Genomic DNA, 72,089 nt, shown 5'->3' with positions numbered 1-72,089 from the left:
AACTTCCACCAAACTCTGAAAAACTAATAAAACAGAGTTGCTCCTTATTACCTACAGGTTCAGTATTTATTACTTTTCCTACCCATTATAATGTATTTGTAATCCGCAGACCAATAGTCCTAGATGTTTCCTGGTCATTTGTAGACATGCACAGTCCCAGGATAGCGCAAATTTTGAGTCTCACATATATTTACAGCTGTGTGGAAAGGTAATGCTTTGCCTTTAGTTTTATTCATCATACTGCAAACACATATGTTTTTCATGCATAATTATTACCAAATGCTTATGCTTATTGTTGGTGAGTTTGCTGTTAAAATGTCCCACAAATGTAGAGCCAAATTGGTGCCTGATATTCATAAGTACAAGAAAGTTTCAAAGTGCCTCTAGAGAAAACATATGCATTAGATAAGCTTTGCTCAGGCTTGAGTTATAATTTCATTTTCCATGGGTCCAAAGTTAATGAATCAGTAAAGGATACTAAATAAGGTGCCCTTAAACAGAAACACACTTAATGAAATATTAAACACACAACTCATGATCAAACTATTGTGACAATGTTTGTAGGATACTGAACCTACATTTTCTATAGGAGCAATAATTCAATGTTCACTAATTTAGGGTCCATAGTAAATTTATACTTTACTATTGTGAGAAACAAGAATTAATTGTGGTTAAAAAGTCTGTAGGAAATACTCAAACTATATAGAGATAACTTACTAATATGAAAACATTACTTTTTGGTACATCATTGTACATTTCTTAGATGCTAAAAGATAAAGGACACTGTGAAACATCACAACTGACAAATTCCTAGGAAAATATAATTTATAAACATAAACACATAAAAATAGAAAATAGTCCTATGCCTAATACATACATTGATTCTGTAATTAAAAATCTTCCCACAAAGAAATCTTCAGGCCTAACAGCTTAATGTGATTTCCCAAATACTTAGGAAATGAATAATTTAAGCCATGAATAAACGATTTCAGACAAGAGAAACTTTCAAATTCATTCTATGAGCTGAAATTAACTCTAATATTCAACATAGGCAAAGACCTTTCAAAAAACCAAACTCCGTAAGCCATTCTCTCCCATGAATATACAAGAAATACACAAGAAAAAAATCTTTCAAGAGTGGACATAACATACCATCTAGTGAGTCTGCTTGCCTTAATGTGTAAATGCAGAAATTTAAATAAAGCTGGCAATACTAATACAAGCCTTAAGGGCAATCAAAATCACTAAGGTCCCTGAGAATAGCTACTCCAAATTTAAATATTGGAACACATTTGTTAAATTTCTTGTAAAGGTGATGAACAGGGGATTACAGTTACATAAGTAAGGTAATGAGTACATTTCTTTTTACACACTTTTATCCCCTCCCTCATCTTCTCCTACTTACCACTTACCACTCTCCTCCCCTCCAAGTTGTAAAGTTCATTTCCAACATAGTGTCTACTGAGTATCTTTGTTACATTAGTTCATCTTTTGTCCTGCTGTTTCTGTATTCCTTTCTCTTCCATGGATAAGATAAGCTTATGTACAAGACAAAGGATACAAAAAACTAAAACAGAAAGAAAAAAAGGAATAACTGTATACAGGACATATAGGACCTCTTGTTTCCAGTTCTTGGAGTTCTTTTTGATATATATTAGGAAGCATTTTTATAAGTCTTCACTATTATAAATAATGATAAGAACTTAAATAAAACTTAAATATTAATAACTTGCATGTGGAAAAAAGTGGACTTAGTAAATCAAATAATATAGAAAAAACAATATATCAAGAACCTTTCGGATTTGTACGCTCTGCCCTGGGTAGGCAGAGCAGACTCCCTGCTCCTCTTGGCTAAGTCTCTGCCCAGTACCTGTATCACCTAGGTAACTGGCATACCTAGAGGAAGCCTCCTCACCCTCCAAGTTCACATCCTGGGTCGCCTCCAATCACACCTCCCATCAACCTCAGAGGGTGCAAAGTCCTAAGCTCACATCAGCATCCAGTGTGGCCACACTTTCCCTCACCTGGCCTCACCTTCTCCCTGCCCCTTCCCTACTTAAACCAGGCCAGACCTCAGCCTGCTCCTTTCGGCCATGTGGTCTCCACCATGCATGCAGGGGTAAGCAGTTCATAATAAAGTTCTCTTTCTGCCTGAATATTGCATGCCATTCTCTTTATCGGCTACCTAATCAAACCTACCCATCTAGTTATCTAACAAGATTGTTCTGTAATAAAATCTTAGCTACTCTGGAGCCTGAAATTTAAGAACCTTGGTTCAAAGTCAACCCAGTCAGGAAAGTCCATGAGACTCCTATCTCCAATTAATCACCAAAAAATCTGGAGGAGAGTATCTCAAGTTGTACAGCACTAGATTTGAGACTATGAGGGCAAAAGGTGAACAAATGCAGTAGGGTACTCCCTAGGCACTATGTTGAAAATGAACAAATTGTGGGTGGCGACAGAAGGAAAAAAATTGAGAAGAGGGAAGAGATGGCATGTCCCAAAAGAAATGTATTCATTGTCTGACTTACGTAATTACAACTCCTCTGTACATCATCTTCATAGCAATAAAAAATTAAAACCTAAAAATTAAAAAAGATATAACCCACAAAAAATTAAAAATAGAAAACTAGTGAGACTCACAATATAACATATTAGAAGGCAAAACTCATATGACTATCTTGATATATGATTAAGATCATTTGATTAAATTCAAAACTGATTCAAGAAAAAAATTATTAGCAAGTTATAAACAGGATTTCCTAATCCCATAAATAGTATCTGGAAAATTCTTCTAGTCAACATCAAATGTGTAACTATAAAAATTAAAATTTCTCTCCAGAAAACTGAGAATAAGGCAAGAGCTGAACACTTTATTTTTTTTAATTGCTCATTGGTTAGCAATCTGCCAAATCAGCCATGCCTCCCACCCCTGAACATTTTTATTCATCATAAAAATCTGTTAGATTTTCTGTACCTCTGACAAAACACTTGAGAGAACCACTGAAAGAGAAGATTGCCAGACAACAGACACTCACGGCCTACACCTATAATCCTAGTGACTCTGGAGGCTAAAATGTGAGGCACTTGGTTCAAAGCCAGTCAGGCAGGAAAGTCTATGAGACTCTTATCTCCAAGTAATCACCAACAAAGCTGGAAGTGTATATCTCAAGTTTTACAGCACTGACTTTGACCAAAAAAGCTCAGAGGCAACATCCAGGCTCCAACAGGGTTAAGCCCTAAGACTGGCAGAAAGAAAAGAGAGAAGGAGAGAAAGAATGGAAGGAAGGAGAGAAAGAAAGGAAGGCAGGAGGGCAGGAAGGAAGGAAGGAAGGAAGGAAGGAAGGAAGGAAGGAAGGAAGGAAGGAAGGAAGGAAGGAAGGAAGGAAGGAAGGAAGGAAGGAAGGAAGGAAGGAAGGAAGGAAGGGGAAAATGTATTGGAGTTCATAGTCTTGGAGGTTTCAGTTGATAGTCACTTGGGTCTTTGTTTCTGGACCAGGGAGATGGCAGAGTGTGACTGAAGATCTTGGTACGTTAAAGCTACTTACCCCATACACTTTCAAAGTAGAAACACGAAGGAAGAGTCCAGGTTCAAAGTAGACTCTTAAAAGGCACACCCCTAGGCAGGCGCCAGTGGCTCATGCTTGTAATCCTAGCTACTCAGGAAGCTGAGATCTGAGGATCACCGTTCAAACCCAGCCTGGGCAAGAAAGTCCATAAGACTCATCTCCAATTAACTACCAGAAAACTGTAAGTGGACCTGTGGCTCAAGGGTGGAGCACTTACCTTGAGCTAAAAAGCTGAGGAACAGCACCGAGGCCCAGACTTCAAGCTCCATGACCGACACAAAAAGGGGGACACACCCCCAGTGACCTCCTTCCTCAAACTAAGCCCCATCTCCTACTATTCCACCCAAGCTCTGAATGGATTAGTCCACCATTGAAGTCAGCACATTCATGATCCAATCACCTCCCCAAAGCACCACCAACTGGGGATCAAGCATTAAATATATAAACATTTATGAATGCTTATTTTTAGCTATGATATTCTGACCTAGTCTCATTTCTATCTGATATTGTACAATATACATCATCACCAAATCCTGAAAGTCTCAATAATTCCAGTACAACTCCAAAATCCAAGTTCAAAGTCTCATTTGAAACTCAAGCAAACTCTTAGCTATGAAACTCTGTAAAACTTTAAAAAAAAAATGTACATGCTTCATACTTCTAGGATACAATGGTGGGACTGGATGTATATTCACACATCAAAAGGTAGGAGGAATGAGACCAAAGAAAAATAACAACCCAGCAGGGTAAACTAAATCCTGTGGCATGTGGTGATTGGATGTAGACCACAAAACGTTAGGCATCCTTGTCTCTTTTATCTTGTGTCTACAGTCCATAAGGCTATTCTGCTCATTGCAAACTGTTTTTCTTAGCAGAAAGCCTCTATTTCTGACATCTCCCACTCACTTGGGTGGCTTCAGCTTCACCTTCACAGAGCTCAGGAATTGTCCTGAAGAATTTTATCCCTGTTACATATTGCCTCACTTCCTAGAATTTCCTTTGAAATCTAGGTGAAAGTGTACACAATCCCACAATTCTTGCATTATACATGCCTACAAGATCATCATGAAATGGATGCCAAGGTTGGATTAAGCACTGGCCACTTAAGATCCTTACCTCAACCTCCTACGTAGCTGGGATTAAAGGTATGCCACACAACTCCCATCTTTTTTTAGAGATAAGGTCTTTCTGACACTGCTGCCCAGCCTGGTCTCCAGTTATGATATTCCCAAATCTTCCTCCCATATAATTCGGTGCATAGACATGTATCATCACACCTGGCCCCAAAGATGTATGTTGTGGTTCACAATCTTAGAAGTTACATAGCCTGCTAACTACATTGATATGAGCCTATGATGAGGATGAATTTTATGGCATGGATTGCTTGTAACAAAAGAGGCTTCTTACCTCATGGTAGCCAGCTTCTTACCTCATGGTAACAAAGACGACAAGAAAGAAAAGGTCTGAGGACAAGTGATATTCTTCAAAGGCATGTCTTCAGTGACCCTACTTTCTCCAAGTAAATTCTACATCATAATAATCCACTCAGGAATGAATCAATGGATTAACCCACTGATGAAATTAGCAACGTCAAAATCCAGTAACAAGCTAAAAGTGCTGCCATTTTGAAACAATATACTTCATATACAAGCTACAACAATGATACTTGCAGGTTCTAGCTCAGAGCAGTAAAATTAATTTTAAAATATAAAGGAGAAATGACACTAATATAAACAGATACCATAACTGGGTATATGGAAAATCAAAAAAGGTGAATTGGTGGAATTAGTCACAGAATTTACTAAATTCATGAATAGAAATACAGGTGGAAAATGTGTTTCTAGATTTTTAACACAATACCTTTTGCTATATATCCAAACCATCAAATAACTAGAAATAAACATAGCAAAGGTATATAATACTTACAGAGAATTCAAATATTTTTGAAATTAAGATACAAGCAAACTGAGAAATATAATACATTCACTGATAAAATTCAGTTACAAAATTTAATAAAATTACTAGACTCAAGGGAGTTGTAATTATAGTCCAAGAGCTTTTCAATTTACCAATTGATTTTAAACATTATAAGGAGATGTATAAAAAGCCATAATAACCTTGACAAAGATGAACAAAGTTGGAAGATTACCAAAAAGCAGGATGGTTTATATTAAATACAGTAGTGTAGTTTATATCAAATCTTGCTCTTCTACCTCATGTATTCTAAAATTGGAATTCTTCTATTTCCTAAACTTCTTGAATATTGTGTTTCTTATTACCTTCTGGGAATAGAGTAGCTTGTGCTTCCCATTTGACATATCCTAGGTAAGATTCTTAGTGATCAAGTAAGGCTGTGGACAAAGCACACCTGGGAGGTTGGTAGGCATACAGCAGCAGCTTAGAGTTTAGAGTTTAGAGTTTAGAGCAGCTTCAACAAACTTCTAGCATCCTAGATCCAAGAATGCAGTGTATTGGCTTCAGGCACAGCATAAGGCAGGGACTATAAAGCCTGCAGACTCCACTGCACAAATCTGCATATGTTGGCAGCTCTTACTGATTTCAACTATAATTTAGAAGGTAAACCCAAGTTTCCCAGAGTAGTATTCTGGTTGCAATGTAATAGCCATCATAACAGCTAGCATTTCTCACCCAAGTTCATGGATTCAGGTGTCAAGTGAGATAAGACTGCATTCTATGCAGCTTGTACACTCTTGGAGATTTTATTGGGGGATCTTGGGGTGCAGGGCAGCTATGACTTCTGAGCAACTTTGATAGCCTACATCCATGTCTGGCAGCCTGGGACTCTGGTCTCAAAGTGGCATCAACACATGGCTAAGTTTAGCCAAGCACAATTGTAGGACAATATCTCCAGGCAAGACAGGAGTCAGAGCACACTGGCAGTGTTTTCACTCTCCTTGTTGCACAGAGTGGGAATGAAGGAATTGTTCAGCTTACAGTTTCTACCCAGGACTGATGCAAAGAGAGCTCCACTTGCAAATTGGTACTTGCCACTAGCCCTCTCTACATGTGTATGTGGAACAGTATCTCCAAGTATGGAGTGTACAAAATCAACTCCCTGCACAATACAACCACAGGCCCCTCCCAGACTGGCTTGCCCTTTATTTCTTTTCTAGATGTGAAGTTGAGTTTGGGGGGATTTCCCCTAGTCTCTGTTTACTCTTAATACTAGTGTCATCCCCTATCTTTCTAAACCACCCACCTTTCCTTGTAGCCATGAACCTGAGGTTCTCCTTCAGACACATGGAGATGCAAAAAAGTGTTGGGTGTCTCTAGTCTGGCATCTTAAAAATCGCATAAAAATTCTAGATACAGTGCCTATTTTCTATTAACATTATGTCAAAAATATAAAATTTGGGGCTGGGAAGGTGGCTCAGTGGTAGAGCGCTTGCCTTGCATGCCTGAGGCCCTGGGTTCGATTCCTCAGCACCACATAAGCAAAAAAGAAAAAAGCCGGAAGTGGCGCTGTGGCTCTAGTGGTAGAGAGCTAGCCTTGAGCTGAAGAGCTGAGGGATAGCACCCATGCCCAGAGTTCAAGCCCCATGACCGGTCCAAAAAATAAAAAATAAAATAAAAAAATATAAAATTTGTATACTGTTTTGGAAAAATAGATTTTATGCATAACACATCCTATCATTGATATATTTTTTCTCTATACCTATTAATGGTATTGAAATAGAATGACATGTGCCTCGCATTTGTCCTGCAGGTGTTTCTACCTTTCAAAATTGAGATATGTAGAATAAATAGGATTTTTCTTTTAATATCTCTTTTTCTAGTTGGCTATATTGGAGGGATTCCATATCAGAGTTATACGATGCCCATCTGACAAAGTAACACTTCTTTTTCCATGAATAAATAACACCAAATTTTATATCATACTGCTCCTTATTCCCAATTCTGATAACGTTCTGTTAATATGAAGAGCCACAAAATTACTGTACTCCAATATGTTCTGAAGAAAGAGTGCCAGGTATCAGCCAATTTATATATTTGAATGCTTATAAATAAAAAAGAAAATTTGTAATTTAAAATAATATTCAAAAATCAATAACAAGATTAATAGCATAGCACCTTAAGTGCCTTTCCTGCCAAAAGGATAGCCTCTTACTCCATTTATATTTCATATTACTGTTCCAAGACATTACATTTGTCATCGCTATAGCTAATCAGAACATTTGTATTCAAATTTTAGATGGGCCTTGGAATGCTCAGTGGCAAAACTTTTGATTAATATATGCAAACTCGGGGTGCATTCACAGTATCAAAAAAAATGAGTACCTTTATTATTATTCATTAAATCAAATTAATAAAATTAATTGAATTTTACATTCCCTCTACAGTAGTTACCTTCTTATTTGTGGTTTTAATTTCTGCAATTATATTTATGTACAGTCCAGAAGCATTAGATAGAAAACTTCAGAAACAAACAATTCCTGCCATAACTTACTTGTTGTTCTGAATAACATGATAACTTGTGCTATCCTGTACTGTCCCACCTAAGACATGAATCGTTTATTTGACAAGCATATCAAGGCTCTGTGTTACCTGCCTGTTAATAACTTTGTCGCTTCAATAGCCATCTATGTTACTGTTAGCAATCAATTGTGCTGACATTTCTGGATTTGTATGTAGGGCTTGGTATAATCTGCAATTTTAAGCATTCACTTGGAATATTAAAACAATCTTCACAGTTAAGGGAGAACTACTGTACATTCTCTTTTTCATCTCTCAACAATTCCCTTCCATTCCCCTCCTTTTCTCTTTCCATTCTCATGTACACCTGAACAAAAGAACCTAATGATAAAGTAAGAAATAATTTCAAGAATTAGGACTCAATGTCAGTGTAAATTCTCAAAGAATCTTGTGTTTTCCCCCCATTCCTACCCCTTTCTTTTTTTTCCTTCTCCTTGCCCTTGTGCTCTTATCACATGAAACAAATCTTATGTCCAAATGACATCAGTCTCTTTGCTTTCCCCACATATATGTTTCTGTTCCTGCCATTCCTTCTATATTCTCCTCTAACATGAACAGCACTCTTTCTTAACCATAAATTAAAATCCTATCTTTACAAGACAAAAAGCATCTATACATTGACAGCTTACAGTTAAGAAGTGTGGAAAGCTGCTTTTAATTGTCTAATGTAACTAAGGAGGAAATTTGATGAAAAGATACAGATCAAATCAATCATACGTATTACACCTAAATATTTTTCTTAGGTTATGCTATCGTACAGTCAATTTTATCTCATAAGGAAAATAATGTCAATGAGTAAGATGGTAAGGATTGAAATTAAAAATTATAGAATAAAAGTATTTGATTTTTCTTCTCAACTGTAAAAGACAATAAACAAATACACACATATGTGCATGGATGCCCACTCATAATCTTTGTAGTACAAGATTCATATAGTCATCATACTTTTCCATATTACATATTAGGAAACAATACTGTTGGTATTTTGAGTTTAGTTATTTATCAATATGTATTTCATTATAATAGTAGGAAAGGTGCTATGAATGGGTTAATGAATTCAATAGACAGTTCTCAAAAGTTGTAACACCAAGTGCTAATAAATATAAGAAGAAATGTCAACATACTTGGTCATTAAGGAAATTCAAAGCAAAACTACATAGACATCCCATCTCATTCCAGTCAAAATGAAATCGTCAAGAAATCAAACAACAAAAAAAGTCTCTGGTGAGGATGATACAGGAAAGGGAACCTTTATGCACAGTTTGTAGGAATGTAAATGACTGCAGCTATTATGGAAGTCAGTATGGAAATACATAAAATCTAAACATAGAAATACCATGCCATTTTGCTATAACACTCTTGAATATATACCTGAAGGATAAAAGTCAACATGCAAGAAAGATACCTGCCATCCCAAGTTTGTAGCGACACCATTCTATGGAGCCATTTTAGGTATCTATCAAGTGATGAGTAGGTAGAGAGAACGTGGTATATATACACAATGAAGTATTATTCAATCATAAAGGAAAATAAAATTCTGCCATTCTCAGGAAAATGGATGGAACATGAAATCATCATGTGAGTGACATAAGCCAGACTGAGAAAAATACTGCATTTTCTCTCATATTCAGACTCTAAACCTAAAATAATAAATGACAAAAGAATAAAACAGGAGGGATGTTTGGGGGAGGAAATCAATCAGATGAGGGGTGTTGAAACCAGAGCATAAGGGAGGAATTAGTATTATTAAAGTATTCTGTGTCCATGCATGAAAATTGAATGATAAAACCTGTCAAACTGTCTTTAAAAAATCAAAGAATATAATACATATGTATGGAAACATTACAATGAAACCTCTTTGTACAATTAATATATGCCAATTAAAGACAGTTAGAAACAAATGCAATGATAGTCAACTTCATATAAATTTAAGTGGTGCCTATATGAATCATACATTGAACCCAAATAAAAACTGTCTGATTTCCCTACTCATCCTAATATACAGTCTGCAAACAATAGCTTGGTTTTCACTAATGAAAATGAAGCATTGAATTTCACCTCTATGTTTTACAACAACCATTGTCATAAGGACTGTCAGGCTTTCTTGTCCATCTATCTTTCTCCTTTATGCCCACCTTCATATCATAGATCACAGGTAGGTAATATTTTAAGAAATAGAAGATAGAGTCCAAATCAGAAGTATTAATAAGTTGTTTACTTGGCCTAAAGCCAATGACACAAATGTACAGTTATGTTTACTTCTAATGCTGAAACAGAGGTGTTCTAGAGGTATACCACTAATTTAGGACGAGGTTGCATCAGGCCCTCCCTCCACTTTCCCTGGAAACACATGCTAACTAAAAGCTGATTTTTCAAAAAAGATCAGGCAATACTACTTGCCTTTAACCGGAATTCCAGCATGTGAATGTGAAGCTGCCAAATAAGAAAGAATTTCAACAGAACTTGAAAAGGACATACTTTTGACTGAAAGAATACCTCTTTGAGAAGCTGATTGGAGCCACTTGAAGAAAGAGTCAGTTGCACACTCCTGTGTCTGCGAATGAGAATTTCCTTTGCCTGTTCTGCTGTTCCCATTTCTCCTGGAAGAGTGTACCTGTTATATGATGGAGCCTTTCGAAAATGCACAACACAAAGATTTCAGAATAAAAGTGCTAGTTTGTGAAACAGAACAAATTATTAAATTCTGCCTATACATAAATGAATTTAATAAAAACCACTAATTATAAAAGGCAGCATAGTCCTCAAAGAGTATAATAGTTCTCTTTGCATCATATATATGCTTACATATCTATATCTATATATATTGAACTAAGAACCAAGGCATATTTCTTAATCCAAAGCATTGTCTCTGGTTTACAGAGTTCATAAATATATGACAGAAAAAGAATTGCATTTTATTTTGTTTGAATAATTGCATTTTAAACAACCACTTTGTTTATAAGCACATCGTGTCTTAAATATTTGATGTGATCCTGCTAAAACTACGAACACATCAAAATTTTGATGGCTTAATTTAATTATTGTTAAATGTTATCAATTGTTCAGCATACATATGTATATGTAAATACACATGTATGTATATGAGATGCAAATATAAAATCAAAAAGATTATTGGAGGGGATTATTGCAATATCTTCTGTTACTTGAAATATATGTAAGATTTCAGGATGTATGTGAGAGTGTAGAATTTCTGAAATCCGTCTATAAAGTTTCTAGAAGTAATATTTAAGTAGTAAGAGCAATGGTCATATTGTGATCTCTAAATGACATTGAACACTAAAAAGAACCGGAGCCTTGGAGAAATGGCATGATCAAAGAAAATCAGGAATATATAAGATGCCCCTTGGATATCTTCTCATATGACCCAGCCAAGAAGATATCTAAGATTTATCAGGTCATGTTTAAAAAATGGATCAGCAGAGCAACAGTGGTTCATGCCTGTAATCGTAGTTATTCAAGAGTCTGAGATCTGAGGATCATGGTTTGAAGCCAGACCAGGTAAGAAAAGTCCAAGAGACTCCACTTCCAATTAACCAGCAAAAGTACTGGAAGCATGGCTCAAGTGGTACAGTGCCAGTTATGAACACAAAAAGGCAAGTGAGAGCTCAAGACCCTGAGTTTAAAACCTAGTTCCAAAACACATAAAAAAAATTAAGGGTCAGTTTTGAGTAATACTCACAAACCAAAGGTTGGATTATCTGTACTTCAATATATTTTAAAATGCAGACATTAAATGTACACAACAAACAAAAAGTACCTTAAATATAAAGATACTTGAAAATCAGTACGCGTCTTTGGAGATTACTAAGACTCCAACTCATTACACTAAAATACAAAGTGAAGAAAGAGTACTTTTGTCTTTCTTATAAGGAAACAGCCTTAAGATTACCAAACACTTCATAAGGAGTGTTCTGTACAGAATAATTTCAACTAACATGTGCAAGAGGGTTGATTGGTAGCTGCACAACCTTGGGAAACGTATAACCACACAAAATCTTTGTTTTCTTTAGTGTTTTTATGTAAAGAATGATGGTAGTAACTACACAGAAGTATAAAAAAGTGTAACTAAAATAATTCCAAAGATGTGACAAAATAGTGCTTAACACATAGTAAATGTTCAATAAAGGTTAATTTCCTTTATTAATCTATAGTGTGAAGCACCATTTAAAAAGAAGAGTCAACTTTTAGGATTATTATTTACAATATCAGGATTTTAAACTGTATATAATCTACAGAAATCATGTGGTACCTTTAGATATTTTGAACCCTAAGTAACTGGTAATAATTGTCTATTTATCTTATATGGAATTATGAAGAAGTCATAGGGATTATTTTTTCTCTAGAACTGTTTGTTTTTATGCCACATTCTGCCTCTTCTCCATTGACATTATTTATGTTTTAAAAAAAATACTAACAGAGGAGGAAGAGATCAGAAGGATTATGTTTCCATGCCAGCCTTGAAGAAAAAGTTATTGAGATGCCTTATCAACCAATAAATTTAGTGTGGTGGTTCAGCCTTGTAATCCCAGACATGTAGTCAGATGTGGTAAGAATACCACACACCAAAACTGGTTCTGGGCAAAGATGCAAAAGACTACCTGAGAAAGAGTGCCTGCCTAGCACACAGGAGTCCATAAGTTCAAATCCAGTTCTACCAAAAAAATAAAATGAGACAATTCTTTACAAAGGAATCTAAAAAAGAGGAATATAATTGCATTGCTTCACATTACATTGAATGTTGATACTTTATATTCTAATGAAATAAATAGGATTTTTCCCATTACAAAGCCTTGAACTCAGTCCTTACACTCTGACTCAGCTTGATTACTGGTCTAATGCTCTACCACTTGAGCCACACCTGACTTTGAACTGCAATTCTTCAGGATTCAGGCTTCCATGTAGCTACAGTTATAAGTGGGAGCTTCTATATTATATATATATATATATATATATATTATATTCATATTATAAATATGAAATCTAGAACTTAAAGATATGTTTGGATTATTATGAATTGACATTAAAGGGATAACATTTTTTATTATTATTAGATATTTATATTTTAGGTTTTTTTCTTTTTTATATTTTATTACTGTTAAGTAGTTGTACAGAGTATTTGCCATTCAACAAAACAATTTATGAATAGAAGGTATCTTGATCAATGGCACCACTTCTAAGTTTTTTCAAATCTACTGATCATTATTGCTAAACATATCTATGCTAGAGTAGTTATGCTGTCCATCATACAACCACAAAAGAATATTTTTGATCTTTGAATTTGACATATTTGCTTATACGTAAGAATATAAAATGCAGAAGCAAAACTTGTCTAACTTTTAATAATCTAAATACAACAGGTCAAATCAATATTTTTCTAACATAAAAGCACACTTTTAATTTAATTTCAAATGAGATTTTACTTTATTAAATCGTAGACTTTTTTGAGTAAACAAAGAGTGAAGAGAATTCAAGTGAGATTAGCAAATTTCCAGATTACTGCTAAGGGCATGGCTAACCAAAAGAATGCTTGCCTGAAAAATACGAGGCTCTGAGTTCAAACCTCAGTATAGATAAAATGAAAAGAACTCCTGTGAAGATCTGGTCAACCTTAATTTTCTTGGACTCACTGAGTAGCTTAATTGGTAGAACTTATGCCTAACAAATATGAGGTTCTGAGTTCAATCTCTTTTGCCTCCAGCACCACACCACAACAAAACTATTCTAAAACCAAGTTTTACTTTTTGAGTGCCAGTGAGTCATGCCATAATCATAGCCATTAAAGAGGTTAAATTTAAAGGACTTCAGTTCAGTTAGCCAGGCAGCAAAATCAGTGAGACTTCATTTCCAACCAGGTAGCATAAAGCTAGGATGGAAAGTTAGGTGATTCGGTACCAATTCTGAGCAAAATATTCAAACTAAAAGCATGAGGCCCTGAGTTCAAGACTTAGTAACAGCACACACACGTATACACACACACACACACACACACATCCAAAAGAAACATTAGCTAATGTAAAATGTTCAAACCTAGACTTATTAGGTATATTTTTTCATGTTATAAATGTTAAAAAAAACAGGAATTTAGTTGCTAATAGCAAAAATTATTTTAATATCAAAACATCCAATTTTGAAATAGTCTCAATAGAATTGAATTAACCATATTCTTGAAAAAATATCATCAACCTTCAGGACTTTGTGGCATTGAATAATACACCTCACTGACAGTTAAATAGAAATTAGAAAGCACTTTCCAATGAGTAACAAGTTTTAATGTGACTTTTTCACTCAAATTCATGTGATTTTTTTTTTATTTACAATATTCTTGTGACATATGTAGGGGCTAAGGTTTCATTTGGAACTATAAGAAAGAAAAGAAAATACATTTTATTCCAGTTGGTTAACTAACAAATTATTATGTATTAAAAAAACAATCTCACCGCTCTCCTGATTTTGTAAAGGTTTGTAGTCAGTATGTCTTGAATATTTTCTGTAAGGTTTTGATGCAGAGGAGTTTTGGATGGGTCTGACAAGTGTGTTTCATTACAATGGCTAGAAAGAAACAAAATGTTGGTCACTTATGCACATTCAATAAATACATTTCTAAAAGCTAAAGGATCAAAAGTTAGATACTGTCTGAAGAAATTTTGAAAGGCAGTGTTGGAATGTTAGAAAAGGCACCATAAGGCAAAGCCCTACAGTACATGCTGCGTACATGGTGATGCAGTCTCTAATCCCAGACTAGCTTTGAGTTACACAGTAAAACTCAGACTAAAAAATAGACAAAACAAAAGGAAAGAGTTGAGTTTTTGTTTTAAATGAATATTTATTTATTTATTCATTCATCCATTCATTTACTTATTTTGTGCTGGTCCTGGGCTTCATCTGTCCCTATGTTTTGTTGTTGCTGTTGTTGTTCAAGGCTAGAACTCTATTACTTGAACCACAGCTCCACTTTCCAGAGCTGTTTTCAAGTGTAAGAAATTCAGATATTGAAGGAATTGCCACCTTTCCAACTATCACAATATTGTTTATTTATTTATTTTGATCGGACATGGGGCTTGAATTTGGCCTGACGATGTCCCTGTGCTCTTTTGATCCAGGCTAGCAATCTGCCACTTTGAGCCACAGCTTCACTTCTGGCTTTTGAGTGGTTAATTGGGGGTGAAAGTCTCACAGGGACTTTCCTCCCTACCCAGGTTGCCCTCTGAACCATGATCCTCAAATCTCAGCCTCCTAGGTAGCTAGGATTATAGGCATGAGCCACTGGCACCTGGAATGTTCTAAATTTTATTGATAGGAATACAGCAGTAGATATATTTGCAAAAAATGTTTTGAAGGACAGTTTATTCTATAAGTGATAAAAGAATTTATATGCAAACTACTGCATATTCTATATACAATCAAATCACTATATAGATATAGGTAACTATATATTGCTAATAAAATATTACTCAAAATAGCTTTCATAAAGATTAATATGAGGCACCTATGGAAATTAAATTTTAATCATTGTCCAAAGAAACTTTAGAAAGATAACTGATGAGAGATCAGGCATCAGAAATATGCTGTTTTTACTGGTATTTCAGAGACCTTTGAGCCTTGCAAACTATCCTTTCATGCAAATGACAGATGAATTGACTTTGTTATACACTCCAATAAAAGTAACATTTTATGATAAATAAATAATTAATGTCTCGATTAAAATTCTGGAAGTTATTCATAAGAGGCTATAAAATCTTGGGGTGTACTATATTTCTTATCCTAATCTTAATGCTAGACTTATATTAATGAATTAAAAGTTAATTTAAACAATTCTATATGGATAATGGTGATATTCAATCCATGTAATTCAGGTAAGATAAAATTCACATTTTGGCTCCTAAGTTAGCCATACTTGCTATAGATATTTCTCAGCTACATCAAATTTATATTGAACTTTCCATTGTTCAACTGTATAGTTCTGACAAAAATCAATACAAAAAATGATACATATTCTAATATATCCAAAGCCAAATGTACTCAAGATTTATCTCAGACAGGATGCAATCATTACCAACATATCTTTCATTCTCCACAGCTAGTTGTTCCCCATGTGGATGCCCAGCTAGAACCATTTATAGCAAAAAAGAGCTCCAGAGTTCATTTGAGAGTGTTCAGATTAAACAACAAAATCCACTAAAATCCCGCCAAAATATTTCTTCTATCTTAATTAAAAATTTCTTAAAAGGAAAAAAACCTATTTTGTAGTGTATTTTGTTCTAGCATTTTTTTTGCTCTTTCCTGAAAAGATATCTCTGAACTTCAGCCAATTGTTTAGAATTCCCAAAGATTTCCTAGCTTTAAATTCGAGATAGTCTTCATTTGTACTTTATATCCTGTTCACTTTCAATTCTTATAATTTTGTCTCTTAAATGCTTTTATAATTCTTTGATACTAACAATATATTTGCCCAATCACATACAGCAAAATATAAAATGATTCTATAAAAGCTCAGATAAGCTCACCACATAAAGGAAATCAAGCACTATTCCCTTGAGGAAGATGTGTACATTGAAAAGTTAGTTAATTGTTTTGTCTTGGACTAAATGTGAAACTATAGTTTCTTCATACCATCTTAAAAATTATGCTTTGAAGAACTAAAAATGAGATAAAAATTTAATCAAAAGAATTTTCCTGATGGTAGGGAAAAAACAAAGGAGGAGACAACAATGTTCAATAGGAAATGTACTCATTACCCTACTCATGTAACTATAACCCCTCTATAGATTATTTTTACAATAAAAATTTATACAAAAAAAGTTTTTCCAAGTGAGTGTCAGTAGCTCTTGTATTCCTAGCAACTTGAGAGGCTGATATTAGGAGGATCCCAATTTAAAGCCAGCTAGTCAGAAAAGGTGATGCGCTCCCCTGTCTCTTACAAATTGACTACAGTGGGATGGGGAACTGTGAAAGAGGTGACACTGTCCAAAAAGAAATGCACTCATTGCCTGACATATGTAACTGTAGCCTCTCTGTACATCACCTTTACAATAGTAATAATAAAATCTTGCAAAAAATGGCTACAAATATACAGCCAGGTAAATTTTTAATTTTTTTGTCTCCTTTGAATCTCTCTAACAAAAATGAATTAAGCAAAGATGGCAAAGCACTCACAGGTAGTCCCACTACGCATCTTGACCAAACTAAGATCTAGGGTCACAGCACACACTTTACCTCAAGAGACCCACTCCAATCAAACTCTAAATGTCTAAAGACTTTTCCTACTATAAAAAGAATATCTCGCCAGGCACTAGTGGCTCACTCTTGTAATCCTAGCTACTCAGGAGGCTGAGATCTAAGGATTATGGTTCAAAGCCAGCCCGGGAAGAAATGTCTGTGAGACTCTTATCTCCAATTAACCACTAGAAAATCGGAAGTGTCCAGTGGCTCAAGTGGTAGAGCACTAGCCTTGAGCTGAAGAATGCAGGGACAGCGCCCAAGCCCAGAGTTCAAGCCTCACGACCGACAAAAAAAAAAAAAAAAAAAAAAGAATATCTCAACAGGCAAAAAAGGAAAGTGAAAAGAGAAACAGTGACCAAGACCCCTGCTGAGTGGCAGCACTGCGCTTCTCCATGCCGGGCAAAGTCTTTCTGCAGATTTTAAGCAGAGAGGCATCCAAAAACTGGAGAAAGTACTCAACACCAGACCTGCAGAAACTTGGGAAGGAAACTGGTGAAGACCTCAGAGATGGCAAGCGGATGCCGGCTCCAACCCGCCAGCTGGGCAGACTTGGAAAAAATTATATTAAGTGAAGTAACCAGGGCCAAAGAAACATATCCCATGGTTTCCCTTATTATCAATAACTAGTATATGTCTAGGACAAGCAGAAAAGGTCAAAAGCTATGTACATATTACCATATAAGGTAAAGCTAAGCGAAATGAATTCCAATATAGAGACACAAGAAGTTTTATCTTTCTAGTTGTTTTTAATGTATATATAATGTATTATGTGATATTTTGTTACTCTTTATGTTCTTCACCTATTGTATAACCCCTGTTTTCACTGTGTTTGATTCTGGTGCCCTGCATCTTGTATATACATTTTTCTAATTTGTGGAAGAGAAGGGAAATAACAAAATGCTGAAACAAGGATATGTATGAGATGTACAATGAGATGTACAAGACACTGTTGAAAACGAACTTTACAACTCTGAGGGAGGGAAGGGAGGGAAGGGAGGAGAGGAGGGGAGGTAGGGAGGGAAAGGATGGTAGGGGAAAAACAACGGAGTGGTAACAATTCAATAGGAAATGGAATCATTACCTTGCTCATGTAACTGTAACCCCTCTGTACAGTATCTTTACAATAAAAACTATATACATAAAAGTGCTCAATACCAGACCCACAGAAACTTAGAAGGGAAACAGATGAAGAGCCTGGATTTGGCAAGTGGACCCCGGCTACAACTTGCTAGCTCCGCGGCTATGGAGAAGGTGCGCCAAGAGGAATCAGAAAACAACACCTTTGCAACCACCTGAAATGGGCACCACTGGTTAAGTGCCCCAAAATCACAGCTAGAGCCAGTGTAAGGTCCCCTGCAGGCAGTACCAGCGGGATCCCCATGGATCCCTGTCACCTCTGCACACAGCCCAAAGGACACCACAGCCACAGCCAATCCCTCACCCCAAGGGACTACCAGCCCCACCGACTGGGCACTCTGCTGGGACTCACTGCCTTCCTGCTTACACCAGGTGCCAAACCTGGGCTCCCACAGCCACCACTACACTGACCCTACACAACCCAGCCTGCGCCACCACTACCAGCACAGTCCAGAGCTGCTGTGGACCACACCACCCACCGAATTAGGTGGCCCCTCTGCACCACCGCTGACACAGCCCGCAGCTTCCAGCCACCATCCACCAACGTTATAGCCTAGCACTGCTGACGCCCACTGCAGCCTGTGGTCCCAAGCTCCACCTGGTCCTCCCAGTACCCAGACTCCCCACCACACAGAATGCAGAGAGAGACCCCTCAGCTGCTGCAGACACCAACCCCCCTCCATGGTCCTACCAATGCCCAGACCCTCCCACTGAGAACCCGCCAACACCATCCTGGCTGCCACAACACAGTTCCATTTTAACTGAGTACAAGGGTCCCATCTTGTCAACCCTAAAGTGAAGACTACTTAACAGCTAAATCCAGATCATCTCACAATTTACAATTATATATAATCTCCACCCGGGACCACAATATCCTTCTCCAAGCAAAGAAAACAAGCTAAATAGGGAGACACCTACCCACAATTTTGAAACCCTAAGTTCTATACATCTACAATAAACCGGGTTGGCTACTGCCCTAAAAGACTGTCCTATTGTGGTATTGGAGTGGCTCCTTTCTCTAAATGGGTGGAACTAACTGCAGAAATGCAAGAAACATGGCCAATCAACTAACCTCAACTCCATCTCCACATAAACAAGCTATAGATCAATTCCAGAGTGACCAAGATATTTTAAAAGCATGGCAGATAAATCTGCTGAATGAAATGGTGGACACCCTGCATAGGGCTACATGAGAAAGTGCTGAGGCCAACCAGAAATTAATAGATAACTTCATGGTATCCACAAATAAAAAGATAAAGGAACTCCAACAGAAGGAGAAAGAGCCCAAAGAAAAGATAAATACCCAGTCTGAAAACCAACTCCAGGAGATAAGGCAATCTATTCAAGACTTAAGAGAAAACTTCAATAAAGAGCTAGCCACCAAATGTAAACTTGTTCAACCACTTTGGAAAGCAGTATGGAGGTTCCTCAAAAGACTCCACATAGAGCTCCCCTATGACCCAGCAATCCCACTTTTGGGCATTTACCCTAATGTTTACAAACAAGACCACACTAAAGCTACCAGCACAACTATGTTTATTGCAGCATTATTTACCATAGCTAAGATATGGAACCAACCCAGATGCCCCTCAGTAGATGAATGGATCAAGAAAATGTGGTATATATACACAATGGAATTCTATGCCTCCATCAGAAAGAATGACATTGCCCCATTTGTTAGGAAATGGAAAAACTTGGAAAAAATTATATTAAGTGAAGTAAGCCAGGCCCAAAGAAACGTAGGTCCCATGGTTTCCCTTATTTGTAATATCTAGTATATGTATGAGTCAAGCGGAAAAGGTCAGATAATGTGATGTCAGGAAAATGAACCCTTAGATGTGTATTTTAATGTTTTTTTCTTTCATGCATGTGTTTCTAACACATTTATAAGATTATCTCTTTGTTGCTTTGTATGTCCCTCCCCCACAGTATAACCCTTGCTTTCACTATATTTGATGTCAGTATAACTTGTGGAGGAGATGGGGAAAAACCAGTTGTTTAAGGATACAGGTGGACCTGTTGCAACAATGAGAAGTACAAGTTGTCATGTCCAAAACGAACTTTACAACGTTGGTGGGGGGGGGCTGGGGGGGGGAGGAAGGAGAAGGATTGGGATTAGGGGGGGAGGGGGGAGGCTGGGAAGGGATGTGAAGGGTAAACAAAGGAGGAGGCTGCAATGCTTGGTAAGAAATGCACACATTATCCTGCCCATGTAACTGTAACTCCTCTGTACAGTATGTTCACAAATAAAATTAAATTAAATTAAAAAAAAAAGAGCTAGCCACCATTAAGAAAGACCAGTAAGAAGGAAGGGAGATAAATACCAAAGTAAAAAACCTTGAAAGAAGAATAGTGGAAGCAGAAGACAGAATCTAAGAGGCAAAACATAGTTTACACTCCATAGAGAAAGAGGACAGAGATATTTATAACAAAAGCAAGAAGCATGATAGATCATTGCAGGAGCTAAAGATGCAATCAGGAAGCCTAATTTGAGACTGATAGGTATTGAGGAGGGCCTGGACAGGGAAGCCAATGGATTAGGAAATATATTCAGCAGATAACGTCTCAAATATACAAATAAACAGGGCCAACAAGATACAAGAAACTTTTAGAATCCCAAATAGACCAGAGCAGAACAGGACATTTCACTGCCACATTATAGTCCATACAGGATCAATAGAAACTAAGGAAAGAATTCTTCAAGCTGCAAAGGAAAAGAGAACAATAAAGGTAAGCCAATCAGAATATCCTCAGACTTCTCAGCAGAGACCATGAAAGCAAGTATGTCCTAGAATGAGGTATGCCATGCCCTAAAGCAAATAACTAACAAGAATAATTTACCCAGCTAAGCTCTCATTCATAGCAGAGAGACAAATAAAAACCTTCCACAGCAAGGAAAACTGCAGCAATATATCTCTACCAAACCATCTTTACAAAAAATCCTCAAAGACATTCTACACATAGAAAACCAACAAGAATGGGATATTGGCACTGAAACGGCCCACAAAAAGAGAATGTGATCACAGCAAGAACAGCCAAGACACAGCCCCCTAAAACATGGATAAAAAGGCAGAAACAGACAAAGACCTCTCAGTCTCATCTCTCAATATTAATAGACTTAACACCCCAATTAAGCAACATAGATTGTCTAGTTGGATCAAAAAGCAAGATCTTTCTGTATGCTGCCTTCAAAAGAAACACCTTAACCCCCCCAAAAAAATATACATATTCTGAAAGTGAAAGGTTGGAATAAAATCTACCAAGAAAATGGTCCCCATAAAAAGGTGGGAGTTGCAATCCTAATCTCAGATAAAATAGACTTCAAAATAAAATCAATGAGAAGAGATAAAGAAGGTCATTACATACTACTTAAGGGATCTCTCCTTCAGGATGATATTACAATTCTAAATATATATTCACCAAATAATGGAGCATCCATATTTATCCAAGAAATACTACTTTCCCCCAAATCTCACATAGGTCCAAAGACATTAATTATTGGGGACTTAAACACTACTATCCTCACTAGATATATCAACCCAGCAAAAACTCAACAGAGAAACCTCAGATCTAAACAAGTGCATAGATCAACTAAACTTCACAGACATCCACCAAATATTCCACCCAGCAGCATCAGCTCACATGTCTTTCTCAGCAGCACAAATTGGCCAAATTCAGAAACATTGACATTATGCCTTCATTCTCTCAGACCACAATGGAATAAAATCCTGGAACAGAGAGCCTAAATAAAATATTGTTGAACCACCAGTGGGTCATGGAAGAGATTAGAAAGGAAATTCAAATGTTCATGCTATTCAACAAAAATGAACACACAAATCACCAGGTCTTCTGGGACACAGCAAAGGCAGTAGTCAGAGGCAAGTTTACAGCTCTGAGTTCCTACATCAACAAATTGGAGTGATGTGAAACCAACAATTTAACGGGGCACCTGAAGCTCCTTGAAAAACAGCAACAAGACAAACCATAATGAAGTAGACAGAAACAAATAATTAAAATTAAATCAGAATTAAATGAATTAGAGTCCAAAAAACATAGAAAGAATCAACAGAGTTGGTTCTTCAAAAAATTTACAAAATTGACAGACCTTACCAAATCTTATCAGAAAAAAAGAGAACACACCCAAATAAATAAACTCAGAGGTGAGAATGAAAACATCACCACAGAAACAACCAAGATTCAGAATATAATATGGGAATATTTCTCAAACCTCTATGCTAATAACTTTGAGAATCTGGGGGGATGGGAAGGTGGCTCAGTGGTAGAGCGCTTGCCTTGTATGCATGAGGCCCTGGGTTCAATTCCTCAGCACCACATAAGCAAAAAGAAAAAAGGCCGGAAGTGGTGCTGTGGCTCAAGTGGTAGAGCACTAGCCTTGAGCTGAAGAGCTAAGGGACAGCAACCAGGCCCAGAGTTCAGGCCCATGACTGCACCCAAAAAAAACAAAAAAACAAAAAAACAGTAAGTTTGAGAATCTGGAAGAAATGGATGAATTTCTAGCAAATATTGACATGCCCAAACTAAACCAAGATGATTTAATCAACATAACAGATCCATATCAGCATCGAAATAGAAGCAGCAATAAGAGCCCACTCACCCAAGAAAAGCCCCAGACCGGATGGATTTAAAGCTGAACTCCACAAAGCCTTCAAAGAACTCACACCAATACTCCTCTAAGTATTCAATGAATTTGAAAGTGAAAGTTCACTACCAAACACTATGAAGCCATCATAACACTCATCCCAAAACCAGGCAGAGACTCATCAAAGAAAGAGAACTATAGACCCATTTCTTTTCTTTTCTTTTCTATTTTATCCGTTGTGGGACTTGAACTCTGGGCTTGGGCGCTGTCCCTATGCTCTTCAGCTCAAGGTGAGCACTCTACCACTTGAGCCACAGCACCACTTCCAGTATTTTACTGGTTTATTGGAGATAAGAGTCTCACAGAGTTTCTTGCCGGGGCTGGCTTTGAACTTTGCTCCTCAGATCTTAGCCTCCTGAGTTGCTAGAATTACAGTTGTGAGTCACCAGCACCCAGCTAGATCCATTTCTTTGATGAATATGAATGCAAAACTTCTCAATAAAATTCTGGCTAATCGGGGCGAGGGGGAGGATGGGAAGGGATGGGAAGGGGAAACAAAGGAGGAGGCTACAATGCTTGATAAGAAATGTACTCATTATCTTGCCCATGTAATTGTAACCCCTCTGTACAGTATTTTCACAATAAAAAATAAATAAAAATTTAAAAAAAATTCTGGCTAATCGACTTCAACAAATTCATTTTTTTAAAAATCATATACTATGATCAAACAGGATTCATTTCGGGATGCAAAGCTGGTTCAATATACACAAATCAACTAATGTAATTCATCACATCAACAAGAGGAAGGATAGGAAACACAGGATCATTTCAATGGATGCATAAAAAGCATTTGACAAGAGCTAACACCCCTTTATGATTAAAGCTATGGAAAAACTAGGAATCCATGGAACATTCCTCCATATAATAAAGGCTGCGTATGGCAAACCCACAGCCAAAATTATACTTAATGGTGAAAAATTAAAGCCATTTCCTCTAAACTCAGGAACGAGACAAGGAAGTCCACTCTCTTCTCTTCAATTTAGTATTAGAATGCCTAGCTAAAGCAATAAGACAAGATGCAAACATAAAGGGGATTCAAATAGGGAAAGATGAAGTAAAATTCTCCCTTTGCAGATGACATCATCTTGTATTTAAAGAACCCCAATGAATCCACTTCCAAGTTACTTGCACTGATTCGAAACTTTAGCAAAGCAGCAGGGTATAAAATTAACCCTAAAAAAAAAAAAAACAGTGGCTTTCTTCTATACCAATAACTAGAAGAATGCAGCTGAAATCAGGAAAGCAACTCCGTTTATAATAGCCCCACCAAAAAAAAAAAAATACCTAGGAGTTAACATCACTGAAGAAGTGAAGGAACTATATGATGAAAACTTTAAAAACTTGAAAAAGAAAATTAAAGCAGAACTAAGGAAGTCGAAAAACCTCCCTTGCTCCTGGATTGAAAGGATTCCCATTGGGAAAATGGCAATACTGCCAAAGGCTATCTACAAACTCAATATGATATCAATATCCCAACCTCATTCTTCAAGGAAATAGAAGAGGCAATACAAAATTTCATATGCAACAATAAAAGACCCTGAATAGCAAAAACAATCCTTAGCAGAAAGAACAGTGTTGGGGGAATATCAATACCAAACTTCAAACTCTATGACATATCCATGGTAATCAAAACAGCTTGGTACTAGCACAAAATCAGACCTGAGGACCATTGGAAAGACCAAGAAATTAACCCACAGCCCTAAAGTCACCTAATCTTTGAAAAGGGAGCTAAAAAAATAGAATAGAGGAAAGACAGCCTCTTCAGTAAATGGTGCTGGTAAAACAGATTAAAACCTGTAGAAAACTAAAGCTAGATCCTTATATATTACCCTGCACCAGAATCAACTACAAATGGCTCAAAGACCTTGAAGTAAAAGCAGACACCCTGAAAACATTACAGGAAGGAATAGGAGAAACTCTAGGGCTCCTTGGCACAGGTCAAAATTTTCTTAATAAAGACCCAGAAACACAACAAATCAAAGAAAGTTTAGGGACTGCATGAAGTTGCAGAGCTTCTGCATGGCAAAGGACATAGCTAGCAAGATCAATAGAAAGCCCACAGATTGGGAGAAGATCTTCACCAGCCAAACAGACAAGGACCTCATATCTAAAATATACTTAGAACTCAAAAAAAAAAAAAACCCTCCAAAAACAAATCCTCAAAGAAACAACCGCCTGATTAATAAGTGGACTAAAGACTTAAAGAGAGACTTCTCTGAAGAGGAAATAAGGACCAATAGACACATGAAGAAATGCTTGACTTCTCAAGCCATAAAAGAAATGCAAATCAAAACAACACTGAGATTCCACCTCGCCAGGGTTAGAATGGCTATAATCAACAACTCTAATAACAACAGATGCTGGAGGGGATGTGGACAGAAGGGAACCCTATTGCATTGTTGGTGGGAGTGTAAACTTGTTCAACCACTTTGGAAAGCAGTATGGAGGTTCCTCTAAATATTCCACATAGAGCTCCCTATGACCCAGCAATCCCACTTTTGGGTATTTACCCAAACGATCACAAACAAGGCTATACTAAAGCTACCAGCACAACTATATTTATCGCAGCATTATTCACAATAGCTGAGATATAACCAATCCATGTGCCCCTCAGCAGATGAATGGATCAAGAAAATGTGTGTGTTTTCACAGTATTTGATGTTGATATAATTTGTGGAGAGGAAGGGAAAAAACAAGTTGCTTAAATAGGGATACAGGTGGACTCATTGCAACAATGAGATGTACAAGACATTATGTCTAAAAACTAACTTTACAACTTTGGCATGGGGGGGATGGAGAGCTGGGGGAGGTAGAATGTGGTGGGGAGAGAGGGAGATGGGAAGGGATGGGAAGAGGAAACAAAGGAGGAGGCAACAATGCTTGATAAGAAATGTACTCATTACTTTGCCCATGAATTGTAACCCCTCTGTACAGTATTTTCACAATTAAAAAAAAGATTATACCATTAAATAAAAGAAAATGTGATATGTGTGTGTCTGTGTGTATGAACAAAATGGAATTCTATGTCTTCATCAGAAAGAACGACACTGCCCTATTTTTTAGGAAATGGCAAGACTTGGAAAAAAAATTATACTAAGTGAAGTAAGCCAGAACCATAGAAACATAGCCCTATGGTTTCCCTTATTTGTAATAACTAGTATATGTCTAGAATAATCTTACCAGACAAGTAGAAAAGGTCAAAAGCTATACATATATGATCATATAAGATTGTGCTAAGCAAAATGAGCCCCAATTTAGGGACAAGAGGTTTTATCTTTGTTGCTGTTGTTTTTAATGTACTTATATGTACTATATGATTCTTTTGTTTATTTTGTGTGTTCTTCCCCCATACTATAATCCCTGTTTTCATTGTATTTCATTCTGTTGCCCTACATCTTTCATATACATTTTTTCTAATTTTGGGAGGGGAAGGGAAATAAAATGCTGAAACAGGATACAGGTTGACCCATTGTAACAATGAGATGTACAAGACACTATATTAAAAAAAAAACTTTGCACCTTGTGGGAGGTGAGGAAGGGAGGAGATGGGGAGGTGGAAGGGAAGGGATGGTAGGAGAAAAACAAAGAAGGGGGTAAAATGCTTGATAAGAAATGTACTCATTACCCTATTCATGTAACTGTAACCCCTCTGTACAGTATCTTTACAATAAAAATATAGATTTAAAAATATAGCAAAAAATGACTTAAGCACATTTAACATTTAATTCCATTTCTTAGTCAATTTCATTTCTTTTGAATCTCTGAAAAGTTAAACTTGTCACATACATGTTTTATTTCATTAAGCTGTACTTATCTCTACATAATAAACAATGCAGATTGAGATGACGTAAACATCCTCAAGTTTTAAAGAATTGGCAAAAGCATAGTTCCTCATGATTTCCAGAAGAAACACAAGGAAAGAAAAATTATGTTTTAAAAGGATGATACTTTGAGGATTTCTGTAGTTTTACAGTAATGTTTAAACAAATGGAAACCCACAGTAACACACATACACACACACACACACACACACACACACACACACACACACACTTACAGTAAGGATGTACTGGATGGCATGTGCATTAACTGGCCTGCTTCTACCATCTCAATGGCATGTTTTCTCTCAAGTTTTTCATGAAGAAGCACAATGCTTGATTTGGACTGGTTATATTCTCTGAGTAAAATCTTCTGCAGGTATCTTCCATTTAAATATTCCAATCTGTTCAATAAGCAAAGAAAAATAAATTCCAGCAATTTTTCCTCAAGACATTTAGACTCTATTTATAAACTTCCCAGATACCTATTCCAAATTTGTTTCATTTAAATGGAAATTTAGTATATGCAGAAGAAGAAAAAACACAAGAAATCCTAATTGCAAACATATGCTAATGAAGCAAAGCATAGTTTAGGTTTAGCCCAACAGAGTCAACTACACCAAGGGAAAGCAGAACCATTAATTAAAAATACTTTTGCATTGGAAACAGAAATACTGTGGAAGTAGCTTGTACATTTTAAAGACAGTCACAAAGGAACAAAGTACCTGATACAATTTAGTTTCAGAACATGAGAAAAGTAAAGAGGTAGATTTTTCTAAGGTTTACTTAAGAAATCTGTATTTTAAAAAAGCACAGGAGGGGCTGGGAAGGTGGCTCAGTGGTAGAGTGCTTGCCTTACATACATGGGGCCCTGAGTTCAATTCCTCAGCACCACATAAGCAGAAAAAGCCAAAGTGGCGCTCTGGCTCAAGTGGTAGAGCACTAGCCTTGAGTCCAGAGTTCAGGCCTTACTACTGAACAAAAAAAAAGAGTTTTAAGTAATGGTGGATAATTAAAAGTGGTACCACTGTTTTTTTTGGGGGGGGGGGCTTGGGTTTTTTTGTTTTTTTGTTTTTTTTTGAAAAGCACAAGACACTCACAAAACTAAAGTTACATTAATTTGAGAATTAACACTTGTGTGAAAATATTTACTAAACTTATGCTTACAGTCAAAGTTATGGTTTTAAAACGGTACTATAATTTGTAAGACTATACTGATACCTACTTCTGTTGAATGTTTCAGTTTAAAAGACATTTTGATGTTTCAGGAGTCTGAGGTTTTCTTGACTATAGGCACAACCAAGTTATGTGCTTTATTATTTAGAAAAAGATTGAGCTAGGTGGTTGTGTCAGAGTAGTAAAGTTCTGTCCTAGTATGTGTTGAAGTCCAAAATAAAAGTGTACACACACACACACACACACACACACACACACACACACACACGTTTTGCTATTTGACCTAGTAGAAATTGAAAATCAATTAACATAAACATTATTTATCATCTTCATTCTCTGTGATCAAAATAAGAAGTAGAAAAGATCTATTTTTGCTTGAGTCCTTGCATTTATAACAATGGCAAAGATGTTTTTATTTGGCAGAGTTTAAAGAAAAATTGTTGAAAGGAACTTCTCCTGGTTCTTTCATCATATATACATTTTCTAGATGGTGACATAAAACGATGCCTACAAATCATTAGGCTTGTGCCAAGTGCTGCCTGCTAGAACTAAATCTCATTTTTTACACTGTTCCTTTCTGTCAGGAATTTACAGAGAGGCAACAGATTTTAATATTCATTGTTATCAGAGCACTTAGGAGTAGATTACAATTTAAAATAATTCAAATATTTCTATAAGTAGGATCAGATTTGTATCTACATAAAATGCCTCTATGATTCATTGTCACCCAATTATTCACTCAGAAATATCTATTATTAACTTATGTTTGGAAGGAATTCTTTCTAAGTGTTGTAAAACAAAATTCAACAAGAAAGATAAAAGTCCATCCCATCACCTCTTATTTTAATGATAAAGAAACATATAATAAAAATAGTGATGTATTGTAATTATGTTTTCAAAATAGAAAAAAATTAATAAAATGAAACATTATAGTAGCAGAGAGTTATAGGTTAGGAAATGGCATTACACAGATACAATAATGATTGAGTAATGAGGAAAGAGATCTCTGATGAGATTAAATTTAAAGTAAGATGTAAATGGCAAGAAAGTCCTGGATAGCCAAGAATGTGGTAAGGGATCATTCCAGAGAGAAGGAACACTATGAATAGACTTTAAGCCAAAATGTCCTGAATTATATGGATTCAAAATGTAAGCAGAAGGATTATATGGCTTCAGTGGAATGAACAGCAGGAGGACCATCATGACATAGATAGGAAAGTTTTAGCAGTTGCCAATTGAATCAGGTTTCTGTAAACAAAGGTAAGAAGTTCATACTTCTGAGGGGCAAGATTTTAATTGTTAATGAAGTCATCTGATGTAAAATTGCTTTCTCTGAGGCTGTACATATAAGGGAGAAATTTATGGCATATTTGGAATTTGACTTTGAAGTCAATCATGTCTATCACAATAAGGAAAATAAAAAGATCTCTGCCTATGTGTTTAGCTGGCATGTTTAATTATGACATATAGAACAATAAAGATGTATAAATATAAATATTCCATATAAACATCCAGAAAGAATTGACTCATTTCTTTATCCACACATACATAAAGATAAATGTTTGTAAATCCTCACTTGTCCTTCCAGTAATGTTGTCCCCAGTGTCCTGATATATCTTCTATGCCAGCCAACAAGTGATCAAAGAACTGAAAAAAATAAAACATTTATCTAAATATATAGCATATATGAGAAATATGCTCACTACCAAATAAAGGAACCATCAAAAACACCTTCAAAATTATGTCATCTCACTTGCTTATTTAGCCTCTCTTTTTAGGCTAACATAACAAGAAGTATCTGTAGTTATATGTTTTGATGTTTGTAGAATTCCCTAATCAAAGTTTATAAATGCACAATTTGAAATGGAAAAAGTTCATATTAATCAGTATCATATGTCTGATTCAGTAACCTACCAAAGACCTGGTTTTGATCTATGGAGGAAATAGAAGTAAAACGCCCCAGCTCTTGGAAGATTTAGAAATGATTGAAGAGGCATGAAGTAAAGAAGTAGTAGATAGAAGCCAAGTAAAAACTTGACATATGTATAGTCAATGCAACAAGAAAAAGCAAATATACAGTAAATAAGTAAAAGACTGTGGAATTATGGAAGTCCCATGTGTATGCAAATATGCATTGTGAGACTGCCCTGATGAAATGTGGGTATTCATGAAAAAAGAAAGCCATTCTATTTAATGGTAACAATATAAAAGCAAAATGTTTTGGAGAAACAAGTAACATTGTAGGGGAATCATAAAAAGAAATCTGGGTACATGTAGGTTCAGAATAGGAACAAGAGCAGATAACAAAAAAACATATGAATGCTAAGATTAGTATAAAAATCACAAAATCATATAACCTGAATCTCCTTATAAGGAAATAAAACATCTAATTCAAATGATAGTCTACAAATACAAATATATTTTAAAATATTGTCAACAATTGGAACTATCTACTTAAGTCAGAAAATCATGACTCATTTTATTAGAAAAATAATTTAAAAATTAAACAATCATGTAAGGTTTGGCTCCAGTCAACAAAATTACTTAGATGATGATAAATGCATGGCTTACCCGAATGAGAATCTGCTCACTCACAGTTGGAGTTGTCTCTCTCTTTCTTGTCACATCTAGTAAGTCAACAAGAGGACGAATGGTCATCCCCTGAAAAAAAGAACAAGCAAAATGCTACATTTCTTCCATAAGAATTTAGTGCTTGAATGTATTCTGTGTGTTATAGGCATGATCAACGAGAAAGGAAAAAAACATTATCAAAATTCACAGGGATTATTAGGTGAAAAATAACACCAAAGGAAAAATGCTAATTATTTTCTTACAGAAGTCAATGAGAAATACAAATTATATACAAAAATCAAGATCACTTAATAAAATGTAAAACAATAGGTCTAATACTATGGGTTTTTGTGTGCTTGCTTGTTGGTGTTAAATAGCATTTGTCTTTTTGCTAAATATAGCTTGCCATGGTACTTGGAATCATTTTTATTTCCACATGAAGTTTAAAGTTCTTTTTCTACTTCTGTGAAGTATGACATTTGCAGTGGGACTTACAATAGCCAGAATATGAATAAATCTGTATGTTGTTCAACATAAGAAAGAATTAAAAATACTACATGAGGACATTCATATTTAGAATCCATATACAAAAAAAAAGTGAACCCTAAGTGAGCTGAGAGTAAAATAGTGGTTACCAACAGAATTGTAGGTAAGAAAAATGAGAAGAGGTTGGTCAAAAATTTCAAAATCATATTTAGATGAAATATATTCTTGTTTTCAGTAGTACAGTAAGGTAAATACAGTCAACAATAATGTGTTAACTTGAAAGACCTAGACATTAGGGTTTTGAATATATTCCAGATAAAGGAATGATTTTTTTTTCTTTTTTTCTTTTTTGTCGGTCGTGGGGCTTGAACTCTGGGCTTGGTGCTGTCCCTGGCGCTCTTCAGCTCAACACGAGCCCCATACCACTTGAGCCACAGAGCCACTTCCGGTTTTTTAGTGGCTTATTGAAGAGTCTCACACACTTTCCTGATTGGACTGGCTCTGAACCACAACCCTCAGATCTCAGCCTCCTGAATAGCTAGGATTACAGGCATGAGCCACCAGCGCCTAGTTAAGGAATGATTATTTTTTAAGTTAAGATAATGGCTATGTTAATCACCCTGATTCAATCACTACCCAATACATGCTTGAATCAAGACATCACATAGCACACCATAAAAACATGTACAATTATTATGTGTCAATTACAAAAATTAAAGGTTTTGCCAATTCTACTACTGATAGAGATAAGTCAAAAGTTTTAGAAGTCTTATAATTGTTATAACAATTGAATCATAAGTGTAAAAAAGCCAAAGATCAGCCTTTTCCCTGTCCTACGTTAGATCACAAGAGCTCTGCATGATAATGAGCAAATAAAAGTTGGTTGATAAGTTTTTGTTACTAACAGTAACATTAAACAATATGAATGAAAAATTTAATAAACACAAAAGCACTTTGAACTGTGTCATACAATTGTGTGGTCTAGTTAGAACTGAAAATTATCCTGTGTAGAACACTGATTGGACACTACTTTTGATTAAGATTAATTATGAATCTTCTAATCTGATATTTAGATCATAGTGCCAAAGGCTTCTTTGAATTAGACCAAAAGCTGAATAACTCTTATCTACCAAATGATTGCAAATTATATCAAACCTGATCCTCTAGCCCTGATTTGTACCTTGGACAGACACTCTTAGTTCAGGGCAATGAGGAAAACTGGGATGATAAATACTGTACTTTACATCATTTTTCACTAAAGACATTTGGCTAACATGTCATTTTGAAAGTTCCAGTGTAAACAACTTATACTGAGTCTTAAATCATTTCAATATCTTAACGGGATACCTAGTCTAATTCACTTAATAGTGCTTTTAGGGTCCTCCTATGGTCTTAAATTTTAAGTGAAACATCAAGTTCAAGGACTTGGAAGGAACATAAAAGATGAAACAAGGATGAATAAATACAACAGTGATTCTCAGTAGACACTACGGGGAAAAAGAACTGGATATCTTATAGCTGGGGACAAGAGGGAAAGATGGGAGAAAGCAGCAGAAGGGAAACACATGGTTAAAAAAGAATTTACTAATTGTACCTGATTCGTATATCTGTAACCCTTCTATATATTAAAAACAACAAACAAATGTAAGAGTAAAAGTTGAAATTTGCTCTAGAATTTACATTGAGAACAAGCACTTTAATGAAAAGACTTAGCCGTCTTCAACAACCTGAGGTAAAATATGGATAGGGAAAATGGCATCAAACCCATTGCTTGCAAGGGTACTCTCACACTACTTAGTTATTTTCTAATAACTTTGAAAACACACCCCATAAAGTTACTCCTTTAATCTTATTTCAGAAGTGTGGTGAGAAGCAGGCAATAATTTCCATTAATGTTAAGGTTGAAACTTAAAAGAAAATGAAGGTAGCAGTTCAGCTACTTTAAATGACAGCCATCCCTTACTGTGCCCTGGGTTTAGTTAACATACTAGAAGAGCATGTCACCTCAAGAGCTCCTTTCCAATTTGGAACTATGCAATTTTTTGTAAATGCATCTGAATTGCCCAAAGTCAGAGGATCATCCTATTCACATAGTTTCCAGGAGTAATTTAGTGTAATTCTTGCTTTTTAGGTGGCACTTAAGTTGTGAGATTTTACTAAACTCATGTGACATTTAAAAATTATCATATAATGCTTTCATGGGATACAACCACATCTCTTTAATCATACTTATCATAGGTAAAATGATTCCCAATGTTAGCAGTTCTGCCTAATAACTTAGTTGTTTAAAAGTTCAATTTCATAATTGCATTTTAAAACTTATCCCTAGTACTCTCCATCTTCACTAACTCAATTCATACCTGTCTACCAGAGAAGAATTTATATCTCCTAAACATCAAAGATATGAGAACAATAAGACTCAGTTACATTTCTAGATACAACCAACTTTACAGATTTGATGCAATTCTACTTTCTTCCTTTGAAGAAGTAAAGTGTAGCTAAGAAACAACATTTTATTTCATACAGTTGAATATCTGGAGTACCTAGAAAATCTAGTTAAATGGAAAATCTATGACATCAAAAATTTCACACACACACACACACACACACACACACACACACACACACACACACAAGCATTCTAGAATTTTCCTATGATAAACACTAATGATATATTTTTAATACATTTGCTTATTTCACAAATGCTCATTGCACATTTCATCAGCTCCAAGTACTGTGATAAATGCTAAAATAAATATGTATATACTTTGTATTCAGGGGACTTAATAATAAAGGAGACAGACAGCACACTGTGGAGAAGAGAATAAAAACATAAACAGGTGGATACATACATGCATACATGCATGCATGCATAGATATAAACAAGATAGATATATAGATAACAGATAGATACATATAAATACATGTACATACACATGCTATGTGAAGAAAAAATCTCAGAATGAAATGATTCAGATAAAACGAATTTGGAGATCCACTTACTCAGAATGGTCTGGGAATACCTCTATGAGTAAATTCAGTGTTAGATGAGAATCAAAGAGCAATAGGAAGGCACACTTACCAAAAGATGAAAGTAAGGCAGTTTTGGAAAGAGGTACTAGAGGCTTTCTCTAGTAGGACAGAAATCAGAATGAAAGAAGAAGGAGTGAGAAGGTGGCTCAGTGGTAGAGCGCTTGCCTTGCATGCATGAGGCCCTGGGTTCGATTCCTCAAAACCACATAAGCAAAAAGAAAAAAGCCGGAAGTGGTGCTGTGGCTCAAGTGGTAGAGTGCTAGCCTTGAGCTGAAGAGCTGAGGGACAATGCCCAAGCCCAGAGTTCAGGCCCCATGACCGGAACCCCCCAAAAAAATAAGAATGAAAGAAGACATTCAAGGATGAACTCAAAAAAAAAATTCGAGGAAGCAACATTTGTGAGAGCAAAAATGAAGACAGAAGAATCCCTAGTTCAACTGAAAAGAGAATGGATATAAACTGGTGTATGATCACAGAACATCAAATTTAGAAGCCAAAAAAATTAAAGAATTATAATTATTTAGAACAACACCAGGACTGGGAATTTGGCTTAATGGTAAACTGCTTACCTAGCATGCATGAAACCCCAGGTTCAATTACTCAGTATCACATAAACAGAAAAAGCCAGAAGTGGTGCTTTGACCCAAGTGATAGAGTACTAGCCTTGAACAAATGAAGCTCAGGGGCAGTGCCCAGGCCCTGAGTTCAAGCCCCAGGAGTGGCAAAATTAGAACAACGTCAATAAAAATGGTAGTAAGTTCACCAAAAAAAAAAAATCCAGAAGGCTGCATGTAACATGCATACTTCAAAATCAACACACAAATATCATTTTGTAAATCTACACACTAACAACTAATCTAAAATAGAAAGTAAACACAGAGTTATGTTTACAAGAGCATCAAAAGAATGAGATACTAAAAAAAAACAAACTGAACCTTGAAGGTGAAATGCTGGCATAGGGAATACTTTATTACAGTGGTTAAAGGATCTGCAGATTGAACAAACAAGTGGAAAAATAGTCTGTGTTCGTAGATTGAAAAATTTAATGTTGCACTTGTTCATATTGCTCAAATAAATCTATAGATCTAATATAATCCCTAACATCACCTCTATTTTTCTCTATTTTTACAGAAGTAGAGAAAAAATATGAACCTTAAACATAATATGGAAACATGAAAAAAATCTCAAATAGTCAAAGCAATCTTAAGAAAGTAAGAGGATGCTAGAAACATTGCACTTTTTGATTTCCAACATAAATTACAATGCTATAATAATGAAAAGCTTATGATGCCAAAATAAATGAAGATGAAGAAAGGAGGAGGAAGAAAAGGAAGCAAAAAGAGGAGAAGGACGAGGAGGAGGAGGAGGAGGAGGAAGAAAAAGAGGAGGAGGAAAGAAGAGGTGGGGGGGGGGGAAGAGCCTTCCAAAGTTGACAAGGTAGAAAAACTTGGAGGAAAGTATAATAAATGAAATTAGCATAGCCAGAATGAGAAAGACTATTTGTTTGCATTAATATGATCAAATTTGACACCATAGAGTACAGTCTGAGATGTCAAGGGCTGGGTTCATAAATTGAAAAAAATCAAGATAAATAAATACTAAAAAGCATCTGGACTATCTATGGATATCACCACTGTATTGTGTCCATAAACATTTTTAAGAGGATATTTTGGTACTGGTCCTGAGGCTTGAACTCACGACCTAGGCCTTGTCTCTGAGCTTTTGTGCTCAAGGTTAACACTTTGAGCCACAGCTCTACTTCCAACTTTTTAGTGGTTTACTGGAGATAAGAGTCTCAAAGACATTCCTACCCAGGCTGACTTTAACCTGTAATCCTCAGATCTCAACATTCAAAGCAGATAGGATTATAGGTGTGAGCCATTGGCACCCAGCTATTAATTTTTAAATACAGTAAAAATAAACAAATATGCTATTGATTAAATATATCATTAAATATACTATTAATATGCCTGTATAGTTCAAACTTTTAACTTAAATGCATGAATTGAAGATACTCACACACACACACATCATTTTGGTGGAAAAGTTTGAACACAGATCCTCAACAGGCAGGTAACGCTACCAGTTGAGCTAAATTCTCAACTCATTTTTGCTTTACCTGTTTTTCATGATTTTGCACAGGACAGGCCTCAGACAACACCCTCAAACCTCTGCCAACATCAAAGCTAGGACTCCCAGCTTATTTGTTGGATGGGATCTCACATTTTGCCTAGGGCTGATCACAAACTGCAATCTTACTGGGGTTTGCCTCCTGACTAGCTGGAATTACAGGCAGGCACCTCGTCATTCAGTTCTTCAAAAGGATACATTCTGGTGTGAGAATCCACAGACTAGGAAAACTAAGAAAAGAAAGAATCAAAGTTCCATTCTACATGTGTGTCTTTAGTTAGTTGATTAATGTTACTGTCTTTACTAAGATGGAAGGAGTAGATGAGGATCAAATGTTTCTTTTTGTGGATATAATAGCTGTCCAGTTTTTATGCTATAATCAATGTTGCAATTGTTGAAAATACACATCTGGACTTCAGAGTAGATGTATGGGCCAGAGAAAAACATCTGAAAATCACCAGAATCTCTGGGTTGAAGACAGCCTAGATATTATAGAGAAAGAGCAAACAACTGTTCAAGACAAATCCAAGAAATATGGTAGATCTATTTAACATCTAGAAAACACCATCAGAAGGCCTAATCTGAGGATAATGGGTGTAGAGGAGCACCTAGAGACAGAAGTTAATGGTCTAGGACATTTATTTAACAGGATCCTAGCAGAGAACTTCCTAAACATGCAAAAAGATAGGCCTATTCAAATACAAGAATCCTTTAGAACCCCAAATAGAGAAAACCAGAACAGGACATCCCACCGTCACATCATAATACGCACAGGATCAATTCAGACCAAGGAAAGGATCCTTAAAGCTATCAAGGAGAAAAGATCAATCACCTATAAAGGGAAACCAATTAGAATAACCTCAGATTTCTCAGAGGAGACAATTTAAGCAAGAAGAACCTGGAATGAAGTATGCCATGAACAAAAGACAAACAACGTTTAACCAAGAATACTGTACCCAGCTAAACTCTCCTTCATAATGAAAGGTCAAATAAAAATCTTCCATAGCAAAGAAAAACTGAAACAATATATCTCTACCAAACCAGCCCTACAAAAGATACTTAAAGATGTCCTACACATAGAAAACCAACAAGAGCACCATAAAGGCCAAGAAACAGCCCCCAAACAGAGAATCCAAGAACCATAGGAAGAACCCAGTTGTCACAGCCCCCAAGAAGGTGGATAACATGGCAGGAAGTACTAAACACCTCTCAGTGCTAATTCTCAAAAATAATGGACTTAACTCTCCAATCAAGCAACATAGACTGTCTATTTAGATCAAAAAGCAGGATCCTTCTATCTGCTGCCTGTGAGATACACACCTTGCCCCAAAACAAACATATTCTGAAAGTGAAAGGCTGCAATAAAATCTACCAAGCAAATGGCCCCCATGAACAGGCAGGAGTTGCAATCCTAATATCAGATAAATAGACTTCAAATTAAAGAGATAGACTTCAAATTAAAGAGAAGAGATAAAGAAGGTCATTACATACAAATTAAGGGATCTCTCCTTTAGGACAATATTATAATTCTAAATATATATTCACCAAATAACAGAGCACCCAAATTTATCAAAAAAAAAATACTTTCCCTCAAATCTCACATCGATCCAAAGACATTAATTGTTGGGGTCTTTAACACACCACCAACACACCACTATCCCCACTAGATAGGACAACCCAGCAAAAACTCAACAGAGAAAACTCAGACCTAAACAACTGCATAGATCAACTTGACATAACAAACATCTACCGAATATTTCACCCAGCAGCATCAGAATACACGTTCTTCTCAGCAGCACATGGAACATTCTCCAAAGTAGGCACATTGTAGGTCACAAAGCAAATTTTTCCAAATTCAGAAACATTGAAATTGTGCCCTACATTCTCTCAGACTACAAGAAAATAAAATTAGAATTCAACACTAAAAGCCACCAAACAAAATCCTGTAACAATGGAGGCTGAACAACAAATGGTGAACCACCAGTGGGTTATAGAAGAGATTAGAAAAGAAATTAAAATGTTCATGATATTTAACAAAAATGAGCACACAAATCACCAGCTCCTCTGGGACACAGCAAAGGCAGTAGTCAGAGGCAAGTTTAGCTCTGAGTTCCTACATCAACTTGGAGAGATCTGAAACCAAAATTTTAACGAGGCACATGAAGCTCCTTGAAAAACAACAAGCTAAAGCCCAATCCAGTAGATGGAAAGAAGTAACTAAAATTAAATCAGAATTAAATGAATTAGAATAAAAAAATAGAAAGAATCAACAAAACAAAGAGTTAGTTGTTCAAAAAAATAACAACATTCACCTCTGAAGCAGAGGACACTTGGCTTTGGGGACTTGGCCATTTCTCTCTAGAGGGCTCTGGGGGAAGTCGGAACGCTGCTTCTGCCTGGTCAGCTCTCCTTCACTCACCAGACTGACTCTCTACACATTTAATGGGATGCTGCAAATCATGCTCGAGCAGTAAAACCCCTTTGAAATGCCTCCTGCACTCCCTGGAAAGCCAGAGTGCCTCATTTTTATGCCATTCTCAAATGTAGACAGTTTTTGCCACTGCAATGGTAAATGGTCAGAAGTCTGTTTACTTTCAGGCTCTCTTTGCTCTCTCTCTCTGCCAGTCATGTCCAACTTTCCCTATCTCTCCCTTTTTCTTTTCTGCATTTTGGCTTGTGCCCAGGGACCCCCCCTCTAGGTTCCCTCTCAAAGGTTAGCCAATGTAGGCTTGATCTATTTGTTCAGAGTTTCTTTGCATTTTTTTTCAGAAATTCACCATCTTGAGTTCGCCATCTTGGCTACATGGTGGGTTAAGGGATTGGCCCCATCTGGCCCTTAACCTTCCACCAAGCTTACTACTCCATCCAGCTATTCTAAGGTGCCTTGCTAACAAGTTGCTCTTTTCACAGGCCCTGGTAACTAAGGCCCAACCATCTGATGTGCTTTGTTAGCAAAGATGTCTAAACGTTGTCGAAATTTTAGGTTTTGCATTTTGTCTTTTTTGTTTTGTGTTGTGTATTCTGGTACTGACTACATGACTCTAAAATATTGGGCATATCTGTGCTAAGATTCTCACATCTAAGAACATTTGTCATTCCAGAATATTTGTCAGTCAATTCTTGATAAGAACCAGGTAAGCTTTACTTATTCTATTTGATCTCCTTGTTGCTTTAATTGGAAATAATAAAGGGCTTTTGTGGCAAAAAGTACAGTTCAAAGCCAGCCCGGGCTGAAAAATCCCTAAGACATCATCTCCCAGCTAACCTGCAAAGAGCCAGGCTGTAAGCATGGCTCAAAACTCTTATCTCTAACCAGCCAAACTCTGCAAGTGGTACTATAACTCAAAGTGGTGCAGTGCTAGCCTTGAGCAGAAGTGCTCAGGGACAGTGCCCAGGCCTTGAGTTCAAACCTCCTTGAATACCAACTGGAACTGGAACAAGCCATCCCAGCAACAAGCGCCTAGACTCAACCAGTATGGGGAACAAGGGACCATGGAGAGGAGTAAGAGATGATGTCACATCAGCTACTTTGTGCCTGCCCTTTCAAAATTAACCAGAGCCGGGAAGTCAGTGGAAGTAAGAAGCCTGCCCATCTAGTGTCCATACCTGTCTACTTATTAACTGGACAAGAATTTATATTCTTGCCTTTGTTACCTGACTTCTCCTCTAACTAGTCGCCAGATGTCAGAAGTAGCTAGGGACATTTCTACCAACATTTTCAGCCCCAAGTTCTTCCTCTTGCGATTCATTTGCTCTCTAGTATTTTTCAGCCCCTCAATGCCTCATGAGACTTCTCCAGACTTCATCTAAGGACTCACACCACCAAGGGACACTGCTGCTCACTGCCTTCTCTGGGAGGGGACCAAATTCCAGCCTTTTACCCCTATTGTCGATGCCCTTGTCAGCAGGAAGTAGCCAGAGAGAATCTGTGCCCTATTTCATTATTATTAAAAGCCTAGAATGTAAGGTCCGCTCCCGGATGGCAAGCAGACTCCACCCTCCTTGCAGCAAAGTCACCACCCAGTACCTGCATTACCTAGGCAACTGGGACACCTGGAAGAGGTCACAGCTGCATCCGCTGAGGTCACATCTGAATTTGATGTGTCCACACCTTTCTCAGCCCATACTCTAGATAAGGCCTAGCCCAGGCCCAGACGCTCTCTCTGCTCTTTTCTAGCTCTTTCTCAGCTCTTTCCTTCTTTTCTCTTTCCCAGCTCTCTTCTCTTTCCTAGCTTGCTCTTTCCCACCTCTTTCCTAGATGTTCTCTTTTCTAGCTCTTTTCTCTTTTTTCTAGCTCTTTTCTCTTTCCCAGCTATCTCTCTTTCCCAGCTCTATCTCTTTCCCAGATCTCCCAGCTCTCTTTCCCAGGCCTTTCCCCACCGCGTGGAGTACCAACATGGCCTGGTGCCAGCCGGAACGATGAATAAACCTACCCCTTACCTGAATAAAAAAAAAAATAACAACATTGACAGACCCTTAGCAAATCGTATCAGAAAAAGAAGAGAACACTCCCATGTAAACAAACGCAGAGATGAGAATGGTAACATCACAGAAAAAAAACAAGATTCAGAACATTATAAGGGAATACTTCTCAAATCTTTATTCTAATAAGTTGAGAATCTGGAAGAAATGGACGATTTCCTAGCAAATATTGACATGCCAAAACTAAATCAAGATGAGTTCAACCAACTTAACAAACCTATATCAAGGATCAAAATAGAAACAGCAGTAAAAGACCTCCCACCCAAGAAAAGCCCAGAAGCAGATGGATTTACAGATGAATTCTACAAGGCATTCAAAGTAGAACTCACACCAATACTCCTCCAACTCTTCAATGAAATTGAAAGTCAAAGTTCACTACCAAATTCCTTCTATGAAGCTATCATAACACTCGTCTCAAAACCAGCAGGGACTCAACAAAGAAAGAGAACTATAGACCCATTTAATTGATAAAAATCAATGTGAAAATTCTCAACAAAATTTTGGCCAATCGACTTCAAAAACTCATCAAAACAATCATACACCACGATCAAACGGGATTCATTTCAGGGATGCAAAACTGGTTCAATATATACAAATCAACTAATATAATTCATCACATCAACAAGAGCAAGGATAAGAATCATATGGTTATCTCAATAGATGTAGAAAAAGCATTCAACAAGATTCAACACTGCTCTATGATAAAAGCTCTGGAAAAACTAAGAATTCATGAAACATTCCTCAATATAATAAAGGCTGTGTATGACAAACCAACAGCCAGCATTATACTTAATGGTGAAAAGCTAAAGCCATTTCATCTAAATTCAGGAATGAGACAAGGATGTCCACTCTCTCCACTTCTCTTCAATTTAGTATTAGAATGTCTAGCTAGAGCAACAAGACGAGATGCAAACATAAAGGGGATCCAAATAGGGAAAGCTGAAATAAAACTCGCCCTCTTTGCAGATGACATGATCTCATATTTAAAGAATAGCACAGACTCCACTCCCAAATTACTCAACCTGATTGGAAACTTTGGAAAAGTTTCTGGTATAAAATTAACCTTCAAAAATCAATAGCTTTCTCGTATGCCAACAATGAGAAGAGCATGGCTGAAATTAGAGAAAGCAACACCTTTGTAACAGCCCCACAAAAAATAAAATACCTAGGAGTTAACTAAAGAAGTGAAGGGCCTCTATGATGTAAACTTTAAAATCCTGAAAAAGGAAATTTAAGCAGAACTAAAGAAGTGGAAAAACCTCCCATGCTCTTGGATTGGGAGGATTAACATCGGGAAAATGGGAATACTTCTAAAGGTAATCTACAAATTCATTGTAATACCTATCAATATCCCAATCTCATTCTTCAATGAAATAGAAGAAGCAATCCAAAATTTCATATGCAACAATAAAAGACCCCGAATAGCAAAAACAATCATTAGCAGAAAGAACAGTGCTGGAGGAATAACAATACCAAACTTCAGACTCTACTACATATCCATAGTAATCAAAACAGCTTGTTATAGCACAAGAACAGACCTAAGGACCAATGGAATAGAATTTAAGATACATAAACGAACCCACAGACCTATAGCCACCTAATCTTCAATAAGGGAGCTAAAAAAAAAAAGTAGAATGGAGGAAAGACAGCCTCTTCAGTAAATGGTGCTGGCAAAATTGGTTAATCACCTGTAGAAAACTAAAGCTAGATTCTTACCTGCACCAGAATCAACTCCAAATGGATCAAAGATCTCAAAGTCAAACCAGACACCTTGAAAACATTACAGGAAGGAATGGGAGAAACTCTAGGGCTCCTTGGCACAGGCCAACATTTTCTTTTTTTTGTTAAATAAGTTGTGTGTGTGTGTGTGTGTGTGTGTGTGTGTGTGTGTGTGAAATACTATATAGAGGGGTTACAATCGCATGAGCAGAGTAATGAGTACATTTCTTATCAAGCATTGTTGCCTCCTTTGTTTCCCCTTCCCATACCTTTCCATCACCCCTCCACCCCTACTCCCCACCCCCCCATCCCTGGCGAAAGTTGTAAAGTTCGTTTTTTGACATAACAGTTTGTACATCTCATTGTTGCAAAGGGTCCACCTGTATCCCTATTTAAACAATTTGTTTTTTCCCTTCCCCTCCACAATTATACCAACATCAAATACACTGAAAGCAAGGGTTATACCGTGGGGGAGGGACATGCAAAGCAACAAAGAAATCATCTTATAAAAATGTTAGAAACAATTGCATGAAAGCAAAAACATTTGAATACTTATCTTGGGATTCATTTCACCTAACATCAACTTATCTGGCCTTTTCTGTTTGTCTCAGAGATAAACCTGTAAATATTTTCAACACTAGATGGCAGTACAATAACATGAAAAATTCTCCACAGTAGAATCTGGAATTAACATTCTTACCACTAAAACTCTGATTAGTGTTTTTAAATGTGTAAGAGCATTATTTGAAGTAATATGGGAATTTCAAATATAAAATGAGAAAATCTCTAATTTTAAAATTATATTGAGGCTCTAAATAAATTCAATGATATTAAGAATTTCTAAAGATATAGCAATTGGAATTCTTTATACTGACTTTGCATTTTGCAATTTTAGTTAGAATTTTACTGCCTGATACATACATTAAACTAAAGGTCAGTTAAGCTTGAATTAAAATTTTACCTTTGGGCTTTTTAAATGCAATTTAAAAATAAGAATATAAATGTTGAATCTTAAACACTTAAAATTTTTCAGTATCTAAGAAATCACTTCAGACATTTAAGAGAAATGTCTTCTTTAAAGAAAATTTGGGGGCCTGACACAGTGGTACATGTCTGTAATCTCAGCTATTCCAGTGGGGAAACTGGGAAGATATTGGTTGCAGATGAGCCAGTGTAAAAAAGATCTAAACAAGACCCTATCTCCACAAATAAGCTAGGAAGAGTGGCCCATGTCTGCAGCCTATAGAACACAGATGAATATAAAAGGCTGGCCCTGAGCAAAAATACAAAAGCTTGTCCACAAAATAATTTTTTTAGATGCCTGAGGGTTTGGCTCAAGTGGTACAGTACCTGTCTAACAAGTATAAACCCTGGGTTCAAACCACATTACCTGAATAAATAAATAAATATGAAAAATTGGAGAGATGGAGTAAGACAGAGTTTGAGTAAAATCTATCAATTATCTTCAAAGAGACACACATCAAAGTACCTACCCTACAACTAAGGAATCTAGATAAAAGAACATAGTGCTGAGCTGGAGAAAGTGGCTCAGTGGTAGAGTGCCTTCCTTGCATACACGAGGCCCTGGGTTCAATTCCCCAGCACCACATAAGCAGAAAAAGCCAGAAGTGGTTCTATGGCTCAAGTGGTAAGCGCTAGCCTTGAGCTGAGGAGCTGAGGGACAGCACCTAGGCCCAGAGTTCAGGCCCCATGACCAACAAAAAAGAAAAAGAATATAGTGCCTACTTGTAGTTGAAAAAGAAAGAAAAGCCTTATGCAGTAAAGAAAGCAAGAAGGAAGGAGTTGCATACACTATCTCCCTGCCTACTTTAAGCAATGCAGCACAACAGGAAGAGACATCTACTTTGAGAAGAAGAGAGAAGGAATTAAGTTGAGGCCTTAGATTTGACATCGTACTAACTCCACTATAACCAGACTCAGCACAGAGCTGGGACAGAGGACAGAGCTCACAGCTGAGTCTCTACTCTGGCCCAGCACCAAGTGGAGACCTGTACTCCTGGAAGGACAGGTTTAAGTTTTGTTCCATATCATTCTCAGTTTTTTGAGTGGGCTTGGTGTGTGTGCGTGTACCTACACATCATCCCTGAGACCACAAATCCGTGCAGCAGTGAGATTAAGGGTCAGATCATTTTAGCATAAGATACTACAATATGGCCTCCAAACTCAAGCAGCAAAGATATCAGCAGTCAAGGGCTCACAGAACTTCTTCGGCACCAAACAGAGCCATGTGTTGCAAGGAGATGGATTCAGGCTTTGGCTTGCATCATCATCCATTGTGGTGTGGGTCTTGATGCACTGCAGAGACTGCAAGTCCATCCTTGCTTCCATGGAACTCAGAAACTACTCAGCTTAATATCATCCTAGGGCCAGGCACCAGTGGCTTACACTTGTAATCTTAGCTACTCCAAAGGCTAAGATCTGAAGATCTCAGTTTGAAGTCAGCCAGGGCAAGAAAGTCACTGAGATTCTTATCTGCAATTAACCACCAGAAAACTGGAAGTGGTGCTGTGGCTTAAAGTGGTAGAGGGTTAGCCTCGAGCAAATGGAGCTCAGGGAGAGCACTCAGGCTCTGAGCTTAAGGAAGCCAAAAGATTGCCTTCACCATCCCTATCCAAATTTAGGCCATGAGTACAAATTGAAGTCTCGATCTTAGTATTTAGCTGGCAAAACCTGACACTGAGCAGACCTTGAAATTTCTTATCTTCTGGCCTGGTTGTAGACATAGCCCCTGGAAAAGCTCCACTACCAGGGAAAGACACATGGGTCTATATTCTTGGATTTCTATTCAGGAAGCACAACCTCTGCCCTGCTGCAGTGTTTCTAGGCCAATTAGACCACCTCAGCAACAGGCAGCCCATACAAGAGTAGATCTTGGATGTAACCTAGTGCTAAATTGGTCTTGCTGGCATGTGTACTTAGGGTGTGATATAGTTTGATGGCACTGGGTGTGGTCTAGGATCCTGAGGATGGCCCACCAGTAATGACTCGACAGAGAGCAGGAAGAACAGTGAGGTGTCTGAGCACAGGCCAGTAACTGTGGTTTAGGCATCTAGGAACCAAGGCCCAAGAGAGTCTTATGGAAACAGACTAATATTTCTAGGTACTGTGTGGTTTCTTTCTGAACCATACAACAAAAATATATTTGAGACAAACTTGGGCTTGGATTATTCTTCAGAGATAAAAGTGACAACACATCAACAACCAATCTCAGGTAAACCTGTACCTGAATATCATCCAGTGCTGAAATAGGAGTGACTACGGGAGCAAAGAAAATCAATGAAAAGAGGCTTGTGTCTAAAATTCTAGCAAACATAAAGCCCTGAGTACAAACCCTTAGTACCACCAAAAATAAAAGAACTTAAACTTAGTCTGAATATTTTTTCTAACTAGAAGAAAACTTTAGAAATCCTACAAGTATACAGAAATTAAACAACTTATCTTTGAATAACTAATGGATCAAAGAAGTCAAAAGAAATTAAGAAATTTCTTGAACCCAGTGAAACTGAAAGCATATCATACCCAACCTATAAGATACAGCAAAAGCAGTACTAAAGAAGGAAGTTTATAGAAATAAACTCCAACAACAAAAAAATTCATATCTCAAATACCATTAATGTTTTCATCTTAAGTAGAGAAAAATAATAACTAGAAGAAAAAAAGGGGAAAAACTAAAATAAAGATGAAAAAGGTAAAACAAACATCAAAGAAACAACTGATTATTTTCAAAAGATAAAATTAACAAATTCTTAGACTAAGGAGAGAGGGTACTCAAATAAAATCAGATATAACAATTATCACCACAGAAATACAAAAGTCTATCCAAATTTTTTATGAACAATATATGCTAACAAAGTGGATAACCTAAAAAGAATAGATAAATTCATGGACACATAGGTTTTATCAAGATTGAATCATGAGTCAGGCACTCTGTGGCTTACACCTGTAATCCTAGCTACTCAGGAGGCTGTGATCTGAGGATCACGGTTCAGTGCCAGCCCAGGCAGGAAAGTCCGTGAGACTCTTATCTCCAATTAACCACCAGAAAACTGGAAGTGGCGCTGTGGCCCAAGTGGTAGAGCATTCGCCTTGAGATAAAGGGCTCAGGGACACCACCCAGGCCCAGAGTTCAAGCCCCACGACCCACAAAAAAACAAAAAAAAAGTCTGAATCATGAACAAATAGAAATCCTGACCAGAACAATAACAAGTAGTGAGACTGAATTAATAAAAATAAAAAGACCTTCTGAATACATTCTATATGGCCACATAAAAATGAAAATAGTTGTAAAATTCTTCAACAAAATTCAGGCATGCCAAATCCAACTGCACTGTGGTCAGGAAAGATTCATTGTTCCAATCAAATTGAAACTCAATATATACAAATCAATATGTACAGTATACTACATCAACAAGATAATAGACAAAAACCATATTATCATCTCACCAAGAAGGAAATTGGTAAAATTCAATATTGTTTTAACGACTATTTACTAAAGACCGTTGCTGAACAAGGCAAGTCCAAAGTTTTTCTAAGATCCTGATTAAGACAAAGATGACCATTCATCACTTTTACTGAATACAGTACTAGAAGTGCTAGCCAGAGCAATCATTCCCAAAAATCATATTTAAAAATCAAGGGACCCATTCTAGTGGCACAAGCCTATAATCCTAGCTATTTAGAAGAAGAGAGCATGGAATTTCCTTTGAGGCAAGTCCAGGAATAAAAGTTCACAAGACTTCATCTCAACCAATGGTTGGTGTGATGGGGCCTATCTGTCACGCCAGTGACAAAGAAAAGCACAAATAAGAGAGTCACAGTTCAGGTTGACTTTGACAAAAAGCAGTAAAAATATAACAGGCTTTCTTTCATGTGAAGAATATAGACATTTTGAAAGAAGACATAATAATAAAAGGAGGCACTATAGGGAAAGAAGAATGGCCCAGGAGAAGGAGGTAATAGAGAACAGATAAGATACAGTTATATATATATATATATATATATATATATATATATATATATGCACATATATGTATGTTATATATCATATATGTATACATACATATATAAATATGTGTTATATATATTGTGTGTTTGTGTGTCATATATGTATATACATATGTATGTATATATGTGTATATGTGAATGTGTCTATGCGTACATGTATATATATATGATGTCACCATGAAACCCTCTTTCTATACAATTAATATATGTTCATTGAACGATAATACAACTTGATAAAGGGAAGAAAAACAGTCCATTGGATAGATCAAATTACAGTTTCAGTGGTTTGTTTACCTGCACAAAAACAGTAAAAAAAATAACAACTGTAGTTGCAGCAATGAAGAGCTTCTTTCTGCAAAACTCAGGGAGTAGGAAAACAAGTGAGAAGCAGATTGCTCCTCTCAGTCCCCCATAAGCTATAATGAACTGGTCTTTTCTGGTGACTGTATTCACATGGTATTTGTTCACGAAGAAAGTGAGCACAAGAACTCCTAAAAAGTTCCAGTAAAAAGAAGAGGGGAGATAATTAGTCCACATAAAGGAAAACATTATGAAAGGGTTATAATATGTTATAATAACTTAGAACTAAATTACATTGAAATTGTAAGGATTTATGATGAATGATTTTTAAAGCCTAAACTAATTAAAAATAGAAAACTTATAAAGTTGTTTTCAGGGAGCTTACTTTGAATTATTTTTCTAATGTGTTTTCACTTTTTTTAATTTTGAAGATTCTTAGTTTTCTAGAATAAATCTAGATTAGACATGTAGATTCTCTAAGATTATTCTTCAAAAGGTAATTGCCATTGGAAAAAAGAGGAACTCTTGTCTTCAGTCTTATAAATGCTATTGAACTAATGAAAACTAGTGAACTAAAGCTAGAGAATGAATTTTGCAAGATTTCCAGAGATTTAAAGAAAAGTTTCTTTCCTCCAACACCCTAGAGTCTAGGGTTCTGAAACTGTCATCTGGTTCCTTAATACTCACATCTGACTACAGTCTTAAAAGGTAGCTGGGGTTGTTGTTTCCTTATTACTCACATTTGACTACAGTCTTAAAATCTAGCTTTGACCATAGATACAGTGGGTTATATATATACCCACACAGTTTGAAAGGCACTGCTTAAATCTTTGTCACATGGGTATTGCCCTCTAGTGGTGAATTATATACTGTTCAACTTACAGGCTATTTTTTTCAATTCTTCAATGTCCAGTGCATTTTAACATGTTATTATGTAGGTATATCTAGTGATTTACTTGAAGACCAGAAAAATAATTCACATTCACTTCGTAGGAGGACTTAGACTGGGATATCTTACCTTAAATTTGAACCAAAATACTTTATCCAACAGATAATTTTGACTCATAAGAAATGAATGTAGGATCTTTCTCCACCTCTGTCAATTTTATTTATTTTTTCTTCTTTTTATTGTGAAAATACTGTACAGAGGGGTTACAATTACATGGGCAAGATCATGAGTACATAATTTTATCTATTTTTAAAACATTTTAATTCCATTTAAAGATGTTAAAAACCAAATAAAAGCTAAATTTTCTCAAAAGCTGACATGTTTAAATTCTTTCTAAAACTGTTTCTTTTTATTTCTATTTAGTTCTTTAGTTTAATTCCCTGTTTTAAAAAGCAAAAGCTCTTCAAGAACACAAATATGAAACAGGTCACAACATCTGTATTTCTGTCCATCCAAAGAAAATTATTGCTAATACTTTGTAATAAAACCATCTAAATGCACATATGATTATAGCTATATTGCTATTTTCTAGTGATTTGTCTTAATGACTCCTCTGTTGTTGAACATTTAAAATGTTCCAATAAATGCTAAACATGTGTTATATTCCTATTCATTCTTTTGCTATATTGAAATCACCAGAAGAAAAAATTGCTGATAATGTATTCATTTGGGGATAAATTACAATTTTGCCTCAATAGGTGTCATATCTAGCAAGCTTCCAGTCAAGTTTCATCAGAATAACTCAAACTGCTTTTGCTAATCAGATACTAGTTGACAAAATCTAGACTTTTTACTGTTTTTAAAACTGACCTTATGTAGATCCCTATAGCAAAAACAGTGTAAATGTTCTGAAGTATCAACTAATGAAAACATTTAATAGTTTGCAAACAAAACTTATTTAGCCAGGCACTGGTGGCTCATGCCTAGCTACTCAAGAGGCTGAGATCTGAGGATCATAGTTCAAAGCCAGCCCAGGCAGGAAAGTACATGAGACTCTTATCTCCAAATAACCACAAGAAAAATGGAAATGGACCTCTGGCTCAAAGTGTTAGAGTGCCAGTCTTGAGCAAAAGATCTTATTGATAGTGCTCAGGCCCTGAGTTCAGGCCCTAAGACAGACAAAAATAAAAAGACAATATGGTTAACATCCAAAGAGAAAATAATACCATAACTTAATCATCCCAGACTATTATTATAGGGATTTTTACTTTTCTACTATAGGCAGAGAGAGAGAGAAAGAGAGAGAGAGAGAGAGAGAGAAAGAGAGAGAGAGAGAGAGAGAGAGAGAGAAATAAGACACTGGTGGAAACAATGTTTCATCTCCAGATTTTTCACAGAAAATTATATATATATGTATATATATATGCCCATTAAAAGTGCCAACGCTTAGTGTTTGTTCTTGGTAGATGTTAACACCTTGAAGAAAATATCCTCAATTATCCTTGTTATTTTTTCTTATCTGTCAGTATTTTTGGTAGCATAGGAACACAAAGGAGATTTTGTTTTCAATTTTGTTTTTAAAATATTTAAATGAAAAACAAAATATTACAAGCTAAGTGAGTTTTTTTCTATAAGCTCAGAATAGCTAGAAATGGCCTTCTATAAACCTATATGGCATTCAGTTGATGGTGTCACTGTTAAAGAATAACCTAAACACTGTTTAATGGATAATAAAGTATAGTCTAGCCTAACTATTCATTGTTGAAGCCTTAAGCATTTTCCATAATGTGCCTCTCACTGTTGTGAAAATAAATTTCACAGCTTCTATTGAAAAATGTACAATGATATACCTCATTTGTGGGGGTACAGTATAAATGTCAAGGAAAGATAATAAACTATCAGCTCAATTCCTATGCATGCTATAAAATAGAGGAAGAATAAAGAGACACCTCATTTTACCTGGCAATGGATATGTGATGCTTTCTGGATGGAACTATGAGAGAGAGGGTGGGGGGAGAGAGTTGATTTCCCTTCAATGTGAATGGAATTTTTTAATGTCATGGTTGGACTGGGAAGAGTTTAGCTGCAGACAGAATAGTGAAATAGCAGGTGTGTCATGGGGATACCAGATGCCACTCAACCTCTTCCAGGGTGTGAAGAATAGACACAGATGGTATACATACTCTTTCTGCAGGAGCCGACATTCTCCAAGATACAGTCAGTCTTTCAATAGCACCAATGTAGATATTACTAAGGAATAACTACATGTGTTAAGACAGGGAGTTGGAAAACAGCCAAAGGCAGTGGTAAATTTTACTCTTTTGTAAGCTAGGATGAAACGGGGTAAAAACCTTTATAAGAATTACAAGTTCTGCTCAGATCTCATCTTACAATATGCAGTAGTGTTGGGGAGAAATTCTTTGTAACTCTAGGAGAATTTGAATTTTGTCATAATCATTTATATTATAACAGTATTTGTAGCAGAATGAAGTAGCAGAAATTTGAGCAGTGGTTATGATAGCAGTAAAAACATTTACTGAGGACTTACATTAAGCCAGGCTCTTTAATGAGCTCCTTGACTGGATTACCTCATGAAATTCTCACTCTATCTGGGAGATGTCACCAAGATCGTCTCCACTCCCATCTTACCATTGAGGAAGCAAAGACCTAACATGATTATATAACTTTGCCCAAGCCAAAATGCTAAGGAATGTCAGTGTGATTTGATTTCAAGTCTTATTTCCAGAACTTCTCTAAATCTTGATCTTAAATAATTCCCTACATAACTGAGATATACAAAGTATGGCATATTGGAATTTTAAATTTCTGGATTCTAATACAAACCCATATTAAGTTAGCATAGTTTTATGTATACAACAACAGCAAGTGCCATACCTAGTGCTCTCCATATCAGACAGAAAATGACAGTGAAACAAATGTAGGGCCAATTCCATTCATGACTGTTGCCAATGGTAGAAACGCCAAGGAAGAGGAAGATGAGTGTATCACTAACACTGCTCCACATTTTCATGAAGTACTTGATAGTTGTATGGGACTTCTGAGAAATGTTAGCTTCCACATAGCGCTTCATGCTCATAGCACAGGTTATAATTCTAAAGAAAGAAAAACAAATGTGTGACAATAACATCTCATTCATCTTTAAGTGGAAGTAATCATATGGATATTACTGAAAGCTAAGTCAGAATTCTTCCTATTGAGGCATATTATTCTGTTACAGAATATGAAAACCATACTATTTTCTTAGAATTTATACAATAACATTGTGAAGATTTTTGTATGCTTAGTTTTCAAAATCAATGACAATTTCTATCATTTTGTGTGCTGAGAAACTCCCTGCTTGCTTTGTCATCATTGACATTGTCTAATCTATCCTCCTTGAATAGGGTTCTTCCACTGTAATCACTAGTTGGCAGCAAAGCACTAATAAGCAGGTGCTAACAATGAGAAATTTATCCCATTCTAGGCTACAGGCTATTAATAAAAGTAATTCTCAATGCCCAGTAGTTTTAACTATTTTATTCTATCCACTGTGCTTTCTTTTTTTCTATTTTTTCTATCTTCAAGTAGTTGAACAAAGGGGTTTCAGTTCAACATGTGAGTTTGTAGGTACAATGTATATTGATCAATGCCATCTCTTCCATTATTTCACCATGCTTTCAAAGCTGTTTCCTTATTCCTGTTTAATAACAATTTCCCTGTCTGCCTCAAGAACACTTTTTTGTACCTATCTATCAACCAAAATTATTTCTGGCTTGCAAGATTTTCCTCCTACTGATCTTCATTGGAGAGTCAGATGTTTAGATGAAAGAACTGGGGCAGGCAAAGGGTAAACAAATGCAGCTCTGGTACTCACTAGAGACTATGTTCAAAATGAATATACACTTTGTTGGTGGGGACAGAAGTAAAAATTGGGGAGACTGAGAGCATGGGTGACATTGTCCTAAACGAAATGTGCTTATTACCTGACTTATGTAACTGTAATCCCTCTGTACAGCACTTTTCTAATAACAATAAAAATTAAAAATAAGTTAAAACTTCAAAAGAAAGAAATGGGACAGAGCAGTCAGAGGCAAAGATGGAGGAAACATTATACATGCAATAGCAACATGTCAATTCCTCATACTAAATTATTTCTAAATCATTCTTTACTGCAGATGTGGAGAACACTGAAAGTCATCCACATATCTACCATCATTTTAGACTTAACAATACAACAGAAGTTTTTCCACCTGGAACAGAACCATTTCAAAATGAAAAATGTAAACACACACTGCCACAAATTACCTTAATTAATAGCCATTAGGTTAAGAATACCAAACTGGGAATAGGAGGTACTGATGATTAAAGATATGTGCCAGGAGTTCATTTTTTCCCAGGGCTAGTCATAGCTAAACAAAGTGTTCAATTTTGTGATATGATAGAAAGATAGAGACACATACGTATATTCATATGTATGTACATACTTAGATACATAGATAAACATATGCTTGCTAACAGTTAAATTCATCTACTCTAAAAAAAATGGTAAGAAAATTGCCATATGCAAACCCAAACTAGTAGATAAAGCATCGATCTACAAAGAACTAGGTTTACAATTCAACTCTGGTTAAACCCAGGCTTACAAAAGGTCCTGCGCGTGGGAGTACTGCTTCCTTGTATCTTTAGTGAGATCTTAGAATCAGTCCTCGGTGTGGAGATGAAAAAGATCTCCTTGAGCTTCTTGTTTTTCTTTTTCTTCTTCTTTTTCTTTCCTTTTTTTTTTTTTTTTGGTCTGTCGTGGGACTTTAACTCTGGGCCTGGGCACTGTCTCTCACCTCTTCAGCTCAAGGCTAGAGCTCTACCACTTGAGCCACAGTACCACTTCAGGTTTTCTGATGATTAATTGGAAATAAGAGTCTCCTGGACTTTTCCTGCCCAGTCTGACTTTGAGCCGTGATCTTCTGATTGCTGTACTCCCAAAGTCTTGCATTTTTCTTGTGAAATTCAAAAGCAAACTAAGGTATCTTAACAAGCTTAAAATGTCTCTTTACCTACTTGTACATATTTACATAAAACTATAACTAGCGTCTCTTTAATGCTTACTTTGTGATAAGTATGGCTTCTAAGTGTTTTTACTTGTTTTATTATCATTAACTCTTAAAATTAGTCCTCATGATATGGACATTCTTACCATTTCCATGCTATGGATGAATGAGGAAGGAAGATTAAATAACCAGTTCAAGGCCACATGGCTACTGAAAAAGTTATTTTGGCATTTGTCTCTAGATTAACAGCCACAGTATATGTATTTCAAATATATGCAAGATATTTCATTCATGTGAATGAAGATTTAATACTTTTCAAGTGTAACGTGTTCAACTGATGTATTTCTTGGAAGTTAGAGCTACATTTTCTTAGTGCCTTGGTTTTCTGTATATAGTTTTACTGGTTGAATAGTGAAATTTTCTCATAACATCAGTCCAAAATGAAGCTTCCTTGTACTTTTTAGAAGAAACATTTCTGGCCATTCCACCTTGGGAACATGAGAAGAAAACAGATTTTTAAAAAGTTTCTCAGATATGTTCTTTCTCTTGTCCTCAAAACCATTCAAAAGGAGAATTTTCCCACTGATTATTTTCAAAATATTTATTATGTTTTCAAACAAGTATTGTTACTAATATATAGGTTTTATCTTCCAAATTACATAATATGCAATGTTTCAATGTTTTAAAATGCCCTAATTTCATTTATCTTTAATTATTTTAAGTAGATAGGCTTGGTCAACTAGTAAATAACCATTCCTTCCAAATGCAATAACCACCCATCTGCTCTCAATCTGTTATAGATATTTTTATTTTCAATAATAATTCTGTGCAAATTTTGACAGAGAAGTCTGAATTCCTGTTACAGGAATGTTCAGGAATGATGTTTGATTAGGATAGTGACATTTATTTTTATATTTTTTACTTGGAAACCTTCTGGAGTAATCATAAAATCATCTCAAAATGATGTGTACATCAAAAGCCTTAGGTGAATTAATCCATTACTCTCGAGAATTCATTTCTTTATTTTCTCTATGTTCAATAATCTACTAATAATAGAAGCTTGTTGCTATGCTACATTTATCCTCATTTCCTATTCTGTGTTTTAATTTTTAAAACTATAGTTCAGTGGCCACAAATAGCCATTGTCCTGGGGTTAATCTGTGATCATTTGAAGGCAATGGAATCATGAAATTCTCAGCATCTTCACCTTGAACACCTGCTGAAATGCCTGAAATAGTCTATGTTCCTTAATGTTTCAGTCTTTCAAAACCAAAACCGTGGTTTGATCACTTGTTTTGGCCACAAAAACAATGGCTAATAAAAATGAAAATATTGCTGGGTTCCAGTGGCTCATAACTTTAATTCTAGCTACTCAGGAGGCTAAGATCTGGGATCACAGTTAAAAGCCAGCCTGAGCAAGAAAATCCATAAGACTCTTATTACCAATTAACCACCAAAAAGTCAGAAATGGAACTGTGGCTCAAGTGATAGACATTGTCAATGCCATAGTTCAAGCCAGAGGACTGGCACAAAATTAAAGATAAAAATAAGAAAATTATTCAAATAAAATTTGAAACTAAGTAAGGATATAAACTTACTTTTTTACTCACTATTAAAAGGAACACCTTTAATAAGGTGCGGGGAATTGCTAATGTTTGGGTGTATAGTATATTTGAATTACTTTTTTTGGGGGGGGAGGGGTCCGGTCGTGGGGCCTGAACTCTGGGCCTGGGTGCTGTCCCTCAGCTCTTCAGCTCAAGGCTAGCTCTCTACCACTTGAGTCACAGCGCCACTTCCAGCTTTTTTCTTTTTTGCTTATGTGGTGCTGAGGAATCGAACCCAGGGCCTCATGCATGCAAGGCAAGCGCTCTACCACTGAGCCACTTTATATTCTTACATGTAAACCTCACAGCAATAACAAAAATTGAAAATAGATTAACTGGTCTAAGATTAATCAACTATTATGTTACAGAGCAGAACTCAACTCTGATTGACACCTGTGCTCTTCAGCTTGCCATTTTACAATGCCATTTCATTAAAACAAACACATAGTATCCTACATAGATATGACTTTTTTCAAATTTTAAAATATTCCTAGTTTGAGTTCATACCCCAGGATTGAAAAAACTTAGTGCTTAGCTAGAAAGCCAGGCACTCTTGTGGTTCATACCTGTAATCTTAGCTACTCAAGAAGCTGAGGTCTGAGAATAACAGTTTGAAGCCAGCCTGGGTAGACAAATCCAAGAGACGCTTATCTACAATTAACCAACAAAAAAACAGAAATAAAGACTGGAGTGGTAGAACTCCGGCCTTGAGTGAATAAGCCCAAAAGATATCTTACCAACCTAACTTGCCTTGGGAAGCACATATAAATGAATTTATGCATAAATAAATTATATATTTAGTAAATATTTATTGAATATCCATGATATTTTCATTAATGAATAAAACAAAAAAAATGTAAAACACGTTGCCACTGTGGAACAGATGTTTCCAGTCCTGGGAGTTAAAGATTGCTAAAATTTGTTCACACATGCATAAAGTTCAATAAGTAAATGCTTCATGGCCACCTTCTGGACGATTTCATGAGTGGCTACTGATGAACTGCCCTTACCACCTAAAGTAGTTAATAAGAACCAGAAGTTGTATAGTGTCTAACGACATCCAAGTTTTATTTATGGTTAATGGCTAAAGAAAAAGCAGGAATCAAAAGCTAAACCTCCTGGTCCTCAGTGTTGGAGTTATGAAGTCAACCTCTCGTGGTCTTTTTGATAAAATATTATTTCCTGCCTTTGGCTTTTGTTGAGGTTACCATACTTTCCTTCTCCACTTGCATTCTGATCCAGACCCTGCTTTACAGTCCATAGATGTCTTAGTTGTTTTGTTCATTGTTTCCTCTCTTCCTTTGAGCGTGAATCTACCATTTCCAGTGTGCTTTTTTTTGCTTCATTGAGATTATAAAACCACAGGAAGCAAGGACCTGATTTCAAGTTTTCTTGGAAGTGCTATTACAGTGACACCAACATAAAACATACAATAGGAGCTCATAAAAATATGTTTGTTGTTTGGATTAGAGTATGTCTATAGGCCTGGGATGTCACACAGAGGAACAACACTTGCCTAGCATGCCAGAACTCCTGAGTTCAATCTCAAGAACTACAAACAAAAGTACATTTGGGGAGGAAAAACTTAAAAATACTACCCTTAAAATTTCTGCCTAGCATACCATCCAGACTAGAATCCCAAACAGCTTCTTACTGGTACAGGTCAGAAATAAGACAAGGTTAAAAAAAAAAAAAAGAAAAGCACAGTATAACTTTGCAAAGAGTCTTTGAAAGACTAAAGTAGCCATATTTTAAATGTTCCTCATTTGCATATTAGCAACCAACCCATACTTGATTTTTCTAAGGCTTCTAAATTAAAGGGGGAGAAATATCTTGATGATTTTTTAATAACGTTGAATTTTATTTTAAAAACATAGTAATTTTTTTCAATGAAAGTAACATGGAAATATAGAATATAAAATATTAAGCCATGTGCCAACAGCTCACATCTGTGGTGAGGCTGAGACTTGGAGGATTTAGGTTTGAAGCAAGCCAGGCAGAAAAGTCTCCATTTCCAATTAACCAGGGATTCAAATATTTGGATGTACTGGGATCTGAACTCAGGCTCTCAAGCTTCCAAGGCAAACACTTTACAAGTGTCCATGCTACTTGTGGTCTAATGCTATTTTTCCACTCTAGGTTGGGACTATGATCTTCCTACCTATGTGTCTAGCATAGCTAGAATTACAGGCCTATACCACCACACTGGGCTTATTGTTTCAGGTATGGTCTCAAATGTTTTCACAAGGCTGGCCTTTAACAAGTATCCTTCTACCTTTGCTCCCCAATTACTTAGGGTTATAGCCATGAGCCACAACAATATCAAACTTAACTTTAACCAGACTTTTTTGTGTTTTGTGCTTTTGAGGCATTGTCTCACAATGTAACCCATGCTGGTCTCCAGGATACAAGTCTATTGACTAAGATTATAGGCATGCATTACTATATTTAGTAGTCAACTCTAGCAGGTTTTTGGATTTTGGTTTTGTTGCATTTCTAGGGATCAAACCCAGAGTCTTGTAACTGCTAAGTGGGCATTTGAGTAAGGCAACAAGTACATTTCTTGTTGAGCACTGTTATCCTTCCCTTGTTGTTCTCCCACTATTGCTTCCCTCCCCCACCTCCCTAAGTAAGCATTCTTGCACTGAGTTACAAACCTGGCATCCCTGGATTTGTAAGCAGTTTGATAATACCTCATGATCTGAAGGGGAAAATGGTTAATCAAAAAAATGTTCAATTCCAATGTAAATATGTATGGTTACACTGGTTTGCAATTGATAGCTATTCAAAATAACCGAAATGAAGCTTAAGAACAATGTCCTAGTCAATTATAAGACTTCCCTTATTAAACAAATTATAATAAGTCTGATTTTTTTATCTATAGAAAATATATTTCTTTATTTGTGAAGTCTGCATCTCTACTAAAAACGTATGTCTCGGCATATCTGTCCTATGTCATAGTTATTCTAATGGCTCTTTTTCCTCCCCAAATAATAATTAATATGATTTGAGAAAATTCTGTATAGCAGTCACTAGCATACTGCAGGCATTGGCTTTGAATCCTCAGAGCAACTGCATCAATTATGCATTTTTATTCTGCCCATTTTACAGTTAATGTACAGTACTGTAACTTGGCTAATGTTATTCACCTAGCAACAGTCAGAGCAGAGATTATTGCTCCAAATATCAATGTGATTCCAGAACTAACAACTTCAAGAACTACACTACAAATCAGCACCTATTACTGACCCTATAGTCATAGAAGACTCAGCCTGTTTTTCAGTACTGGGGTTAGAACCCAAAACTTGTTGTTTGCTAGGCAGGCCAAATCCTGCTTGAGTCATGACTCCACTGCATTTCATTCTGGCTGATTTTGAGGTAGAGTCTTGCTCTTTCCTCCCAGGCAGACTAGACTGTGAACCTCCCCTATATATACCTCCTGACTGAGGTGTCCGATAGACATTACTTTTCCCAACTCTTGGTTGAGATGGGGTCTTGTGAACGTATTGTCCTGGCTGGCTTTGAACTGCAACCCTCACAATCTCTGCCTCCTGAGTCCCTATGATTACAGGTGTGGCCACCAGCACCCAGCATAGACTTAGTTTTATTCAATTTGGATGACCAACCCCTGATATACTATCTCATACATTTTTTGTTGGATGACTCCTTCCACAGTTCATTTTGACCTAGAAGAGACCTTTACATACTATTTAATGATCAGCTTCTTTTAATAACAATAAGAATGAATCACTAGAAAAGTACAATCAAAATGAGACTTATAAAATGTAATCTATTTATCATTATATTTAGCAACATATTGAACACTATAAAAGTTTTTAATTTCTGTGGTAACCAAGTTTATGGACCAGCACAGGTATATTGGGCTGCACTTTAATGTCACTGGCCTAGATAACAGTGAAACATTTCCTACTATCAAAACACATTTTATTAGGCTATTACAGTCATTTTGCATAGACATCAAGGTAATACATGAACCCTGTGGATCATTTGTGTTAAAAAAAATTCTATATCAAAAGAAGATTTAAAAAAATAAAAATCTTAATCATCTTAGTCTCTTAAAAGAATTAGCCTTGATTTTTTGGTGCTATCTTAAATTTTTCATGGTTTTTTTGTTTTGATAAAAGATTCTCTGAGTCATTAAGAGTAGACTCTAAATTTTAATTAAAGTTTCCAATATTGATTTTCCATGTGAGTAAAAGAGTTTGTTAGTAATTACATTCTAAAATAAAAGGTCATGTCTGCCATTGACTCATTACAGGTCTTTAGAAAATTCATTTTACCTTCTTCCTTAAGTATAGGATATTTAAGAATGTCATCTAATCACTTTCTAGATTTATTTCTCCACAGAGCAGACTGTGTATGACTCATAGAACCATGATTAATACAAGTAATTTCTTTTCTAGAAGTGGCTTCAGGATGTCATATGTAAAACTCCCCTAGTCACTCATGTACTCTCATTTTTACATTTATCAAAAAGTGACTATTAAGCCAACACACTGTGCAAGATTTATTATAGATCTTCCTTCTCATATTATTCTCAGCAAAAAGTTGTTGCCTCATTACTGAGATTATTGTTGGCACTGAATTCCACAATGGAGCAACATGGCTGGCACAGAGTAGCTTTTCTGAAGACTCATCTCATAGGACCTATTCAGGTCTTAGAAAAAATTGAATTAAAAGAGGCATTGGGGAGCAGAATGATCTTTATTATTATTTGTTCTAATGTAAGTGATTAAATGCTCAAGAAATCCTTTCAGCTCAGAGGGATGTAAAATAGATGTTTCATCAATTTCTGCAACAACTGCATCTTAGCTCTCCTCCAAGTTGAGAATTCTCCTTTAGACCAGGCCTGAAGGAGATTAGTTGGAGGCCAGACCAGGCAGAAAAGTCCATGCAATTCTATCTCCAAAATAATCAGAAAACAGACAAACAAAATAATCACAAAAATGCTGGGCTGGAGGCATTTTTCAGATAGTAGCATGCCAGCCATGAGCAAGTAAAGCAAAGGCTCTTGAGTTCAAGCTCTAAAACCAGAAATAAAAAGAAAGAAAAAATCAAATAAATAGAATCATTTTTATTCAGTATCTTTAAGAAATGTTCCCATGCTAGGAATATCTATCGTTAAAGGGAAATATGTGTGCCCGACTCTGGTGGCTCACAGCTATAATCCTAGCTACTCAGGAGGCTGTGATATAAGGATCATGGTTCAAAACCAGCCCAGGCAGAAAAGTCCCAGTGAAACTCTTATCTCCAATTAACCACTCAAAAACTGGAAGTGGAGCTCTGGCTCAAAGTGGTAGTGCACTACCCCTGAGCAAAGGAGCTCAGGAACAGCACCCAGGCCCTGAATTCAATCCCTTAAACTGCCAAAAATTAAAAAGGGGAATATGTGGTATCATTTCTGATTTCTGATTTCTTTTCTTTTTCACTGGGATATGATTAGATTTTAAGTTCAATATTTATAGTGTGAATTAGGCTAGAGAGTAAATACAAAGTAATTGTGTGGAAGATGCAGATAATAGAGACCACAGTTGCCAGATAAAAGCATCTGTATGTCAGTGAGATAGAAAATAAACTCTTTCAAAAGTGAAAGCATTCCTAAGACACAAAGCATTCTATCATTTGAGCTAACAGAAGAGAATGGCTACTAGATTCCCACTGTTCTAAAAGATCATCAGCAGTATAATACAACTGTAAAATTGCATTGTATGCAACAACTTTGTGCTCATTGCTATCATTTTTTTGGATAAAGTATGGTCATACTGTAAGACACATAAATTATAAACTTTATTCATTAGTGCAGTTCAGACTCATCATAAACCCAGAAGATTATGCTGAAGCACTCCTAAAATGGAGTTCACTTCAAATGAACAAAAATAACATTGTAGCTTGTTTTCCAATATTAGAAATATACTATTTGGAACTATACATATCTTTGTGAACCTTATGTTATATATGGACCTTTTTGATAATTAAAATGTTTCCTCCCCTTGGATGAGGGGGATATTGGTACAAAAAAAGAATCTTTTTTGAGAATTGTAATGATAGTTAGAAATTCATTTTTCATTCAAATATAAAAACTTTTCCAAATCCTGGATACAACCACAAATAAGCTTATTATAAATTAGGTTTTCATAGAAATCATTTTTAATCTAAGAATGGTCATAAGAGTGGAATATGAGAAATCCATTGGTTCAGAAGCTTTCTACACTACAACTTCAATATAATGTTATCTACAGAGCCCATAAAGGGTTCACTACATTGGTTGTATACAGAAATTATACCAGACAAGAATGGCTATTATTCTCTTGTCTGCCAAGAAGTGTTATAAACTTGGTATTTCATAACAGTGCCTACTATTTTCTGAAAGTCTTAAATGTAAGGTTAGACAGTAGAAGCTGTCTGACCTAACTATGATTAATGAACTAATGTTCTCCTATCTATAATGGAAAAATAGCAAACAGTTTTCTGATTGAAATATAGAGGAATTTGAAATCTGAGGAAACAAATTCATATTTGTCAAGCATATGTCTATCTAGAGAGAGAGAAAGAGAGAGATGATAAAAAAATTTAAAATTTCTAAATCGAAGTATATGTAAATGTTTATATGATACACAACAAAGTAATTTTCATTATAATAAAATTGTATTTTATGCATATATTTTATTTAGTAGCTAATGGTGAGACTAGGTGGATTTTTTTAAGCAAAAATGCCCGACCTACTAATCCTTTGTATGGCTCATCTGGTTAATAAATTTGAATCTGAAGAATACAACAAAAATCCCAAAGTAGGAAATAATTTAATATAATAAACTCTACTTAGAAATATCAATGATGGGAACTTGCTTGCTTCAGAAAAGATACATTATTGAAAAAGAGCAAAGGTCTACAGTTAATGTGACATACAGCAGCCATCATTAGCAATGGATACTTCTTGGTTTTAAGAGGGAAAAGAGTTCAATATCACAATTCTTCTAATGGAGTTTAATTACTTTTCAGACAGAATAGGTGCTTCCAACACCCTCCCAGAACACAAATCAATGATGATATTGACCACTCTAAGAACCAATAGTCCTCTAGGTAGAAACAGATTCATACACAACTCATTTCTAAAAAAGTGATCAATCCTTAAATGTATGCAGTTGTTATCTACTTTGTTTTTCAAGTTATTGGAAAATTCAATAAAATAGAAGGAGGAGAAATCTTTTCTAAAGTAACTTTCTAACTACTATTACAGATCTGATTCATGGTTAAAACAGTAAATCAGTCAACAAATAGCTATTTGATTGAAAAAATATTTTTCATATTTAAATATTATTTCTTCTATTACAACCACATAGAAAAAATGATACTACTTCAGGAAAAATACTACAGATTGAGCCCAAAGCCTATAAAACTAGATATCGAGATTCAAAATATGAAAAGGAATTAAGTTCAGGAAGTTAGAAAAGAAGCTTTCTGTTTCCATTGGGGAAACATAAAAAGTGATAAAAATTTTAGCTAGTACAATTTACTTTACTTTCAGCATCTATGAATTCACTGTTACATGAATTATTTTAATTATATGTTCAAAACCTTAATTATCTATCAGTTTTGGTCATTTACATGATACCAATATCAGGTCTCAATTTCTTAATCTAGGATTTTCAGTCTAATTGATTTTTATATTAATGCAATATCTTAGAAAGAGAATCTCTATGTTTTTAAACCATTCTTGTGTCTTCTTTTTTCAACTATATTCAAAGTACACTTTAGGTAACACTTTTTATACAGGTGTACATTTTTTAAAAGGATATGAAAGCAGCTTTTAAATAACAAAAAATGCACCTAAACCCCTTAGTCTAAGATGGTCTAAATAAAATCTAAACCATTTACTGGGTCTTTTTAAACCATCTCCAAAGAAAAATAAGGAAAGATCTTTCTTCATTAGGTTTAGCAGGCAAAAGAACAAAGATTACTGGATCATAGCCTCAAAGGACACTTGTAATCCTAACCCAAAATAAAAGTTGCTACAGATTTAAGACAGTTAAACCTCAGGAGGTTTTTGCAGGCAGCAAAAAGAGTTACTGACATTTTTTTCCTTATTTTACATTCTTTCAGGACTAAAAACACACCTGCTAACAATCTTCATATTATCAAGATTTTTGAAAGTCCAGGTGTGCAAAAAAAAGGAAATTATTGAAAATGCACCATTTTTTAAAACTTTGGACAATGCCCTGGACTTGAAGAATTAAAATTAAAATGTTATATTCAATTCCATACATTCCTTAGCTCTTTTTGTCTGTTTCTAGTAATAAATAATGCAGACAGTGAAAACCAGACAATTTAAAGCTCAAACTACATTTCTTAGTAAATTTAAGTTACAATAACTCAGGCCCAGGATATAATCCTTGCTTTTAACCTACAACATTTTATCTAAGAGGAACTCATTCTAACTACTGTGGCATGCCTTTTAGAACTTAGAGAACATTAAACACATAAGTTCTTTGAAATTTAGAGCATTTTTTAAAAAATTTTCCTCTCAGTTTCCAGAAAGCTGCAGTATCTGAAAATACTATTTCCTTTTATTCTAATACACAAAATGAGATGGCCCGTTTAAACCCTAATTCAAAGCATTTATTGCTTTTTAGATTACTCTTCCAGTGACAGATAAAAGCAGCATATCCTGTATAGTTAGCATAAGAAGCAATACGATTCTTAAATTTTGTAAATTTCTTAAAAATAATACAATGCCTATGTTTGAACAGGTAATAGCAAACTTAAATATATGGTATACTGTATGATGTAATTACCACAGTAACTACACTTGGTCAGACCAATTAATCTGTTAGAATTATAAAGCCTTACAAAGACACAAGATTCTCAGAATTTTTATTATACAAGAAGGTATCCATGTTGCCAATTTAGGTGGGAATCTTGCACTTTAACTTGTACAGTCAGTCTACAAATTTAGTTGTAGATTTAGATCATGTAATAGTATGACCAGGAGACTCTATTAGAGATAAAGGAAATCTTAGAAAAACATAGAGGGAGAATTTTTGTCTCTTATCTAGGAGACACTATTTCCTATATTTATGGTGGGAAAATGACACCCAACCCCTAAAAGAAATTGTCTGAATTAAAATCTTGTTTGGATACTTACGCCACAATCCCTGAGAGATGGAACATTTCAGCACTTAAGTAGGAGAGGTAACTATATAAGAAGACAAAGAGGGGTTCAATGACACGGATGGTCTTGGTAAAGCGGGTGGTAAAGGCAGCACATATGCCAAACAGGACCCCAATGAAAACTCCTCCTATTCCAACTAAAAAGAACTTTCCTATTGCAGCAAAGATATCCATCAGCTTGATAGATGGCATTTCATTGAAAGATTTGAACAGTTTATAGAGTACCTGCATAAGGAAGATAGAGCAAGTGTATCAATCAGAAAGTCCCTAATTGTGCCCTTAAAATTTCTGAGTCCCTCATCTTTGAAGTCTTCTAACTCCACATTCCTCCCCAAGTCTTTAGATATTTTCCCTACAGCCAAGTGTCTGTGATTCACACCTGTAATTTTAGCTATTCAGCAGGTTGAGATCTAAGGATCAAGGTTCTAAGCCAGCCCTGGAGGAAAATCTGTGAGATTCGTAGTATCACTAAACTATCAAAAAAGAAAAAAGAACTTAAGCTATAGCTCAAGTTGTAGAGACCTAGCCTTGAGCACAAAAACTCAAGAACAGCACCCAGGACAGGAACAAAAAAAAATACAGGTCCCATGGTTTCCCTTGTTTGCAATAATTAGTATACTTCTAGGATAATCTTATCTTTGTACATATGACCATATAAGATAATGCTAACAAAATGAACCCCAAGATAGGGACACAAGAGGTCTGTCTTTGTTGTTATCATTTTTAATGTACTACATGATTTTTTTGTTTCTTTTGTATGTTTTTCTCCCTATGGTATATTCCCTGTTGTCCCTGTATTTGATTTTGGTACTTTGTATCTTGTATACACATTTATCTAATTGGGGGGGGGGGGGGAATAACAAAATGCTGAAACAAGGACACAGTATGACCCATTGCAACAATGATACTCACAAGACATTATGTTGAAAATGAACTTTACAACTTTGGTGGTGGGGGAACAGTGGGGGATGTGGAGGAGGGAAGGGATAGTAGGAAAAAAACAAAGGAGAGGGTAACAATGTTCCACAAGAAATGTACTCATTACCTTACTCATGTAACTGTAACCCCTCTGTACAGCATCTTTACAATAAAATAAAATTCTAAAAGAAATTTAAAAAGAAATTCCTAAAAAAATCTCCCTCAAATAAAAAATATTCCTACAAATCATCATCATGCTAAGCAAGATTTGTTTGAAAATTTTCTGATAGTTTCTAATGTTATCCTTCACAGATAAGATATACTTATCCAGTATAAATCTAAAGATCTCATGAAAAATTATCTCAGGTTTCTTTCTTTTTTCTTTATTTGTGGTGGGGGGGGGAGTGGGGGAGTGGGAGGCTGTCCCTATCTGTCTGTCTGTCCTGGTACTTGAATTCAGGGCCTCATGCTCTTGTAGCTTTTTTGCTCTAGGCTAGTATTCTACTACTTGAATTATAGCTCCACTCCCAACTTTTTACTAGTCAATTAAGAGTCATATAGACTTTTGTGCATGAGCTGGTTTTGAACTGCAATCCTCCAATCTCAAACTCCTCTGCATCTAAGATTATAGGTATGAGCTACCTGCACTCAGCTTATCTAGTTTTCGACTAAAAAATTTATAGCAGTTACTATGGTAGCAAGAAACCATTTTCACTTTCTAAAATATATTAGTGACTGCTAAATCATTTTATCCCAATTAATAAGCTTGTTTCTAGGAACTTTTTGTAGCAAATCTTAAGTTCCTGTGACTTGCATGGAAATCAAAAAGCTGAGAAAGTCTCCTAGTGCTTTCCCTTTTCTACAATAGCACTTGGACAAACTTAATTATGTTCCAAACAGAATTGTGTTCCTTTCTATATATCTTGCATGAGCTTAAAGAAATTCATTACCTAGAAAGCCCAGGCCTTGATACTTACAACAGTAACAGCATCATTAAGAAGGGATTCTCCAAATACCAAAATATGAAGCTTCTCATTCACATGTATTTCTTCAAATACGGAGAGTACAGCCACAGGATCTACCGCAGCAATCAAACTACCAAACCAAAGGTTATGGAGTAATGACACATCTTGAAGGTTGAAATACTTCACCTGACATAAGCCATATAGAGAAAGACCTATTCCAAATGCATTCCACATGGTTCCAGCTACAGCATACAACAGAATGGTTCCTATGTTCTCAAAAAAAGGTCGACTGGGCATAAAATATCCTGCTTCAAGGACTATTGGTGGAAGTAAGTACAGGAAAAATATGTCACTGTCCATTACTGGTGGAGATTTATTATTTAAACTGTAAATTAATCCTCCTATAATGAGACCTACAAAGATCAAGAGGCAGCTTTCAGGTACAACTGTGGACATCTTATTATAGAGGTGAAAACCTAGAAAAGAAAAAAAACAAAGTATTATAATATCTTCATGATCAATCACTTCTATGTGTCATCCTTCCTGTCAAGCCTCATGATTTCAGGAAAATAGCTCCTCAGTCATTTCACATTTCCATTTTAATAATAACTTAAAATGCAGAAGCATGAATGGAAACATTTGTGTCTATAATGGAAAAATATTTACTAATGGAATAAAAGTATTCACAACAATAAGATTATTCATGTGTCCACTAAATCAAATTTCAAATGTGAGCTCATGTTTTAAAATGGAAACAATGTATTTATCACCTAGAAATATTCTTCTGTTCTCACCATCACAGTATCTCACATTACTAGACTAAAAACCACATAACTGAGAACTATAATTCAAATATCTTTTTTGAGTAATAAAGGATTAAAAAACTTTTTGTCATTTTACCAAGTCTTCTTTGTTAAGGAATTCTAATTGGTTTTTAAATTTTTTATATTTGTGCAATCTTTAAGTAATTATACAAAGGAGTAAGCATTCAACAAATCAGTTTGTAAGTACAATGCTTCTTGATTTCTGTCCCCCTTTCAATATTCTTCTGCATCCTACCCAACAGATTAATTGACTCAGGACCTGGGCACTGTTCCTGAGCTTTTGTGTTACAGACTAGTGCTTTACCACTTTGAACCACAGCTCCATTTTAGCCTTTTGGTAATAATTGGAATAAGAATTTCCAGCAGTCCCACTTTTGGGCATTTACTCAAATGTTTACAAACAAGATCACACTAAAGCTACCAGCACAACTATGTTTATTGCAGCATTATTTACCATAGCTAAGATATGGAACCAATCCAGATGCCCCCCAGTAGATGAATGGATCAAGAAAATGGAATTCTATGCCTCTATCAGAAAGAATGACATTTCCCCATTTGTTAGAAATGGAAAGACTTGGAAAAAATTATATTAAGTGAAGTAAGCCAGGCCCAAAGAAACATAGGTCCCATGGTTTCCCTTATTTGCAATAACTAGTATACGTCTGGGACAGAAAAGCTCAGATAAGATGATTAAGCGAAATTAACCCCAAGGCAGGGACACAGGTGTTTTTTTTTCTTGCTTGCTATTGTTTTTAATGTATTTATAAGGTACCATGTGATTTTTTTGTTGCTTTGTATGTCCCTCCCCCATGGTATAACCCCTGTATTCACTGTATTTGATGTTGGTATAATTTGGGGAGGGGAAGGGAAAAACAAATTGTTTAAAGAGGGGTACAGGTTGACCCATTGCAACAATGAGATGTACAAGATGCTATGTCGAAAAACGAACTTTACAATTTAGGCAGGAGTGTAATTGAGGAGGTGGGAGGAAAGGGATGATAGGGGAAAAACAAAGGAGGAGACAACAATGCTAGATAAGAAATGTACTCATTATCTTGCTCATGTAATGGTAACCCCTCTGTATAGTATTTTCACAATAAAAAAAACTTATTTAAAAAAATCAGTGGCTCTTTTCTACAGCAACAATGAGAAGAGAGAAGCTGAAATTAGGAAATCAACTCCATTTGCAATATTCTCAAAAAATAAAATCCTAAGCATCAATCAAAGAAGTGAAGGACCTCTACAATGAAAACTTCAAAAATGTTCTGCCATGTTTGTTTTGGTTCTGATTCTGAATTAATAAATTTGGCCACTCAATTTTAAAAAGACACCGAATTTTTTAAAGACTAATTGTAATACCCCTAATAAAAAACAAGATTTTTCTTTTCTTGTTGTTTTTGCAGAGCTGCAGATCAAACCTGGGTCCTTAGGCATTTTAGGAAAATATTCTATTACTGAGCTTCATCCCAAGCTCCCAGATAAACTAGTACAGAATTTAAGAGAAGTAATTGAGATTAAGTCTTTTTAAGAGACCTATAACAATAGTAATAAAGTTAAAACATAACAGCTCTTTTATTATACTTGTTGAGATTATTTTAATATGTTTTTCCCTTAAATCCTGAGTGGTGGCAAAGAGATACTTCTTCTTTCTTTTAAAGAAGAGATAGGTGAAATATCCAGTAAACATACCAAGCTTGTTATTCGAAAAAACAAAGTCTGCCCAAACATTCAGTTGATTTAGTTCCCACAATGAATTTAGTAAAATGTATTAGCTCCACATTTTACCATGATGTCCTCTCCTTTCATATCCTGAATAATGGAGATTCTCGGTAGCCTAAATCATACTGGACCTATGTCTACCTTCTCGTGAGACACTACCAGTATTTGAATATAATTTCCAGCAAATGACTGATTTGTAAAGATTTATAAAGAAAGCAAATGTTCCAGATCCCCTTTCTCTGTTCTCTTAAGCAAAGAGTGACTTTCTTAATATATAGAAAACGCCTGAATTCCCATTAGAAAACTTTACAAGAAAGGCTTGGGAAAATCTGTTACTTACCTATCTTTGCAAGAGAGGCAAACATTATCCAGAGTGTGATCTCAAAAGGGACCCGCACATGATGGTAATCCAGGGAGAAGAATGTAGGACCAGACACCACGGAGCCGTTATCCTGTGTTCCTTCTGGCTCCCACCTGACATTGTTTGTATGCAGATCCTGTTCGTGCTGCCTATCATCCCCAGATGTTCCCAGGAGCAAGTTGCTGAGCTGCCAGAGCATTGGGGCCAACAGAAGCCCTATCCTACAGGCCATCACCAGCTCTGCCAGCTGAGTTTAATGAAGTACTTTTAATAGCTTCCTCAGCCACCCTTGCTCAAATGTAGTTTGCTGACTGAATCCTTAGACCTGCTGGCTAGCACTTTAGTAAAAGTGCATACACTCAAGCAGCTGCCTGGAGTCACTGCAAAGAAATGTTTGTTGTTATCTCCTGGGATGAGATTAGAGCCTGAAGCCAGCAAAGCAGGAGCTGGAACAAATTCATTGATTGACATGCAAAATATTTTCGCCCCAGTTCTAATTTTCATGCAAGAAAAAAAACCCACTGGGAACTGGATTCTGCCACTTGCCAATCTATTGTTCTTTTCTTGTTGTGAGGATTCTTCATTTCCTGTGAAGATAGGTGAAATGTCCAAGAAGATTGCTTAAATGTTTCAAAGACTATCAAGTTCTCTGCAAGCAAGAACATTGCTAGTGTATATTTTGCAGGAAAAGTATAAAAGCACAACTCCCTCTTTACAATGAGAAAGTGGAATGGATTAAACAAAACAAATCAGCTACTCTTTTTTTTGCCAGTCCTGGGTCTTGAACTCAGGGCCTGGGCACGGTCCCTGAACTTCTTTTGTTCAAGGCTAGCACTCTACTACTTAAGCAATAGCACCACTTCCAGCTTTTTCTGTTTATGTAGTACTGAGGAATCAAACTCAGGGCTTCACGCATGCCAGGCAACACTCTACCACTAAGCCACATTCCCATGCCCTCTGCTACTTTTAAAATTCTTTATTCTTGTAAGGTCCGCTCCTGGATGGCAAGCAGACTCCACCCTCCTCGCAGCAAAGTCTCCACCCAGTACCTGCGTTACCTAGGCAACTGAGACACCTGGAAGAGGTCACATCTGAATTTGATGTGGCCACACCTTTCCCCGCCCATACCCTACATAAGGCCTAGCCCAGGCCCAGACTCTCTCTTTTCTCTCTCTGTTCGTTTCTAGCTCTTGCTCTTGCTCTTCTTTTCTAGCTCTGTCTGCTCTCTCTCTGCTCTAGCTCTTTCCTCTCTCTTTCCCTGCCACGTGGAGTGCCAACCTTGCCTGGTCCCAGCAGGTCTTCTGAATACCTGAATACCACGTGAGTGCTACTGTTCTCACCCCTCTCTCTGCTCTTTTCTAGCTCTTTCCTCTCTTTCCCAGCTCTCTCTCATTCCCAGGCCTTTCCCAGCCACGTGGAGTGCCAACCTTGCCTGTTCCCAGCAGGTCTACTGAATAAACCTACCCCTTACCTGAATACCACGTGCGTGCTGGTGCTGTTCTTACTCAGCAACCTCTTTTTAAAAACCTAACAATTCTGACCTAGTAAGCATAGAGCAAAATTATTATTTCATCCTACTTCTTTATCACCTGTGCAATATATTTTGATAGAGCTTTCAGAATAGGTCAACAAGCTGGGCATGATGTTACACATGATGGTAAACTAGGAAGAAACTTGGGAAACTGAAGCAGGAGTAGCTAGACTTTGAAACCAGGCTACAGTACACCACACTATGCTATGCACCACTATGCTGCAAGACCTCTTACAAAAAGTCACAGCTATTTCCACTTCTAGTTGATGAATATCATGTTTATTTTATTTCTTAGTAAATGACTCACATTCACCATAGCAAACACATACTGGTTTGATGAACACAAAACTTAATAAAATTTCACCAGTAGTGTTGACATTTAGAACACTTGCAAATCCTTCTGTATCTTTTATTTATATTTTATTCTCAATTTCATGGAGATATAATTGTAAATAAAAATTATATTCACAATGCATCTTGAGGTGTTTTAACATATCTTTACATTGTGAAATGGTTTCCACAATCAAGCTAGTTAATACATTTATACATGTAAATACATACATACAAATCTTAATGCCCACTAAACAACATGGTGGATTTTATTGAATATTACTGCATGAGTATCCTACATCTTTTATCTATCCTGTATTATAAAGTCCTCTATTTATTAATATTGTCTCTTCTGTATAAGTTTATTATCTTTTTAGCTTCTAAAATTATAGAGTATAACAAGATATAGAAAATAAGGCAATGCTTTCAGTAAGTACCTAATGAAAAACTCATAGGAGATGATAATTATATTTTGAAAATGATCTATACTAATAAAATCCTGGAAAATATGAATATCTGTGATAACAAGAAAGTTATTCTTTCTTGCTTTTTACTGTAATCAGAATGCTTTTAAATTACACATTAAACATGGGAATTTTTTTCTTGATTTCCAAGTAAACAGAGAGGTAGATATTAAATAATAAGAACCAAAATAAGTAAATATTTTACAAACTAGAATGTCTGTTAACAGCATAGCTGACTATTCAAAGAGAACACAGATAATTAAAATATGAGAGCCTTAGGCTATTACATAAATCAATGACCCATTTTTTCTTAGCTATGTAAACACCATCCAGCCTAAAAGTTAATGATCAATCAATGACCCACTTTTCAACAAACAGGGAAAATTTTTGTAGACACAAACTCCCCAATG

General features: G+C 36.0%; 1 protein-coding gene across 1 annotated transcript; it reads right to left on the bottom strand.

Moving 5' to 3' along the window:
• Positions 1–27,153: 27,153 nt before the first annotated feature.
• Positions 27,154–69,553, bottom strand: LOC122097678 (sodium/hydrogen exchanger 2-like). Its single transcript, XM_042668281.1, has 8 exons — positions 69,334–69,553; positions 66,463–66,926; positions 64,542–64,792; positions 51,625–51,842; positions 47,835–48,031; positions 30,666–30,755; positions 29,671–29,741; positions 27,154–27,322 (listed from the first exon to the last, which is right to left on the bottom strand). The coding sequence occupies exons 1-8, from the start codon at positions 69,551–69,553 to the stop codon at positions 27,154–27,156; spliced, it is 1,680 nt and encodes a 559-aa protein (XP_042524215.1).
• Positions 69,554–72,089: the final 2,536 nt, after the last annotated feature.

The sequence above is a fragment of the Dipodomys spectabilis genome, unplaced genomic scaffold (assembly GCF_019054845.1).
Source record: "Dipodomys spectabilis isolate Male_0828 unplaced genomic scaffold, ASM1905484v1 ptg000424l, whole genome shotgun sequence".
Lineage (NCBI taxonomy): Eukaryota > Metazoa > Chordata > Mammalia > Rodentia > Heteromyidae > Dipodomys > Dipodomys spectabilis.
The sequence above is the reverse complement of the archived record's forward strand: the minus strand, read 5'-3'. Positions and strand labels throughout refer to the sequence as shown.

What these genes read in the sequence shown, in the direction of transcription:
- LOC122097678 (XM_042668281.1), bottom strand. Translation starts at nt 69,553, where the DNA reads ATGCTCTGGCAGCTCAGCAACTTGCTCCTGGGAACATCTGGGGATGAT. An exon ending in TCTGATATGGAGAGCACTAG is followed by an intron (nt 48,032 to 51,624) that starts GTATGGCACTTG and finishes GGAACTTTTTAG; the next exon opens with GAGTTCTTGTGCTCACTTTC. An exon ending in GTGAGCAGATTCTCATTCGG is followed by an intron (nt 29,742 to 30,665) that starts GTAAGCCATGCA and finishes TATTTTTTTCAG; the next exon opens with TTCTTTGATCACTTGTTGGC.